General features: G+C 34.7%; 2 protein-coding genes across 3 annotated transcripts; one reads left to right on the top strand and one right to left on the bottom strand.

Annotated features, from left to right (window-relative positions):
* Positions 1-315: 315 nt before the first annotated feature.
* Positions 316-12256, top strand: LOC114318665 (26S proteasome non-ATPase regulatory subunit 2 homolog A). Its single transcript, XM_028265602.2, has 25 exons — positions 316-757; positions 865-965; positions 2383-2503; positions 2587-2646; positions 3001-3068; positions 4403-4445; positions 4832-4897; positions 5057-5095; positions 5180-5262; positions 6406-6520; positions 6764-6838; positions 7473-7631; positions 7785-7892; positions 7983-8087; positions 8166-8306; positions 8388-8492; positions 8870-9091; positions 9328-9441; positions 9527-9742; positions 9874-9933; positions 10034-10147; positions 10272-10357; positions 11291-11399; positions 11524-11702; positions 11780-12256. The coding sequence occupies exons 1-25, from the start codon at positions 644-646 to the stop codon at positions 11853-11855; spliced, it is 2679 nt and encodes an 892-aa protein (XP_028121403.2). The 5' UTR covers positions 316-643; the 3' UTR covers positions 11856-12256.
* A 1521-nt stretch (positions 12257-13777) lies between these two features.
* Positions 13778-20990, bottom strand: PAO2 (polyamine oxidase 2). 2 transcript variants are annotated; one of them, XM_028265603.2, is made up of 10 exons: positions 20225-20990; positions 18294-18409; positions 17434-17522; positions 17226-17339; positions 16726-16813; positions 16422-16507; positions 16247-16349; positions 15660-15757; positions 15135-15564; positions 13778-14386 (listed from the first exon to the last, which is right to left on the bottom strand). In XM_028265603.2, the coding sequence occupies exons 1-10, from the start codon at positions 20262-20264 to the stop codon at positions 14078-14080; spliced, it is 1473 nt and encodes a 490-aa protein (XP_028121404.2). In that variant the 5' UTR covers positions 20265-20990; the 3' UTR covers positions 13778-14077. The 2 variants fall into 2 exon arrangements, with proteins under 2 accessions (XP_028121404.2, XP_082739795.1); XM_082883669.1 differs by having other exon boundaries at positions 16422-16503; positions 16722-16813; positions 20225-20839.
* Positions 20991-72089: the final 51099 nt, after the last annotated feature.

Consider the following 72089-nt stretch of genomic DNA (forward strand, 5'->3'; position numbering starts at 1 on the left):
AAAAACTTGTTTGATAATTTTTTTAGTTTTTAAATGGTTGTCTCAGTTTGTAAATTTGAGAAAAAAATGTAAATTTAAAAAATGAGTTTATATTAGTTTTTAAATAAAAATTTAAAATTTTTATTAATATATTTTTTTTTGAATTAATTTCTTTTGAATTAATTTTTTTCAACTAATACTAACTAAGATGGCAATTGATAATACTACTTTAAACCTTAGGGAGTGGATTAAAATTTCTAAAATGTGTGAAATGTCAATATAATTTATCCAGTAAAGATAAAATTGATATTTAAAAAAATTAAATTATTAAAAAAAATCTATAATAAAGCTTTAAACTTCGAAATGTAATTTTTAAAAAGTGAAAAAAAAGTGTAATAAACATAAAGCTCATGGTGTCAGTGTAATTTAACCTTATTATAAAGAGTACAAGCGATTGAAGGGTGTATTCGTTGGAGAGAGAAGTGAAATAGCCAAAGTGCTAACTTGCAGGAAACGAAATACCCTTTTTTTTGTGCTTAGGGCTTCCTTTCCAATCTCTAGTCCACTAGTTCGAGAACATCCAGAGCGAGTGAGCGAGCGAGAGGTTCTTCAAACAATCTGCTAAGCTAAAAATCTAGGGTTTGTTCTCGATTCATCTTTCATTATGGCTCCTGATCCAAACGGTGCGAGTGGCAGCGGAAGCACTCGAGAGGATGCTTCGGTCAAGGTACCCTCCAAGGACCCCAAGAAGAAGGATGACAAGAAGGACGAAGATCTCGTAAGTTCAATCTTACTCTTTGATTTTTGTTGTTCAAAATAATAATCTGAGAAAGAAAAGCAAAAAGCTGTTGATTTTGTTAAATCTAATTTGGGTATTATATGCAGTCGGAGGAAGATTTGGCCTTGAAGGAGCAATTGGAGTTGTATGTGGAGAGGGTTCAGGACTCCGATGTTGGGTTGCAGAAGGTCGCCCTCGAGAGTATGAGGTATTAGTTTTTTCATTTTTTTTTTTTATAATTTTTTTGTAATGATTTTAGGTTTGTGTACAATATTGAATTGTTGGTCAAACAATATATCACTGTGGGGTCTTGATTGGATTTTGGTTCAACTATGTAGTTAGAATCATGTCAAACTGAGAAAATTAGCTACGGAATTTATTTTTTTATTTTTGTTACATGAAAGCCGAGAACTTTTTGCTGTAATAATTTTTTTTTTTTAAAACAATGAAACATAGTTAATTCAATGATTTTGTTTGCTTGTTGGCCTTGCTTAACGATTTGGGCAATTGTAATTTGGAACAAAAACAACTGAGATATGGTTAATTCAATGCATATGGTAGCAAACTAGTTTTTATTGGACAAAAAACTTGCTGGTTCCCATTAATTGTCGAGTATTTTGCATGTTTGCCCACCTAAACCTTATGTTCATTATGGGTTTGTTAGATTTTGGTCATTAAGGGGGTGTTTGGCATGAAGGATTTTGGCTAAAATAGCCAATAAAGACAAAAAAGACTAAAATAACCAATAATATAAAATGTCGCATCCTACACATCAATTAATCACTTTTCCTTTCCCAACTATCTATTCAACTACAAAAAAAATCACAAATCATCCCCAAGCGCAACTTTTTTCATCTCATAAAATAGCCAAAAAGCCAACTAAAATATCAAGCTCCCAAACGGGGTCTAAATCACATTCTCGGAGTTCCTGAATATTTACATAAATTTGTTGTAAGTGATGCAAGAGGCTTTCTTGTTTATCTGGTTTCTGCTCACGCAAAACACTTTGTGTGACAAGAGTTGTGACTGGTGGTAGTGTTACTGGTGTTTTTGGGATTTCCATAGAGTTGGGATCGAAATGCATGCAGTATAAATTAAGTCAATACTAATTGAAGTTCATGAAACTTACAAAGACCATATAGGATTGGCATATAAAAATGGCAAGTAAAATCATGATTGGACTGGGATCTTTAATTCTTCTGGTAGGTTGACTTTAACAGTTTATTAGGCTTTATAAAATGAACCTTTAGAATGATGAATGGGGATCAGGGATTAGAGATCGGATATCTGGGTAAAGCGAGGAGAGCATAAACTAGAGTTCTTTCCCTCCCTTCATTTTTTTATATTAACATGGTTTAAAGTACCAATAATACATTGAGATTTAAGTAGCACAAATATGGCTACGTGACACGACATGGACACACCAAGAAATCAATTTAAAAAAAAAAATATAGGATACGACATACTTGGATTGGGACACTTTAAGACACTAATTACATCAAAAGGCCATATATTTTATGACTTAAATATCAAGATATCATTCATTTAACAATTATATTCTAAAGAATGCAAAACAATTATAGAACATTGTAATGCACATGATGTATTCATCTTTTTGCTTGCAGGCAGGAGATAAGGACTTCAACCAGCTCTATGACTTCAGTTCCAAAGCCTTTAAAGTTTTTGCGTCCACATTATGGTACTCTAAAAGCTTATTATGAAACAATGGCTGATTCAGAACTACAGGTATAAGCTGTTGGGATGGACCTCTTCGATTGTCATGTTCTCTCACTGTATCCTGTCTGATTCACATTTTTCTTTTAACACAGAAATTCCTAGCAGATATACTTTCTGTTCTGGCAATGACCATGTCTGCAGAAGGAGAACGGGTATGCTGAGTTATTTTGAGGATTTATGTTTCATTTATTCTATAGGAAGTCACTTTGTTGTAAGGTTGGCTCGCTCTTGGTTGTGCGAGGCATTTTTTGGCCATGCAGTTATCCTCTATCTCCCTTATGTGGTAATCAATATATTTTTATTTGTTCATGTTGCTTTTACAACTTGCATAATGTGGTAATAACAAATTTATTTGACATAGAATGTTGGATGTTTGTGCTTGTGTGCGTAATACAGATTGAGTTCTATGTTTTGTGTCACGTTGAAGTGTATCTGATATATATATATATATATATTTTTTGATAAATGTGTATCTGATATTTTTGTTATTATGTCAATTCTTTCAGGAGAGCTTAAAGTACAGACTGCTGGGTTCTGAAGGCGATATAGGCTCGTGGGGCCATGAATATGTCAGGTGAGCAACAGAAGATGAAAAATATACACATATATCAAAAGGGTAACAGTTTCTATTCAATGATTCATACTTGTTCTATTGATTGGTAAGATATTTTAGTTTGTCTCGAATTCCTTAGGGCGGCCTAATTTTTGGTGTGGAGTAGAATCAGATTGAAATTTTTGTAATGAGCACGATGTTGGTTAGCTTGGTAATTACATTTAAGTGGCTTTAGGACACTTTACATGTAATTCATTCATGTTTCACTTAGTAATTATGTTTCACTAAGTAATTCATTACTTCATGGTCTAATTTGTATGTTATACCCTCTACACTACGACGACCTTCCTTTTACTACTTAAGGCGGGGGTTGGTATATCAAGCTCTTTAATTTTGTGGAGAAGTAATTTATTTATTCTGTAAGGCTTGTATCTACAATTGAAAAGCCCAACCTAGCCCCCACTTTTGCTTAAAACTGAGGTAATAAGGAGAGGGAAGCTGGAGCCTTATAACCTGCACAGATGGGGCAACTCCAAGCGATATGGGACACATTCCAACGCACCTTCCTGGACCACAACATACAGTAGTTAGACAAACGGCACAGTAGTTACTGGCCCAACCAAGCTCTGATACCAAATTGAATTTTGTAATAAGGCTTTAAGGTTGAATATGGAGAGATAATAGAGATAGAAAAGAGAAAAGAAAGAACATAAAGGTTTAACGTTCAACCAATATTGGCTTACATCTACACACACAAAGCCCTATAGGCTACATCTTTCATTTACTTAACTTGATATTCTTGTTTATATGATACACCACATATATAGAGTGGGAGATACAATGAAATTCCTTTAGTTGAGAAATTGAAATAAATCAAAGATACAAAAAATCATAATAAGCATAAATCATGGGATCTTCATATATTCTAATATCTTTCATATCTTTTGATATCTTTGACAATATAATCTTATCTCCAACGGCTACTTGGCTTTGCAAATTGAGACTTGTGTTGAGCAAAAGTTTTTTGACTTTTTAGTTTTAGGGTTAATCCAATACGGATTATTTATTTTTTTAGTGTTAACAGTCACGTGCATTAAGCAATATATGTATTTAAAAATTCCTATACTAGTTTTAACTATGAATTATATAACCAACGGGATATTAGAGTCCTTTTGTATGTGTAATACTGGGAATAGTACTCATGTGTTCATTTTATTATTTCAATGTCATGTCATGGTCATATTACATGAATTTGTTTTCCATTTTGGGGGGAATCCTACCACCTTCATTACTTTATTTCGTTGTGATTGTATTGTTGTTTCAATTAATCCATGACTGTAACTTGCTTGTGATAGGAACTTGGCTGGAGAAATAGCACAAGAGTATACAAAACGACAGGTTGACTTTCCTTTCTTTTGAATTGTTATAAGAGTTTCTGCTCATTGACCCACTACTAAGCGGGTATATAATTTTGGTCTGTGTATAGGTCCAAAGTTTAATTATGCAAGGTCTTGTATGTTCAAATTATTTATCATGTTGCTGGATCTTTCTTTCTCTGATAATATTCTGTTACCCTCTTAATATCCATTACTTTGTTTGACATTTATGACTGGTATTGTATCGATAATATTGAGTAATCAGCTCATTTAGTTCCATAAATATGAAATTTTGGCCTTATTTCTTTATTATAGTATGCAGTTTTTTTTGTTTTTAATAAATATATTTATTTTAATTGTTAAAACTCATCTTAAGTTTATTTGCTTGCTTCACATAAAACATTTCAGAGCAAAGAGGCCCTTATCGATGATCTAATGGAACTTGTACAACAAATTGTTGCTTTCCACATGAAGGTACAACTTATTTAAAGTTTTTGAGTGGTTCACCTCTTTATTACTAGGAAAAAGTATTGACATATTGAGGAAATTGGTTTTTAAGTATTTCATCAAACTATAGCTTGGGAAAACATTTCGTGGGAGTTTATTTCTAATCTTTTTGCATCTGCCTTGCAGCACAATGCTGAATATGAGGCTGTAGATCTTTTGATGGAGGTATTATTCATCGTCATATTTCGTATCACTAGTCTCACTGTGCTTGAAAATATTTTATTTAAGAGTTATTTTGAATTATTCCAGGTTGAAGACCTTGATTTGTTAGTGGAACATGTGGACAAAACAAACTATAAAAGGACATGCCTGTACCTCACCAGTGCAGCAAGGTTAGTGAATCCTAAGAATCTTAAGTTTATCTTTTGAGTTTGCCTTCCTGAATGATGAGTTGTATTTTAATACCTTTTGTTTAGTATCTGAACTATGCAGTGATTTGCCATAAGGATTTTTTAAACTAAAAATTGAAATTTGAATTCTATTACAATCTTAGACCATTTTGATGCACAGAATAAAGTAATTACGAAACTCTGATTTCCAATAGCTGTTTGGTTTAAGTACTTGATTAGCATTTGGTTTTAACTAATTCTAAAAGTTTTACATTGTTCTCTGTTACAGATTCATAAAGGTTTATATTATCTAATTATCTTACACTTCTAATTTTAATTGAATTTTATGATTTAGTTTAAATATTAATTGCAAATATAGGAGATGACTTTAAACAGACATGCTCATGCATGTACCTATATCACTGCTAAAGTGAACCTGCTTGTATTTTCTCCTTTGGAGCAACAATTTATGTATTGGCTAAGGAGTGTTTGAGTTGTTTGGAAAAAGATTAAAGCTATGATTGCCGATCAATATATATCTATTAAATTCATGATTGAGAAACTGATAAATTTTTTTATAATGTAGTGCATATTTTATGGACGCGTAAGTGAACCACACTATTTACATTTTTGTTTTATTTTGGATAAGAGGGGGTGGAGGTGGAGGTGGAGGTGGAGGTGGAGTGGGAAAATCATTATAAGGGTACCATATTAAAAAAAGTTAGTGTGTCACACAAGAGTGTGGCAGTTTGATGTAGATGGGTACAGTACTGATGGCTAATAAGGAGCAGCCTTGCCAAGCACCATGTCTACTCTCTTTCTACCAAAAGTTACAAGGTGTAGGATCTATTATTATTATTTTAAATAAATAAATAAATTATGCACACTACTCTATTATGGAAGATGACATTTTTCATTTTTCTGAATGTTGAAATTTGGAAAACAGAAATGAGGTTTTCTGTTCTTTCAGGAAGATGGCATTCAAAGAACATACTTTAGGAAGCCAAATTGCTATTCAGTCACATGCTTCATGGTGTTGTTTTGCTATTACCATTTCGTGATGTCTTGTGCCACTGTAGCTATGCCCCGAGACATGCACACAGACTTTTTTCGTGCTACTGATATTTTGTGATTTTAATCTTGCAGATACCTTCCTGGACCAGATGATATGCTAGTTTTGGATATTGCGTACATGATCTATCTAAAATTTGAAGAGTACCCAAGTGCACTTCAGATTGCTCTATTTCTTGACAACATGCAGGTTTGCTCTTCATTCTGCATGTCAAATATTTTCTTACCCCTCTTTGCCTGAGTAAAATAAATAATGAACAGTGGTATCAAAGTTTAAATTTTGTTGATAGTGTGACTGGACAACTATTATACCGTTCCATTTCTAAAAAAAAAGAAAGAAGGATAGAGCAGATGATCTTTTCTTAGATGATATTCTCTCGTCCACTTTTCTGTTTTGACTCTTAATATTTTGTTTCATTGTATGTCTTGACAGTATGTGAAGCAGGTATTTACATCCTGTGATGATCTGCTACGAAAGAAGCAATTTTGTTACATCCTTGCTCAACACGTAAGTCTTGTTATTCTAACTTCTTATTGATTATACTCATCTTTCTTGTTTCACTTTTCAATATTATAAATAGCAGTGGGTTCAAGATGTGTAGAGATCATAGTTTTCCTTGATGAATCATGTATTCATTTTGATTTTCTCTCCTTGGCTGTATCTGGGGTCATTCCCAACATTTGCCTCTCCCAAATACCATGAGCTACTATAGTTTGGTTATGTAAATGGTATCTTTCTCCAGTTATTAAATTTCAGCCTGATTGCTGTAGTATGATGTGTTGTAGTAACGTATCTTTTAATGTGCTTTATGACCTCCCTGTTGGACCTGATATCCTGGTACGGTATGGAACCTCGTCCCTTGCTTGGAAATAATTAGTCATACTGCTGTTCTCTTCTTGTTACTTTCTTGGTTTGGATGCCGACCGTGACGTTATTTTATAGATAGGTTTGGTAGAAGACATAAATCTGTGGAGTTAAAGAGTTGTATTTTGAACTAATTTGTCGTCTAAATGGAAACATACCAGATCTCTTTTTAGAAGCTTCGTCCTTGCATTGTTTTACTCTTGTTGCAAGTCATCAAGTTAATGTTTCGTTTTAATTGATTGCAGATAGTGTTTGGTTATTGATTTCTTTCATACAGGGTATTACTTTTGAGCTTGATGAAGAGATGGCTGCAGATGAAGACGAAAGGGAGGCATTGCAAGAAATTATCAACAATACTAAGTTAAGTGAAGGTTATCTTACACTTGCTCGTGATATAGAGGTCATGGAGCCCAAGTCGCCTGAGGATATTTATAAGGTTGGGACTTCTTAGATATCCATACTAGCTCTTGATTTGTCCTGTCATCTTTGATAGTTATAATTACTGTTGCATATTTGAAAGGGGTTTGTATGTGTGTTATTCCTAATTGTTTCTTCATCAAACTTGCTATTCTTGCTTGGATTTAATTAGGCACATTTGCTCGATGGCCGGGCTAGTGCTGGTGCAAATGTTGATTCAGCCAGACAGAACTTGGCAGCTACATTTGTTAATGCATTTGTTAATACTGGCTTTGGTCAGGTAAAAGGGTGGTTCATTTGTGTAAGAAATTTTCGAGGCAAATATTTTAGGGATGGCCTCATGTAACATTTGCTGCTTATATTGTGGCAGGATAAGCTAATGACAGTCCCATCGGAGGCTTCAAGTGGTGGTTCTTCAGGAAACTGGCTCTTTAAGAATAAAGAACACGGAAAAGCCAGTGCTGCAGCAAGTCTGGTATGTTCCCCTCCCCTTTCAGTCTATTTGCTGGTCCAAGTTTCTTTATTGCTGGATTATCACCATTTTTCCTTGTAGGGTATGATTCTGCTTTGGGATGTTGATTCTGGACTTGCCCAACTTGACAAGTTTTTCCACAGTAATGACAACCATGTCATAGCCGGTGCATTGTTGGGAGTAGGTATTGTGAACTGCGGTATCAAGAATGACTGTGATCCTGTGAGTTATACTTTGGCATTTTTCTGTACACAAGTCCTGTGACTGTTATGTATTTGGAAATCCTAAATTTTCTTTTTTCAGGCATTGGCACTTCTTGCTGATTATATAGATAAAGAGGATTCTTCTGTCAGAATTGGTGCAATAATGGGTCTGGGCCTTGCTTATGCTGGTGCCCAAAATGAGCAGGTGAGGTTCCTTGCATTTTTAACTGGTGGTTTCTTGGTAGGCCATGAAAATAATACTATGTCTGATTCAAGAGGCACATCAGTGGAATCATTCTGTATATTCTACCATAGATTGTTAATTTCATCACAGAAGTTACAGAATACACACAAATAGAGAGGGAGAGATAAAATTTGATGAGTACTGGAGATACCTTCCCTTCTCTTTGTACAACATGTTTAATTATAGTTGATGTTGATTAATTTATAATTGTTCTCAGTTCCATAGTTAATTGTCTTGTATCCGTGGAATGCAAAAACATCATTTGACTTGTTCCTCTACTTTCTTTGTTTGATATGTTTATTTCCCGTTGAAGCGGACTAATCTAAATTGTTTGTCAGATCCGTAGTAAATTGACTCCTATCCTTGGAGATAACAAAGTGCCTCTTGATGTGATTGCGTTCACTGCTATTTCATTGGGCTTGGTATATGTTGGTTCCTGTAATGAAGAGGTTGCTCAGGCAATTATATTTGCATTAATGGACCGAAGTGAATCAGAATTGGGGGAGCCCCTCACTCGACTTTTGCCTCTTGGCCTTGGCCTTCTATACCTTGGGAAGCAGGTAACTAAAAAATGCAAGCTGCGGGGCTTATTTTATTTTTTTTCTATTTTATCACAGATTATTCTTTTTCAAATTGTGATAATTAATTTTTTATTTTTATTTTTATGGTGGTGTATCTGAAAATTATTATTTATTTATTGTTTATAACACCTTATAGACTCTGGACTTGATTCTTATTTACATCATTTGTTTTGTGGTGTTTTTTTTCTTTGGAATCCCATTGTGTCGTTTAACAGGAAAGTGTGGAGGCAACAGCAGAGGTTTCTAAGACATTTAATGAGAAAATTAGGAAATATTGTGACATGACCCTACTTTCCTGTGCTTATGCTGGAACTGGGAATGTGCTCAAGGTGTTTACTCTAACCCCTTTAATTTCAATTGGAGTCGACTGTTATGTAGATGAAATAGCTTACTCTACTATTTATTTTCACATAGGTCCAACACCTTCTGGGTCAATGTGCCCAACATCTTGAGAAGGGAGAAACCCATCAGGGACCAGCTGTACTTGGAATTGCTATGGTAGCAATGGCTGAAGAATTGGGACTTGAAATGGCTATTCGCTCATTAGAGCATCTGTTACAGTATGGAGAGCAGAATATCCGAAGGGCAGTTCCTTTGGCTCTTGGTCTTCTTTGTATATCAAACCCTAAGGTAAATTATCCTGTGATCTTTTCCAAGCTGAGCAACCTTGGAACTGGTGTTTGAATTGCAGTTGAGCTAAATTATAGTCACTTTCTGTGGGTATATTGCTGAGTAATTTATGAATTGGATGTTCTGACCAGGTCAATGTTATGGATACATTAAGCAGACTTAGTCACGATACAGATACAGAAGTAGCAATGGTATTCTCTCTTTCATATAATATATGAGGACTATAGTTAGTATTATCGAATCCTTCTTAGTTACAGCCTAAATCTTGACATATTTATCTGGATTCTACAGGCTGCTGTCATCTCCTTAGGGTTGATTGGTGCTGGAACCAACAACGCTAGAATAGCTGGCATGCTTCGCAATCTTTCGAGTTACTACTACAAAGAAGCTAGCCTTCTTTTTTGTGTAAGTTTCTCTTGGAATTTGTTCCACAGTGCATCTCAGATTTTATTTCTTTCTTTCTTTTATTTTTATTTTTTATTTTTTTAAGGGGTTCTGTTTTAATGATTTGTGTTGGCCACTTGTGCAGGTACGAATCGCCCAGGGTCTTGTACATTTGGGAAAAGGCTTGTTGACTCTTGCTCCATATCATTCTGAGCGCTTTTTGCTATCCCCGTAAGTGTTTCTTCTCCCCCATATTACCTTTTCTATTTTAGGGTGTGGGTTAGAACTGATTCACATACATACATATCCAGCGGGAGATGAGCAAGTTTCAACAATGGGAGACTTCTTCCAAAGTGGTAGTTTTCACATCAGGACTGACCCGTTAATTGGGATGTTTCTGTTGAATCTAAAGGTTTTTTGTTAGAATTTTGATGGCACCTAAGCTAGTCCATGTAGTTTAAACCTACCATTTCAAGTGGTTCATTCCGCTTTTAGTTAATATCCCATATACAGGGGAACAATGGTCTGTTTCCCATTTAAGAGATTTATTTTTAAAGAAGAATTATTCCACATTATTTATGTGATGGAATTCTAGAAATGAATCAATAGCATTCATATGGAATTTCCAAACACACTAGAAACAAACAAAAAATTCGTCATCCTATGAGCATCTTTTGTATAAGAGAAGTTTTGGTCTTAGATACAGCCGAGTGTTGGAAGAAGATTCAATCAGATGATCCAAATAAGTTCAGCTTACAGCTCTGTTGGGTTAAGAATGGTGTCAAATGCTTCATGCATTCACTTCTTCGATAGGGTAAATCATTCAGTAGAGCTAAAGGAATATATGATCCGTCTTGTCTACAAAGTTTGTTTACTGTTGTAATCTGTAATGTGGCTATTTTGTCCAAAGCTGTTAAAAGGCTGTCATGTGGAATAAAACATTTTTATTTATAAAAAAAATAATAAATAAATAAATAATTTGTGGGATAAAGCATATTGGGAGACGGTTACAAATATGAAGTTTTTAGATCATCATCTAGCCTTCTTTTTTGCAATTAAATGAATAAATAAATTTTAATGTCTGTGAGGAGAAGTATTTTTAAGTCATACCTCTGGCTTTTCTGTCGGCTCACTTTCTGTATGTATTTCATCTTTTTCTTCCAGAACGGCACTGGCTGGAATAGTAACCTTGCTGCATGCATGTCTTGATATGAAAGCGATCATATTGGGGAAATATCATTATGTTCTTTACTTCCTCGTTTTGGCAATGCAGGTTTGGTCTCAGTTTATAACAGCTTGTGTACTTCTATCTCACTCTTTTTTGCTTTTAATGATTGGGCTGTTAACACACTACTACTAATGGTTGATTATGTTATATATTTCCTTCAATACTACAGCCAAGAATGCTACTGACAGTAGATGAGAACTTGAAACCTCTGTCAGTACCTGTGCGGGTGGGCCAAGCTGTCGATGTTGTTGGCCAGGCAGGTCGACCCAAGACCATTACTGGTTTCCAGACCCACTCAACACCAGTTCTTCTGGCTGCTGGTGATAGAGCAGAGCTTGCTACTGAGAAGTACTACATTTTATCCCTTGAAAGGTGTACTATTTGACTGTTTACCTGTTGCATTACTAATGTTTAATTCTGTGTAGGTATATTCCACTCTCTCCCATTCTTGAAGGCTTTGTCATTTTAAAAGAGAACCCAGACTACCGTGAAGACAATTAACTATTGACGAGCATATAAGTGGAGCTGTTTTGATTCAAAATGCAACTGTGTCCAGACCCACAGACTTGGGGCTTTGTGAGATCTTATCTTGTTTGGGATGAGGCTCAAGTCCAACCCTTCTGATTTATATTTTCTGAGTTTCACCCAATGGACCGTGTGTTGGTAGCGCTACCTGTTTTCATAACTATATGAAAAATAGAGAAAAAAAGTGGGAGAGGGGAGCGGTAGGGGGTTTCGGTTTGCTTTGCCTGGACTGTTTTTGTACATGCTGTGTACCGGAATATTATGGATGAAAAGCATGAGCTGGTTTACATTTTTATTCTACTTTTAAATTATGAGGGTAATTTAAATTTGTTATGATGACTTTGACCACTTCAATGGGAAGCCAATACATTCTGCTATGTTTCTTCTGATTATGCTGTGTATTTTTTTTTCCGTCTCAGTCTTTGCAAGGTATTTTGTGTATGATTTCCCAGTTTTTGACTTCTGATAGAGCATTTTTCAGTTGAAGCCTGTTGATATGAAATCTGAACCCTCCAGCAGGAGGTTTGACCATTTCGCGTTAGTACCCCAAAAGGGTCAAACATAAGGAAATAAATAGAAGATGATCTTCCGCCCAGGATGAACATTCTTTGCCGCCTAGATTACATTGTTTTTGAAAGATATTTGAGATGATTATATTTTATGATCTTTGCATACATTATTGTTTGGTGTAGACTGCTGTTATTGCAAGGACAATGAATGCATAGTAGTACTAAAGGCTGCTCTATGCTTGTAGTTTCTGTGCCCTTTCTAAATCTTGTCTCCCTTGTAAACAATCGAGGATCTCTCAACTTGTTCTCTTCCCTCTAGACTCTGTTTGGTTCATGGATTTGAAGAGAGATTTGAAAAAGAAAAGAGCAAAGGTAGGTGAAATATGAATGAATATAAGTATATTGTACTTATGTTTCACACATTTTTTTTCTTTCCATTTTCAAATCAATGAATCAAACAGAGTCTTAATCTCTTCTGATCTCAACTTTTTGCAAGTCAATTCTACATCTTCAGTCAAGTATTCCTTCTTCTCCCCCCCTCCCCCTTTTTTTTCAGTATATGATTCCAGTTGTGAATGAAAACCTAATTTTTATGTATCTGGTTTGGGTTAACTAGTGTCATTTGGTCATGTGAGCTGGTATGGTTGCCTTCGTTAATAGTAGCAGGGTGGGCAGTCTGTTCAAATATGTTCCCTTGAATATGCTTCAGTTCTATCTGCTTTGGTATGGACCAAGGATAGTAAATGAATTACCAGCATGTTAATGTTTTAACTGATGTTAAATTTTTGTTTAAACAGCAAAGGGGAGCTAGGGACATTGAAACTAGCTTAGCCCTACGGATTTTTGTTATCTGTTTCATTGCTCAATTTTTTCATTCATACAAAATCACCATTAGTTGTACTAGTCAGCTTCGGCAGGCAAGGATTAGCTCTATTTGCAACCTTTTGCTGTAAACCCTCAAATGCAGTTATCCACTTTCCCTTTAACAATGGTTAACTAGGCAGTAAATATCATTTTAAGTTTGCTCCTTGTTATCTGATGTACATCGTAGTTGATCTGTTCTCTGCTTTGGAGCTCACTACTCTAAAGATCAATTCTGTCAGTATCCCCAAAACACTTTTGATAATTTATTTTTATTTTTATTTTATTTAATTAGGCATACTAAGCTTGAATAATTTCAGAACTAAAATTATATGCAAGGGACCATGACTTCCAGAATATGTTGGCAAGGGTGGTCCAATTTGAATCTTGCCTCCCCTCACCCAGACCCTTGTGTTGTCATGTACCGCCCACCCAAAATAAGAAAGAAAAAAAAAGCTACAATATTATTGGCAGAGGAGTAAAGAAGTTAAGGATATTTGAATCCTTAGTTTTCTTTTATACAGAAGATAAACACAAAAATAACTTCATACTCACTGTAAATTGTCCCATCTAAGTTGTTCAAGGATTACAACATTGGATACTAAACATGAAAACACAAGGTGGTTCATAAGGTTTATGATATTCAACAGATTACTATTAGACACATTATCAGATGGAGGAAGGCTAAGACACACATCAACCAACAAACTAACATGATGAATCCATTGGAAAAACAGTAATTTCCCCAAAGCAGTCATGGTAATATTGCATTAGCAAGGATCCCATGTCTGACATATATATATATGTGAGATGGACTGGTCCTAAAAGTTACATACGAGAGATCAACAAGGGTACAGAAACCGGAGTCTCCTCACCCATGACTGGCTGGAACAGATCCAATTCCCCGTAACGCTCCAGGACGCGCATCCTGCAATCCTCAGCGGCCATTAATCCAGTTGAGTATGCACCGTGCACAGACCCTGGGTAGTCTACACTTGTCGCCTCCCCTGCAAAAAATAGGTTATCGACAGGGATCCTTAGCCTCTCATACAGATCATGGGGTTTCCCTACTGCATCATAGCTATAGGATCCAAGTGAGTTTTCATCCATGCCCCATCGAGAAACAAGATATTGAATCTGCATCAGCAGCACAGACCAGAAAAACATTAATGTTACAGCCAACAGAAAATTCCAACATGTACATGCAACTTTTTCTGACTGTTAATTTTATGCCTCGTCTCATGAATGATTCTTTTTCCTATATCATATAGATTCTCATCCACAGGTTAGGGCTAGGGCATTAACCAAGTTGTTCGTGACCTTGGCTAGGCTAGGCTAGGTTCGGTTCGGTAAGGGCTCGGTTTGTTATGTAAATAAACAAGTTCGAGCCAGACTTTTAGGTTTGCTTAATAAACAAGGCAACCTTGCGCTTGAATAAGGTCGGATTGTTTATTATTTATTTAAATAATGTGAACATGTGTATAAATAATAGGATAAATATATTATTCATACATTAAATAATATAAACATAGTATTTATATATTTAAATAATGTAACTAAAACCCCCAAAAAATTCATTATCGACTGAGCTTGATTAGTATTAGTGAGCCGAACTTGAGCTGTATTAATTTTCAAGCCGAGCATGAGCTAGAATGTCAAGCTCAATAAACCAACATGCCAAACTCGTCTTGGTTTGGTTCAATTCGTTTGCAGCCCTCATTAGGGCAGATATGAACATTTGTGCATCATAGACAAGTTTTCTGTGGAAATTTGAGAACTGCGACTCCATCAGTTCCGCTTAAAGGTCACCAAGCTGCTAATTTGACCTACTGGTAAATGGGGAAAAGATAATAAATGTTCACTACAGAAGAAGAAAAAAAAATACCGGGGCAGAAGCATCAGGCAAGATTTTCTTCAGTTGCTTGAAAGCAAAACTAGCTGCAGCTTCATCTGACATTTTCTGAATGTCGAGAGCTAGCTTCCCTGCAGGCATATAAACAAGGACAGAATGACCGGTAGCCTTGTGAAGGTTCAGAAAGTAGCTGCATCCATATGAAGTTTCTGCAACCACCCCCAAGAATTCTACATTAGGCCAAAACACATTCTCAAAGTGCAAGACGATCTTGTTCTCAATCCCCACTCCAAGGTCAGCAATAGCTGATTCCTTCCACTCAGGAAGCCTTGGCTCAAATTTGATGGTATTGGATTTCAGAACACCAAGAGGAACAGTAACAATAGCAGCATCTGCTATGAATGATCGCCCATCTTCAACTGTAACCTTCACTCCATTGTAACGTCTGACAATTTTTTTAACCCTTTGGAACGAATATAAGGATAAGAAAGGCAAATTAGGTCACAGACAAATTCAAGGCCAAATCACAGGAGGGTTGAATTGATAATTAAATTTTACCTGTGGTTCAAGCGGATGTCAAGACCTTTGGCAAGTGTATTAATAACAGGGCGATAGCCCCGCACCATGAGCCCGTGACCACCAGGAAGCAGTTCTTCCTACAAAACGTAACAGATATGGCAAGACAAATGTAATTTTTTCAGTTTGCATCCTGCCAATATATAGCCAATTTTCTTCTATGTTACTTTGAACATATTTACTCCATTCTATGTAATAACAATAAATAACAAATTGCGGGGAAAATATCGTACTTTTTCGAACTCTCAGTTACAAGCTTTCATCACCCCAAACCCCACCCCCAATTCCCCTGTAATGCTGGTTAAAGGTTGTCACTTTTTGTTACACAAGATTACGAGGACCCTTCACCAGATTAGACCATTGAAAAATATACGGCCCCAATCAAACTCACGACCAACAGATTCAATTGTGTACGACAATGCCGAATCTAATTTGATTTGGTATGATGACAATAAATTATTTGTAGAAAGAAATATTGATTTGAACAAATCTCATATTCTGTTGAAAATCCAATGTGTATTTGTTGTGAAATCAAAACTAGTATAATGGGGAGAAAACAAGAAACTTACCTGATCCCAGCATTTAAGTGAGATGGTATCAGCATCTGCAGCAAACCAACCTTCCATTCTGCATAAGTACCACTGCAACACCTTATGAGCAATCCCTTCCAACCTGCAATAAGAATCTTTCTGAATATACCATTCTTAACTAGAGTAACTAAAGTATGATGCTACATTTAAGTACCTTAACTCCGGCTTCCTTTCAAAAACAATTGAGATAGCACGAAGTATAGACATGTCTTCACTATAATTTTGCCTTACTTTATCTGTCTGCAATAACAAGTGAAAAAGCAACTTAAGAAATGTTTGCTAAACCAGCATCACATCACACCTAGAATACAATAAGAACCAAAGATCGTATTCTCAAACGTACTTTACTGCAATGCTTTATTCAAGTTCCAATTGTAACAATAATAAGTCATTTAAGTTCCACACAGACAGACACACATTTTGTGGTGGCAGAGAGAGAGAGAGAGAGAGAGACATGCCTCTTTCAAAATGCTCTCAAATGCTTCGCCAATCTTCTTCACTAAATCCTGAGGAACTTGATTCCCATCCATATCAAAGAGTGCATAGCTGAAAAATACAATAAATTCTTTAAGCGTTGTATCAAACCTAATGCTTTGTACATATCTAACATTTATTGATGTCAAATACAAATAAGAGTTTCACAAAAAAATTCATATGCAAACTAAGGAACTTCAATTATTTGCTCTCAACTTAGTGATTTTCCAAATCTTCTTCAAACTGATTTTACATCAATAGTCGATAATGTAAAACCAAAGTTATTGAATGTTTAAAATCTTAAAAAAGCAAATACACATCTTGACCAGGGAACACACCAACTTTATGTTACACCTGGAACTCAAGCAATGTAAGTGGAAGCTCCACATAAACCAAAATGCATATCTTAACCAAGGAAATACACCTGCAACTCAATTAGTGCTGGTAAAAGCTAGGGACATCATAAGCAATAAAGAATAATTACCTTTCCAAATCATGATCATATAATACAGAGTTGTCACCACTAGTACGGTAGAGAGGAAGTCCTAGTCTTCCAATCAACGGTGCCAAAGGATTTTCTTTGCAAACCCCATGCAACCTGAAACATCAATACGAAGATACAACTTGGTTATAACCAATAGAAGGTATCTGAAAAATACACCAAAAGAAAAAGTCAAAAAAATGTAAGTTACCATGATGCACCCAGGTCAATAGGAAAACCAAATGAGTAATCTGTGTGAACTCGACCACCAATTCTATCCCGTGATTCCAACACGACAACCTGAAATAAAATATAGTTAATACCACCTCAGTATCTCCATATAAGAAGTCCACCTAGGAACCAAATTATACAAAGATTCCAGCAGGGTCAAAAAGGGAATGTCTTTCTCCAGTAAGTCAATATGCACAAAAATATTCCTCTTTGTCATGAAAGAAATCTTTGGACATGGCAAATCCTCAATTTCATTCACCCAAAAAACAATTCCTCAATTTCCACACATGAAGACATGGTTTACAGGGCATTTTTACAGTAAAATGTAAGAATAAAGTTCACACTTCACAAAAGAACTTGCCTATGTTGTTGGGATAAACAGGGCACTCATTTGTGGCTTGCCTTGTGGAGCAAGATGGAGGTACTGTACCCCAGAATTTTCTATATGCTTTAAGTACTCATATTCGCAGATCAGCTTCAAGTGTTCAACTTAAAGCTATCCAAGATATAAATATAATCGAGGGACACTAAGATTCAAACTTCAACTACACCAAACATAGGCAAGCTCATATATTGATATGCCAACATTACAATTAGGAGAGTACATCAAAGTGCTGGCCAGAAAATAATCAAGATAACTAGTTAGTTGTGCAAGTTCATCAAAGTTACGGAAAAGAACATGCAACAAAATTTTTTAAATACTAGATGTCGATAAATGTGTACAGAATTTGAACCACCAAAAAAAGGTATTTCGCTATCCATCATATTAACAATCATTTAGCATTATAAATATATAAGATGAATGCATACCATTCTTGGTTAAATAACTATAACAAATACCTGAAATGAAGCATCATGAAGGGCCCGAGCAGCTGCCATACCGGCAAAACCACCACCTATGACGATGACTGAGGGTGAGGCGCCATGTCTCCTCTCAACATTTGAATAGCAAGGAACTACAAAAAACAAAATGAACTTAGATTCTCATATTGGGCCTTGGAGCTTAACTGGCACAAATTGATAAATGGTTCAAATAATGGCAAAGTCAGTGATTGGGCATGCTGATACACACATATTAAGAGTCACATTCAATGAACTAACATCACTATAATATGGCTCCACATCTACTTCCAATCACACTCTAGCCAAGTATAGAAGTTAAAAACATCTTGGTCATCATCAAGACAAAAACAGTTAACAGAAACAATGATAGACAACATATTTTACACACACACTGGACATGCTACCTATCATTATTCAGAAATGCAGGCAAGAAACAACTACGTAGAGGCAATTATGGACCACAAACACAAAAGAAGTAGCAAAGATATTAACTTCTGTAACAGAATCGTGGGTGAATAAATAGGCAAAGATAGATGGAAAAAAATAATTTATTTCTTAAAACAAAAATTGATCAAAATTGATCAAAATAATCTCAGATAAAGTATTGAAATTAATGTGTCATTATACCTAAAAGACATACAATGCAAATTTAACTACAAAAGATTTTTCAGTATCAATCTTGAGAGTTGCTTCTGTCCTGACATATCCCGCCTCAATTTCCATTTAAAAAAACTGAGTCCTTGCCTGAATGTTGAATCAAAGGCATGCCAATGTCATTGTTCACCCTTCCCCCTCTAGTTCTAGGTTAAAGACTCAATTTTTTTCTACTTCTTAATTTTATGTGGATAGATACTTTCCAATGCAGATTTAAAATCTTTCAAAATGTACATAGATGAATAGCTCAAGAAGGTTGCAACCCATAATAAAATCATAATCTTCATCAAATTGTGAGTAATCCACACAAAATGGATTAAGTTAAGCCAAGAACAACATTTGGGAAAAAAGTTCACATCTACCCAAGAACATCTTAAAAATGGGTGTGCGCACTGCGCACTTTTAATCAATACAAGCTGACACTCTTCAATTATGAGAGGATATATTGGATAAAAAAAATAGGGGATAAAAAGAAGTACCACTATCATAAAACTAGAACAATACCGAACAGTAAGAATTGGAAGGTAAACAACATCAACCAATAGCTGCTCAAGCAGAAAAATATCTTGCCCCATAAAGACCAAAGCCTACGCACTACCCAGTAACTGATGATGATTTGATAGCAATGATTGAGAACATGATTTTTAAGTAGAAGACAACGGTACTGGTGGTAAGCCTAATATCAGCTTCTTTGGTCTCGTTTGTCATAGATTAGTTAAAAAGCCCCTACAAGTTGTCACATTAGTCTATTTATTTTTTTATACTTCTATTTTGTAAAAAAATCAACTAAAATAGTTAATTTTATCCACCATTTGGCTATAATGATGGCATAATTAAAATTACATAGCTATAATTTTTAAGAATAAAAAAAGCGACATACATATTCAAAGGGAAAGCATACCATTTTTTCGATAGGGGGTCCGCTACATCTATGCTTTTTAATCACGTATAAGGAAAAATCGAAAAGGAAAATGCATGGATTTTAATCTGATTGACAATTGAAGTATAATGCAAAAAGGAAAAGGCCAATGCATGATTTTCAACTAATATTATAACAATTATTCATATCACAGGCTCTCATCGGCTTATCAGACAAGTAATTATTACAAACTGACAGCTTAAAATCAGACCAGTCCATAATTCTCAAAAAATAAAAATAAAAATAATAATAATAAAAAATAAAAATAAATAAACCCACCGACAAAGAAAAATTAATTTTTAAAAAAAAAAAAATTTAAAAAGAGGAAAAATTAAGAAAGAAATTGTGAACAAACCCTTGGTTAATTGGCGATTACTCTGTTCTCGCGACTCCATGATCAGACGACGATCGGCAATGATTAAAGAGATTACTGTGATTAAAATTACTTAACAACAGCAATAATAACGATATTAATGAGAAGTTCGCTCTAGGTTCCAAGGGTTTCTCAAAATTAAACAAGGTAAGAGGAGGCAATTGAGGTGAGTAATGAAGAATAAAAACGAGAAGGCACGTTATGAAGTGGTTTGAATTCGAAGAAGAGAACTCCAGATTGACCAAACAGCTCATGCGCCTATTTTTCTATACCTAACTCACACACACACTCTCTGTCTCTCTCAAAAAGCAATTTTGCTTTCTTCAATCAAAATCAATCTCTCTCTCTCTCTATCTCTATGCATGTAAATTCACACACAAAATTGAATCCCGATCGGCCAAAATTGAGATCAGATGTATCAAAATTGTATGATTCTGATCAATTCAATGCGTCTGAGATCTGAAGAAAAATGCCAGAGAGGAAATGAGGAATCGTATGTGATGAGAGAGACAACGAGAGAGTTCTAGAGAGAGAAAGTTTGCACGATGCTTTGGGTTGGAAATTGAATCGGCTTATTGGGTTACGACGGTACGTGTGTGCTTGGGCATTTTATAGAGATTTTTTTTGTGTGAGGAAGTATAGCAGTCGCGCGTGTATGGTTAAGTGAGTACTCGCTTGTGTACCGAGAGAGAGATTTTGACACGTGCCAGGCGAGATGGTTTGCTACAGTATGTTGACGAAACACGCTAATGTGTGGACAACAGCCGAAAGCAGCGAATATAGTGAGGGTTTTTGAAGGAAGGTTCCACGTGGTAGGAGATTATTTGACGGAAGTGTAGCGTAGGAGATGTCATCGTCATGGACGTGGACAGATGAACAGTGATCCGTCATATTCTATTGCGTAATAAAGCTGCTCTAATTCGGAATTTAAAGCCTAACATTAGATCTCCCAAATAATTTATTAAGAGATTGTTTGGGATGACTTAAATAAGTGTATTTTTTATCTTTTTATGAAAAGATGTGCAGAAAAGTAGAGAAGTAATGTGATGAAAAAAAGATAAAAAAATAAAAATATGAATTATTTTTGGATTGCCAAACTCGACCTAAATATTTTATTAAATTTCTCATATGAGGGTGAGACTCATATACATGTGGATTTATGTGAGTCACACACTTATATACGAGATTTAATAAAATATTCGGTAAATTATTTAGGACCTCTAACATTTTTCATTGTTGGATTTTGGGTAGAGTTATGCCAGGAACTCTAAATAAATTACTAAATTTTTTACCAAACTTCTCATAATGTGTGTGAGTCTCACACCCATGTGAGAAGTTTGATAAAAAAATTTGATAATTTATTTAAGATACATAGCAATTTCCTTTTGGGTAAATTATATTAGGAGAATTTTAGTATACATATTTTATATTACATTTATTTTTAATTGAGAAATTCATTTATAAATTCTATTTAAAGGATTTATAATTCAATAAGTTCATAAAGTTTATAAAGTTTATAAAGTTTTCTTATGTTTCATCTAATCTCATATATTTAGATTTGTATTTTAGGAGGTTATTTTTTCCTTATTTATAATATTTTTAGGATTAATATACCCTTTGTTCTATTTTTAATAGTAAATATTACACATAATTGTAATATTCTTGTTTCCTTTTTCTGTTCTATTTTGACAATTTTGAAATTAGTGGGATAAATTTCTTTAAAAACTAAATATCTATTATAAAATTATAATATTGGCCAGAAAACATGGTTAAAAAAGAATCTTACAGCACAAAGAAACTTCCTCCCACACTCTCTCTCATGCTTTCTCTCACATACTCTCTCTCTCTCTCTCTTTCTCTCATTTGCCTGTTTGAGAATTGGGAAAAATCACAAAACAACAAAAACTCAGAGAGATAAATTGAGTGATGATCATCAAATAAATAAACAAAATAGAAGAAACCTATAAAGATGCTCATCATCATCATCATCATTCTTCTATTGTTATAGTTCGAAACTCTGTGTTTTTTCATTGTTACAGTTTGAAACTCTATTTTCTTCCAATATCGTAAGGGCAAGGTTAGCACCGTTTTTGTTTTGCATCTACATATGGTTATGTGTTGGTAAGGATGTATGTTTAGAATTGTTTAATAATTTATTAAAGTTAGATTCATTTTTTGTTTCGAGATGGATTGATATAGTATTATATATCCGTGTATATATATGTTTATTAATTAGATATTTTTGTGAATATGAACGTGCACATCCACTAAAGTCATTGTTATTGTGGATTATTTGATTTTAATGTTTTGAATTTGGTGATGTGAAATTCAACATTAGAAATATGTGATGGTTGCATGATGTGCAATGTAAACTGATGATTGTATAATTGTTGCACAATGTGAATGTTCACATTTACATATTACTGACTATTGTATGAGTTTTCATGATTTTTACATGATTATTACATGGTGTGAAAGTTCGCATTGGTGTTGTAATTATCACATCTTTAATCAATGTTAATATTTACATTTAGAAATAGTCATATAAACGTAAATAACAATGTGATATTTTGGTCAAAACATATTGTTCATCTTAGTAATATAACATAGAGATGTGAATGTTCACATCAATATTCGCGAATAGTTATATGCACACAATAACAAATAATTACCAATAATGTGAATGTTCACAATATCTATATAATACCAAAATAACATGATAACATTAACCATGTATCACTCACAACAAATCATAATTAATGTTAATATTCACATTAAAAAATCGTTGTGGGTGCTAATTTCCGATCACACTGTCAAACAGGAACTCAGCAGGAGAGCACAAGTAGAATAGATCACACTCGAACAACTTGTCACAGAAAGATAAGACTTCGGCAGTGGTTCGTCCATCTGGGGGCACTCCGACGATCAAGTCAGTACTCAGTTATCTCTCAAAAGACAGCAAACAGTGTTTAACTCACTAGCCAGAATACAAAAAGTATACCTTAGACCCACGATGGTGTCTTACTTTTATAGCTAGCACCAACCTGATCCCTGTAGAAGCCTAACTTCAATGGACTCTGGCTCAATGTTCATCTTGGACTCTCAGCCAGATAGAGATAAACTTCCTAAGAGCTTCATCTTTACCCAGACTGAGGTCCTCCCCCATTCTAGGACTCTTGTCTCTTATCCGTTCATCTCGGATTCTGGTATCTCCAAAGATAACCCTAGCCTAGCCGAGATCACCTCGGCGTCATAACCAAGACACATGGCACCTTGGCTGACACTTCGGCGTCACCTTGGCCACGTGTTGTCATTCACAAAATATGTCCCCACAACTGCCCCCTAGGTTCTATTACCTCTGCATCCTGAGATGATGGAACTTACATCGTTTGTCCACATAGCACGTCGACTAAGACTTACTCCATCCTTCATGGCCGATATCATCACACGTCGACTCTGTAGTCTACTTTATCAGTGACCAAGAACTAAGAACCAAGTTCTTTATGTTCTTTAACTGAGATCACTCCTATAGCCGAGGTTTTTGTTTCATTAAATCAAGAACTCCAAGAGTTTTATCTGCGCATGAGTTGTCACGCACGGTTTACTCAACCGTTTTCTCCACGCGTCGCTCTCTCATTGGTTCGTACCTGACACGCGCTATTAGGTCGCGTCGCGTCTCGTCTGCGCACACCGCCTGGCAAACACGTCGTCCAAGGTAGGTCATTATGGTTTGTAGCCTTTTCGCGTTTTAACAAAACATCTCCCTCTCTCTTCGCCTCTTCACTTTGCATTCCTTCGTTTTTGCCCAAGCTTTCTCTCTCTAAAGTTTCTTTCCCAAAACTGCTATTGTTCAAGTCTTCAAGCTCTGCAATTTGCTCCGATCACCTCCCCTAGCAAAGCATTCATCGTTTTTCTCCACTCATTGCCACCGTCTGACTCCGGCGCACCTCAAACCGGTGTCCTCAACCTCAGACCCAACTGGTGAGTTCCTCGTTTTCTTCCAATTTTAGTTTAAGCCTTTCATTACTCTGTATATATTCCTTGTATGCCTATTCCGTTGCTGTTGAATTTGTTTTTATGGTTGTACTCTATTTCTTCTTTGATCATGAATCAATTTTCCATTTCTTTGGATTTTTGTGGTACCTTGAGCTTCATTACTGCATTTACTTGTGATTCGTACTGTTCAATCTATCTCTGGGATTACATATGTACATACGAACTGTTTACATGCATGATGTTTTAGCAATTTGTCACTATTCTTTGGCTTTTGCACATCTGCACACGCTTACACAGTGCTCTTGAATTTTTGTTTGTTTTCTTGAGTCTGAATCCTTGCTCTTTTATGTTTTTCTTGCTTATTTCCAGATCTTTCCTTTGATTTCTTGTTTCCGTATAGATCTAGGCCTTGGGTTTTGATAGAAATCACTATCTTTAGGAGAATTGAAACAAATTCCCCTAGATCTTGAAAAACCCTTGACCCACCCAAGGTTTTTCAAACCCACACCAACCACTCTCTTCTGAAATCTTGCACCTTCTTCCTTTAGTCGACATCATGGATATGTTTAGGTAGAGGGTAGATACCCTAGAAAAAATAGAGTATTTACGTCGAGAGTTCTCCATCCCAGCCGATGTTCACCTTAGGCTGGTTGGGGAGGAGGACCCCATCATGCCTGATGGGGATTCCATACCCTTCCCAGTAGTTGCTTTCATAGAGTGTGGACTTAGGTTCCCTCTAGACACTCTTTTTTGAGAATCCTTCATTATTACAAGCTTAACCCGATGCAACTGTCCATTAACTCCTATAGGGTCATCAATGGTATAATTGCTCTAGCTAGCCGAGAAAATGCTAAGATAACACTAGCCGACATCCAATATTGTTATATCATGTGTGGCCTGAAATCTGAAAAAGGCTACATCTATTACCTCAAGTTGAGATCCACAGCCTACAAACTCATAGCCGACTTCCTAGACTCCAACAAAGGTGTTGGAGATGATTACTTCATCGTCTCAGGCAACTGGGAATTTGCACTTGACGACGACCTTCATCTCTATCCTCTGCGCCGATCAGTGTTTAAAGAGGATGAAGGTAAGAACCAAGTGTCAACTTTTTTGCTTTAAGACTTATCACTTTATTCCCTTTATATGTTCTAATGTATGAATTTTGTTCTTGCAGCTCTCCCTCAACCCTCAAAGGATTTTCGCTAGTCCTTCTTTTCCAGCAAGGACTTGAAAAGCCTGCTGGGCTTGCTGGTTGACCAGTGCAAAGCTCCTCTGCTGCTCAACTACATTCTAATTTACAAATCTACCTTGCCTGACGTTCCCAAAAGGAGCAAGACTCTCTCTTTGTTATAACTCTAACAGTTACCTCATCACCAAGGCTAGACCAGGCCTCATCTTCGGATCTAGTTGAGGTCGCATCAACGTTTGCACCCTAACTTATCCCGACATCATAGCACTGACATCAACGTCGAGCTCTGCCAAACGTACCAGCAGACAGAACTTGTAGTCGCAAACATCAAGGTTCTGAGGCGTCAGCTTACGATCCTGCAAACCCACCTACCGCACTTCCAGTAATCCATTTCGGTACCAAAGTAACAGTTGCGTCCACTGCCGATGAAATGGGTCGCAAACCGGCAGTTGTTGAAGACCTTTTAGCCAACATCTCAAGGGTTGTGACGGTACAATCATCGCCTTCTCCATCCCAATCAAAACCAAGACCGAAAAGATTGAAGAAGGCCAAGGCTAATGCCACAGTGACTAAAATTGAATCTGAGGACATTGTGCCAATTTCGAAATTGGCAGAGGCTGAGAAGAGTCAAACAACCGCCGAGAAAAGGATAGCTAAGGTCGAAGCATCTGAACCCCAACCACCCAAAACGTCGAGATCTGAGCAGCCTGAGGGTAGCTGCAGTTTCCCTCGCAGCATGACTTGGGCTCCCGAGGTCATGGTGGATGACAGGCCCCTGATAGCCGGCGACAGCGCAATGAACCTTGAAGTCGGCACAGCCCTATCAACGGCTGTTCTTCTACCATAAGACATGAACCGCATGGCCGAGTTGCATAAATACGAAAACTTCGCCCTTTTGATGCAGCACTCAGTCTTGGTAAGTTTCTTTCTTACTCTTTTGCAGTCTTCCTATACTTAGTCAAGTTTCACTAATATGTTTTTCTTCTTGCAGGCCATTTAGCACACTCATTTATATGCGGTCAAGACCGAGATAACAAGGAAGGAGTTGGCACAGAAAACTAAGGAAGCTGGAAAACTCCTTTCCTCACTTAACCATGTTGAAGCCAATAGCTGAGCTCTGCTGGAACAGGCCAAGGCTTCTAAAGCTGCTCAGGATTTGGCTGAGGAAAAAGCTAAAATGTTCGATGTTGAAGATGAGGCCGCCAGAGCCAATCTTGAGGCTGCCAAGGCCAAGACTGCTGATTTAGAGGCCAAGCTTCAAGATGCTCTAAACTCGAAGGAGGCCGAGGTAAAGGTGGCTGATGAAAAGGCCTATAAAGAAGGGATGGTCGCTGTCCATGACTAGTACAAACAGCAAGTCAACTTGGCTTGCAACCGAGGTTATTACCTTGGTTGGACGGCGGCACGTAACAAATTACTTGTTCCAATGGACTCCGACCTCCGAGACATCAATCAGCTTCAAGTGCCCTTCCCTCTAGAGCCCAAGGACTCTGGCGATGAAGCCGACGAAGACGATGCTGAGGATGGTGAAGCCGATGAAATGGAGGAAGAGGCTGCCACTGATCTCAAGTCTCCCACCCTCAACGAGCAAATAGACTTGACTCAAGATGAGGAGGATGACTTGGTTTCTAAGGGTGTCTCTCCCAAACCAACCACCTCTGAGGCCGAGGTCCAGTGTGCTGAAAGGAGTCTGGATCATACTTTGCTAGAAATTGACGCTGAGATAGCTGCCGAAAAGAATGCAACACCACCCGCTGAGGTTGAGAAATTAGAGACCCATCCTAGTACTTAGGATATTTCATTTTTACTTTGTATTTCTATTTTGTCTAAACAATGTTTAGTTTGCAATTTGGCTGAAGTGCCCCTTTTGTAATTTGGAACAAGTAATATTTTTTGCCAGGCCGAAGTGTCTTTTTTTTTTTTTTTTTCTGAATGCAAGTCTTCTATTTTCTTCCAAGTGTTGAATGTTTGTCTCATGTATGTTTTACTACTTTATTTCATGCCGTTCATGCTTCCATACTTAGAATATTTTTGCATTCCTTCAAAGTATAACTTAGCTGTATAATGACTTCGGGATATGATACCTCAGATATAAATCTTGAATGTTTTCCTCGGCTAACACTTAAAAATATCAAAATATTTTTACAAGTGTTATTCAGTATTGCTCTTTTACTTTCACGTGCTATCTTCTTTCAAGACTTCACCTTTTCCAAGCTTGGCAACCTGGTTGGCCATCTCGGCCAACAGGTATCTCGGATTCTTCTTTTGATATTACCTCGGCTAATCTTCAGCCTGTAAATTTTCTTATCATCCTCCAACTTTCTGCCTTCTAATGTGAACCTAAGTTTCACTTATGTTCACATTAAGCATGTATAATCTTTCGCCGAATTCAGATTCAAACAAAGACTAGCTGAGGCTCTCAACTTTGGTTTCTCTATTAATCTAACTGAAATGCACTTAGTTCCATTCTAAGTTTAATTCTGCCGACATGGCAAGTCTAGCTTCAATTCAACTTAGTTCAACTCTATTATATGCAAGTATAATTCAACTCTACCATATAATAAGTCTAAGTTATTCGTCATGTTTCAATTAGAAACATCGCAAACTTAGTTCAACTCTATTATATGTAAGTATAATTCAACTCTGCCATATAATAAGTCTAAGTTATTCGTCATGTTTCAATCAGAAACATCACCAACTTAGTTCAACTCTCTTATATGCAAGTATAATTCAACTCTGTCATATAATGAGTCTAAGTTATTCGTCACGTTTCAATCAGAAACATCGCCATAGGACTAGTCAGTCCAATCACACAAATTTCAAATTCTTAAAAAATTAGGCTAAAATTTTATTACTGCCTCGGCTAATAAAATTATGACATAAACTTCAAAAAACAAAAAGTCTAATGATAGAAAAACTTCAAGTTACAAGTATTCTAGGGTCTTGGCAACTCTTTGCCTTCACTGTCCTCAAGCCGATATGCCCTATTGCTGGCGACCATGATGATTCTATAAGGTCCCTCCCAATTTGGGCCCAACTTGCCCTCCTTAGGATTCTTCTTGTTGCCGACCACTTTCCTTAGCACCAGGTCCCCAACCTTGAACTCTTTTGGGTTGACCTTCTTATTATAAGCCCTAGCAAGTTGTTATTGGTATGTCCCCAGCCGAATTGTTGCTTTCTCCCTTTTTTCTTCCAGTAGGTCTAGATCTCGGGCCAGGAATGCCTCGTTAGTCCCATTCTCTACTCCTTAGGTTCTGATCCCTGGGATGCTGACTTCTAGTGGGATAATTGCTTCTGTGTTATAAGCCATGGCAAATAAGGGTTCCTCAGTTAATCTTCTCGGCGTAGTCCGATATGCCCAGAGTACATTGGGCAACTCTTCCATCCATTTTCTTTTTGCTGCCGCCAGCCTCTTTTTGATCCCATATAAGATAGTCTTATTAGATACTTCTACCTGACCATTACTCTGAGGGAAACTTGGAGTAGAGTAATAGTTATTGATTTTATACTTTGCATAGAAGTTTTTGATTAGCTTACTGTCAAATTATATACTATTGTTTGCTATTATTGCCCTTGGGATCCCAAACTTGGTGATGATGTTCCTCCATATGAAGTTCTTCACATCAATATCTCGAATCTTCGCAAGGGGTTCAACTTCTAACCACTTTGTGAAATAGTCAGTTGCTATCAGCGGGAACTTCCTTTGTCCAGTTGCTTGGGGTAATTGTCCAACAAGATCCATGCCCATTGGGCAAATGGTCAAGGGCTGGACACTGGGTTCAAATTTGCTGTTGGTTAATGTATCAAAGGTGTGATCCTTTGGCACTTCTCGAACTTTCTAACATAGGCTTCAGCATCCTTCTGCATGTAAGGCTACCAGTACCCCTGAGTAATGGCTCTATGGGCAAGTGATCTACTCCCAGCATGGCTTCCACATACTCCTTCATGTATTTCATACAAGAAGTCTTCAACTTGGGAGGGATGCACATATCTTAAAAGGGGACCAATAAAAGACCTTTTGTAGAGATGTCCTTCTACTGTCAGGCTAAACCTAGCCGACTTCAGTCTGGTCTTGTGTGCTTCTTTGCGATCATCTAGCAGCTTCCCATCTCTAAGGAACATTACTATTGCATCCATCCAACTTGGGCCCATCTCCACACATATTGCTTCGTACTTTGTGATCAGTGGTTCCACATTTGGGCCTGACAAATAGTCAACCATTATTGTCCTTACCTCCCCTGATTTCATTGCACTAGCCAGGTTAGCCAAGGCATCGGTGTGGCTGTTGTTATCTTGGCTAACCTGCTGTAGTCGGCAGTCCTGAAACACGACTAACAGTCTAACAACCTCTTTGACTTGGGCTATCATTCTTTCATCTCGGGCTACATACTCGTCTGTTGCCTGGTTCATAATAAGCTAAAAGTTACAGAAGACTACCACCTCGTTGGCTTCCATTACTGCTGCCAACGTCAATCCTTCGATCAGTGCTTTATATTTTACTTCATTGTTTGAGGTTTTGAACCCCAAACGAATAGACTGCTCTAACATTTGCCCATCTGGAGACACTAACACCACTCCTGCCCCCGCTTCTTGACGATTTGAACTCCCATCAACAAATAGGTGGAAGGAGTTGTCGATGTAAATATCGCAGGGCTTGAGTTTCTCTTCTTTCTTCTGCTCTGTTGTGGGGTTTTTCATTCCCAGCTGGGTCTCTTCTTGTTCCCCTAGACATCCTAAGCCACGGTTCATCGGAGCCTGATGTGGGATGGCTCCAGGTGAACTCGGCCACAAAGTCGGCCAAAACTTGGCCCTTAATTACTGTTCTGGGCCTAAATTCCAAGCGGTATTGGCCAAGTACTACTGCCCATCTGGTTACCCTGCATGTCAGATCTTCTTGTTGTAGTAGGGACTTCAAGGGGTGCTCAGTTAATATCACAATCTTGTGGGCTTGGAAATAATGATTCAACTTCTTGGAGGCCATCATTAGCGCCAATGTCAATTTCTCCAAGGGTAAATACCTGGTCTCTGCGCTTGCTAAGGTTTTACTCACATAGTATACTGCCATTTTTTCTCCCTTATCTTCTCTGATTACCATTGCACTTGTTACATGCTCCGAAACCGCTAGGTATGAGAACAGTTCCTTTCCAGGTACCAGATTTGAGAGAACTGGCGCTGTGGTCAGGTATCTTTTCAAGTCGGCCAAGGCGACTTCACATTCCTTTGTCCACAAGAAATCTATGGCATTTTTCAACAGACTAAAAAATGGTTTATATTTATCTGAACTTCTACTTATAAATTTGTTCAGGACTGCGGCCTTTTCAGTTAACATTTGCACTTGTTTTGCCGACGTCGGGATTTTCAAATCTAGGATGGCCTTAATTTGATTTGGGCTTTCCTCAATGCCCCTTATGGTAACCAAGTATCCCAAGAACTTGCTAGACTCCACTCTAAATGCACATTTCAAAACATTGAGTTGGAGCCGATATGTTCTAAGGATGTCGAAAACTGCATTCAAGTCGACCAGATGATCCTCAGGTTCTTTGGTTTTCACGACCATGTCATCAATGTAGACTTCCATTATTTTGCCAATCAGATGTCTGAACATCTTGGTCATTAACCTCTGGTATATTGTACTTGCATTTTTCAACCCGAAAGGCATCACTCTATAGCAAAATAAACCTTTTGGGATGATAAATACAATCTTCTCTTCATCAGGGGGTACATTGCTATCTGATGGTACCCCCTGTAAGCATCCAGGAAGCTCATCATTCCATGTCTTGAAGTGGCATCCACTAATTGATCGATCTTGGGGAGCTGAAATCTGTCTTTGGGACAAGCTTTATTTAAGCTAGTGAAGTCCACGCAGACCCTCCACTTTCTATTCTTTTTTTTTTTCACAACCACAGTGTTGGACAGCCAAGTAGGGTAGTTTACCTCACGAATGGCTCTGGCCTCCAACAATTTGTCCACTTCTTGTTCGACTGCCTCCACATGGACCAACGTCGGCCTCTTTGCTCACTGAATGACAGGTTTGGCCGACCTGTCTACATTTAGTCTGTGGCAAGCGACCTCGGGGTCAATGCCAGGTATCTCGTATGACGTCTAGGCAAACACCTCTATGTGTGCTCGCAAGAATGACTCTAACGCCTTTTCTTCCTCTTCAGCCAAACTTGAGCCAAGAAGGAAGAAGTGCTCTTCATCTCCTTGTTGGACCAGGATCCTCTTTAAGGCTTTCTCGCTTTTGTCGGCCGGCTCTTTGCCGGCGTCATCCAGGACCTCTATGTCCTCGTCCTCAATTTTGACTGTCTTTGCCTCTCGTACGTTACAGGTGGATTTCATTGCTGCCATAGAACAATTCTTTGCCTGCACCTGATCCCCTCTAACCTCCTTAATTCCATGCTTTGTTGGGAACCGTAACAGTTGGTGTAGTGTTGAGGGAATAACCCTTATTGCGTGCAACCATGGCCTCCCCAAGATAACATTGTAAGGGGAGGGGTAGTCAATTACCATGAACTCTATATTTATCTTCTTGGTGCCTACCTGCACCTCCAAACTTATTGCTCCCAGGGGCCATGTCGGCATTCTATTGAACCCGACCATTGGACTGTTGGACTGCTCCAGGTCATCTTAGTGAAGGCCAAGCTCCTTGTAACACTTGACATACATGATGTCATAAGAGCTGCCTTGGTCAACCAAAATGCGCCATACCTAGTATTCTCCAATCTTGAGGGATATCACAGAGTATCGTTGTGTGGATGTTGCACCATGTCTAGGTCAACTTCAATAAAAGGCACCATTGGTCCCTGGTGCTCGTTTGCCCTAGGCCTCTTTTGCTGGACCTGATACACATGCTATAAGTGTTTTACCCTCTGAGTCTTCCCACGTACCTCTTTCTCATTGACCTTCGAGTGAATCACATTGATCACTCAAGGTCCGTCTGCTTGCGGTTGCGATGTTGGTGGAGGTGGTGCTGCTGGTGCCTGGGGCGGCCTTGCTTATTCTTTCCTTGTTCTGGCCTCATCTACCAGGTCCTTTAAGTGATCTTCTCTTATCAGATCTTCTAGATATGTATTTAAGGCTCTGCACCCCTGAGTTAGACGCCTATCCTCATTGTGGTAGGCACAATGCTTCCCAAGGCTTCTCCCCATAAATTTGCAAGGGATCTTCTCTGGTGTTCTATAGTAAGGCTGATTCATGATCCTTTCCAGGACTTTGTAGACCAGGATCCGGAACACTGTGGTGACTACCTGTGTAGCCCTCAGTCCTATTTCTTGTCTATTAAAATTTGTATAACCTCGGCCTCGCTTCGGCGAGCCGTTCCTCTTCTCTTGCTTTGACGGCTTTGTTCTTGGCGTGTCTTTCTCTACTCTCGCATATTTCTCGATTCTGGCCATAAGTTCCTCCATACTTTTTGGTAGTGTCTTCGCTAGTGACTTTCGAAACAGACAGTCATCGTTCAGGCTGTTCTTAAAACATACGACTGCCAACTCTTGGTTGCACTCTGGTATTCGGTTAAATACCTCATAATACCTTTTGGCATAAGCCCTAAAGCTTTCATTCTCGCCAATTCTCAGAGCCATCAGGGAGTCTACCCTTAACGGCTGCAGTTTGTTCGTAATGAACCTGGCCACAAACATCTCAGCCAGGCCTTCCTAACTTTTCACAATTCCTTTCGGTATCTTGTGAAACCAATTTGATGCGATTTCCCCAAAGGATGAAGGGAACACCTTGCAGAGCAACGGTTCGTTCCCAGTATACAGTGCCATTGAGTTCAAATATGAGCCGACGTGAAAGTTAGGATCGAACTTACCGTCGTGAATCTGGAATCTCGACATGTGGAACCTTTCGGGGCCTCAAACTTATCCAATTCTACTGAGAACGGCGTTCTCGGCTTGACCGGAGATGTGACCTAGGCATCTTGTCGTTTCTTTTGGAGGTAGTCCCTCAAATCTTCCTTAGTCCATCCAGGAGCTCGACTGTCAACGAATTTCAGCCTTTTTGGTGCGCTGCTCTCGGTGTCGTTATAAGTCCTCTTGGACTTTCCTTCATTCATCGTATCAAAACAAAGCTCCTTTCCTTGAACATGCCAATGTTCCTTGACATAAGTTTCCTTGGCACAAGGTGTCTTCTGAGACTCTCCTTTCATTGCTTCTCCTTGCCCGACCTCCCGTGAAGGCCGATGCGAATGCTCCTTTGTCTTGTCATACTGAGGGACTACAGGAATTGCTCTATGTCCCCCCTTCTGGGCATCGTTCTTGGTCGCTAGAATCGGCGTATCCTCCAATGGAAATGGTGGCTGCATGACGTTATTCTGCATCATGAAGTTGACAACCGATTGTAGGTCTACCAACTTGTTTGCCATTCATTTTATCTCGCTGTCCCTCCTCAGGCATCTATCTTTCCATACCTGGAGGTCGCTTTTATTGTAATACCTGGCTTGACATGCTTTCTTCGATGTGTCTCCCTTTTGGCCAATGTCTTTTTCCTCATGATTTTTATCCCGAGGTTCTTCATTATAATTGTCCTCCTCAACATTAGGAACGACGTTTTTACCACTCCTACTAGGGATATCGCCCCTAATCTTTTCTTTCTGCCCGTCGTTGGCCATCTATTCTCCTTACATTTCCCACAGACGGCGCCAAATTGTGGGTGCTGATTTTAGACCACACTGTCAAACAGGAACTTAATAGGAGAGCACAGGCAGAATAGATCACGCCCGAACAACCTGTCACAGAAAGATAAGACTCTGGCGGTGGTTCGTCTACCCGGGGGCACTCCGACGATCAAGTCAGTACTCAGTTATCTCTCAAAAGATAGCAAATAGTGTTTAACTCACTAGCTAGAATACAAAAAGCATACCTTAGACCCACGAGGGTACCTTACTTTTATAGCCAACACCAACCTGATCCCTGTAGAAGCCTAGCTTCAATGGACTCTGGCTCAATGCTCATCTTGGACTCCCAGCCAGATAGAGATAAACTCCCTAAGAGCTTTATTTTTACCCAGACTGAGGTTTTCCCCCATTCTAGGACTCTTGTCCCTTATCCGCTCATCTCGGATTCTAGTATCTCCAAAGATAACCTCTACCTAGCTGAGATCACCTCGGCGTCATGACCAAGACACGTGGCACCTCGGATGACACTTCGGCGTCACCTTGGCCACGTGTTATCATTCACAAAATATGTTCCCACAACAGTCATACACTAGCATAAACAATGTGAATGTTCATAGTGTATGGTTTTATAAGGAAATATTATTTACCAGTATGCATTTGTAATATGAAAGTTCACATTAATATTTAGTGAGAGATTTTCAAAAGGTAGAAAATTTATGGTTTTAGGAATGTGAGAGATTTTTTCTATGGAATAAATGAGAGATATTCTCCACAAAATGAGGGAAATATTTTCTTTATAGAATAAGAGACAGATTTTATTCATAAAATGTAGAGATTCTCTCTAGCATAAGGAGATATATTTTCTCCATGGAATGAGGAACTGTTGTTATTTTTTTTTATTGTATATTAATTTCAAAATGGAAACATGCACAAAAAGTTAGAAGGGTGATTTGGTCATATTATTCTAAACAGGACCTAATGGAATATTAAAAAGGAAAATGGATTAAATGGAATATAACAATTAGGAATACGACTTTTTGAAAAATCACCCTTCTTAATTACATAATTTTTTTAGTTATAATTAATTTTTTTAATTATGATATTATTTTGAGATTTTAGTAATGATTTTTTGATATTTAGTTGTGACATATTTTATTATTTTTTTAGTTATGATTCAGAAAGTATGAAAGTATGTCATTTTCTTTTATAATTATAAAGTGCATATGATACACACATTTTTAAAAGGTATGTATCATAATCTTTTCCATTATATTAACATCCTCCTTGTAACCTTGAAATCACATTTCAACTTGTATATTTTTTTTTGTTGTTGGGTAAATTACATTCGCATTGCTTAATTTTTGAAAAAAAATTTAGTTAGTCTTACAATTTTTTATATAATTACATTAAATTTTCTTTTAGTATGAATAAAACGATCAAAAATAGTGTCAATGCACTACAACAAAACTAACTATATACAACATCATGTTTATGGTATGCATCAAATGCATGTCGTAGTTAGTACATTCTATAACATTTTTTTTTCAAGCCGTTAATATTTTTTTAATAACAGTATACATACCATGTAAATCATTAATTCATATATTTATGGCATGCAAAAGTATGCCGTAAAAAATGTATGTTTTTACAACTTACAAAAATATGTCATAAAATATTTGCACTTAAGACGACATACATTTCATATTGTAAAATATTACAACTTTACATGACATGCTAATGCATGTCGTGAAAACTTCTACAAAAAAAAAAAAAAAAAAAATTCAATCCGATTTTGTTATGATATCCAAAAGTATGCCGTAAAAAATGTATATTTTCATGACATATAAAAATATGTTATAAAATATTTTCACTTAAGATAACATATTTCAAGTCGTAAAATATTAAATTATATATATTTTTAATTTAGTAATCTTTTTAGAAAATTAAAAAATATTTTCCTTCTAAGTATATGTATATTATCTGAATTTATAAAGTAAAAAAAAAATTATTTAAAAACTTACGCCACACTCCTTCTCATTCTATATTCATACCTGTTTTTGTCCCTAACCCCCTCATTCTCTAGAGAAATTATATTTTAATTACAAATAATATAAAAAAATTCTAAATATTCTTAAATATTTATAAATTTCTAGTGGATATGAGAAATTTTTATTTATTTTTCCAATAAACTAGATTTTTTACTCATAATCTAGATTTCTTTTTTTATACAAAAATAATTTATAAACTTATTCTTAAATCTTTTTATCTAAAATTTTCTACTTCAGATTTTTTTATTTATTAATATTATTAAAGTAAAGATTTTTTTTTTATTAATATTGTTATTTGTTTTTTTAAACAAATTTATTAACATTGTTAAACTCACGCATTTTTTGCATTCCTGTATATACGTGTCTCTCTCTCTCTCTCTCTCTCTCTCTCTCTCTCTTCTCTTCTCTTCTTCTTCTTTTTCTCCATTGGCGTCTCACACAAACACACGAGCACCACCAGCTACTGCCCCTTCAATCACTACTGATATCTTCCGAGCTTGGCGTTTGATTCTAATTCCGAGCTTGGAGTTCGATTCGATTTTGAGCCCCTTCCATGGATTTGATTGTCTTTGTGAGTTTCTAACTTATTCAGTTTCCATTTGATTAATTCAGTATATATTGTTGCTTGCATATCTATTTTTTCAGTTTCTATTCGATTAATTCGAAGAGAGCCTTGAATTACATCCCTTATTTGATTAATTCAATTTCTCATCTCTTATCTCTCTTCTCTCTTTGATTTTGATTTGATTTTGAATTAGTTTCTCCATCTGATTAATTTGGTATATATTGTTGCTTGCATATCTATTTTTATATTTTCTATTCGATTAATTCGGTGCTTGCATATCTACTTAATTTGGGAATATAAGAGCCTTGAATTACATCCCTTGTTCAATCAACTAATTCAAATATGCATGAAAAAATAGAGCAACACTTTTGTCACGACCTAAACTCGTCCCTATGGGTTTAGCATCGTAACCAGCCAGTAATCCTTGGATTACCAAAGGCCTCTGAACAGATTATCATATAACAAGGGATTGCAGAAGCAAATATAGAAACATACATAGTCCATAGAGTTGTGCAGACATACATGGGACAGATAATCTCAAAACTTTATATACATATTTGTGACATCAAAGGAAAGTGGTCTTGCGTCACATACATTACAGATATAGCCAAAAGTGAACTTAGTCCGAAATACAGATACAACAATCGAAAGAAACTTGTTGATAGGGTGCTACATAAACATGACTGATCACAAAAGAGAACCTCCATTGGAGGCACAATAACTGGTTGACAAAAGAGAGACTCCAGACAGCAACTTAGGCCTGGTCACGCGTCTGCTCACCTACACAGATAATATAAATAGTGAGCGGAAGCCTAGTAAATAATAATTGAGTAAAGAATTAATGAATAATGTCCCATAACAGATTTCATATCAGATACAAATTCAGATTCACATACTTAACAAGAAATCATAACAGTTATATGTGGTACATCCATTTAGCTATCATATCATTTCAATTCTTGCATAGTCAGTACTGACGACCACATAGGTCCACATCCTGTGCACAAGTAGCCATGGTATTGTTACCCCCCAAGCAAAGGTCACGTGAACATAAACCTCGGTATTGTTACCCCCAGGCAAGGGCCACATGAGTATAAGCCACAGTATTGTTACCCCTAGGCGAGGGCCACGCGCATATTGGCCACGGTATTGTTACCCCCGAGTGAGAGCCACATGAACTAAGAATGGCATAAATACATTTTGAAAAAATAGACATTCATTCATGATTCATAAAATAGCATTTCAGAAAATAGATCATATCATATCAGTCAGAAAAAAGGTATAATTAAATATAGCTTTACAGAATTATTACTCACAAGTGGCTCCGGATGCAGACAGACAGAGCAAACTATTCAGATGGCTTACAGCGTGACCTACATCAACATAACAAATACACATAATGAAACACACGCTTGGATTGCACATAACTTCTTTCATTTCATTTGTAGTGTGTTTCTAGCCTTTATCCTCATTACTGTGTCTTAATCTTGGCCTAGGAATGCTTAGGATGCAATGAGGATGCCAAAACATGTTGTTCAACACTTAGCCAAATTTGCTAAAAACAAGGATCTCGTTCAAGCGCAACTTTCTTTGCTCAAGTAGGGGTTTAAAAATGTGACTGGTCGCTCGAGTGCAACTTACTTCGCTTGAGCAATTTGTAAACTTTGCAAAAGTATTGGTTGCTTGATTTTCCCGCTCGATGCACGTTTGACAGTCGCTCGAGTGTGAGACTAAGGTCTTCGCTTGAGCGCAACTCTTGTCACTCGAGTGGTCTGCAAAACATGGAAACTTCTGGGAGCATGCAATTTATGCTTGAGCCAATTTTAGGTCGCTCAAGCGGAGGTGCAAAACACAAAGAGGTCGCTCGAGCGGAGAGACAGAACCTGGAATTTCCAGATTGCTCTTCTAAGTTCGAAACTCAAATTCAAAGCTGCAAACCATGGTATTTCGGGCCAAAAACTTGAGAAAACACTTGAAAACTTATAAAACATCATGAATTAAGGTTCAATATACAAAATCAAGGCCCAAAAGTGAGTGAATTCTTCAAAACCAAACTTGAACATATGTATACATATCATGCATGTGTTGTCAAGAACTCAAACCTTCCAAAATATGTACAAATGAAGTGTTTGTGTATAAAACCATGGTGAGTTCTCATAGTCTAACAAAGATAAGCCCTTGCATGTATGAAATTTTTGGACTTAAAACTCAAAATCCATGAATTATGCATGCATGCATGTAATGATCCTTCTTTCTAATTCATTAGCTCAATTCTTGCATAACTTAGCTTAATTCTCTAGAATTCATGTGTTAAAGTCTTGATTACAAAGTTTAAGGACAAAATTCTTACCTGGAGTCTTAATTGCACAAGTGTAGAAGCTTAAACTCCCAAATTCTTTGTAATTCTTCAACAATTCCTAGCAATCTCCCATTTCCTAGCTTTTGATCTCAATTTTCTTCTATCTCTCTCTCTCTCTCCCACATTTTTGAGCTTAAAGAGTAGGGAATGAAGGTGCTAAAGGAACTAATGGAGTCAAAGTAGATTTATATAGGCTCAATTAAGGAGGCTTAATTAAACTTGACTTAGGTTAATCACATTGACATTAATTATACTAATTTAATTTGTTCCGAATTGAATTTCAATTCAACCTACCATAAAATTTCCAAAATTCCACATAACACATAACTGTAGTCAATTTCGTGATCGGATGCCGATAAGGCCTTCAATTCGCAAAACTAAATAGAAATACAGACAAATATTCGTACCATGAACAGATATAAACCCCAATAATGCGATACACATGCAATTAATTCAGAATTTCATCTTAATTATACATTAAGCACTCTTAATCATATGTTTTAAGCCAATCACAGATCGCAGTTATTACAACTTTATTGAATTTATTCGATTAATTCAGTTTCTCCTCTCATATCTCTCTTTGATTTTGATTTTGATTTTGATTTTGATTTCTAGGGTTTCCACTTCTATGATTGGTCATTTTGTTTGAAGCTCATACATCTTTCTAGCGTCCATCTCTGCCAAATCCCATCGCGATCTCTGGAAAAGGTCTCAATTCAATTTCTATATCTCAATTAACCTTTTTTATTCGATATGTATATTATTTGTTTGATTAATTCGAGTTTTGATTGTTTTACTGCTGGTAGGGTTTGAAAAAAGTCAGCTCTAATTTTAGGGATCTAATTCACTTTCTTTGTAAATATTCAGACTTGATCAAATATTAATTGGTTAAAAATATTTCTTCACTTTTTAAGGTAAAAACAACAGCTGAGCAAATATTTCTCCCAATTCAATGTCAAATCCTATCCTATGGTGGCTTGGTTACCTTTCTTTGTTGAGAAAATTTAAGTTCTGGGCAGATAGACAGTCATCGCCTGGATAAACTTAATTTCCGGAGCTTTCTCATCGATTTTGGTGGGATGATAATATTGGTAGTGATGGTGCCCGTAAAATGTGTTTGCACTATGCCGACTACCTCAGTGAAGAGACTAGTGTTTCTTTATACATTACATTTACATGTAGCCAACAGTCTTTTCGGTTGGTTTTCATCAATGATGTTGCTGCTAATTTGGTCTCATATCTCAAGACTTTGCATCATTATGATATGGAGGAATATGATGTGATTGTATTAATTCTGTTTTTCTCATGTACTTTTTTATTCCTTCAACTCCTTCATATATGTATGTATGTATGTAATGGTGGTGATGTATCTTAAAATACTTTAACTTAGGCCAATTTATTCAATATTTGTTTGCATTCCTGCTGTGTTATGGTCTTTCACCCCTCTTGTAATCAGCATTATCTCGTTCAGTACATGTTAAATTGCATCTACAAGTGCAATTAGACAACTTGGTCACTCTGTTGATAGTTAGTTATTTATTTATTAAGTTGCAATTTTAAGCTACCTTTTTTAAAAAGAACACTCTGTTAACTGGCATGTGAAAGTTAATAGCTACATTTTTGCTTGCAGCAAGTGTTTTTGGCCTGTACGTGTAGGTATCTCTTTAGTCTCTAGTATTTTGGCTTCTTTTTTCAGGATAAACACAACGACACCTAAATTATTTGAATTTTTTTACCATTAGGTTTAACTATTTTATCAATTGAGCCTATAGCATGTGAAGTTGCATAGAAATTTTGATAAACGTAAAGTAGTTTTGATTGAAGAAGATATGTGGAATCCATTTTGTTGTCGTTTTATTTGTCAATGCAAACATTCAACCTCGTTCTCATTTAATTTGTCTGTTCTTTCTTAGCCTTCCTCTTGATGAGCATTGAGACTTTTCTTTTTCTTTATTTTTTCTTTTTTTTGATAAGGGTGATTAATTGAACAAGCATAATGTTGAAGTTGATGCAAGTTTTATGGATGCAAATCTTTCTAGATTGGATAAGTATGTTCTCTATTGATTGCATTTAGTAATGGTGTTGTTCTTACATTTCATTTTGAAATGAAAATTGAAGCTTCTAACTTGAGATCTAAAAGGCTTTAGTGAATTGAAATGAAAATTGATAAAATCTTTGATATCCTATAAACGTATCACGAGACATCAGGAATTGTGTTAGCTGGCAACAGAGGGCATTGTAAGACGATAGTAATATAGTTTGATTCTTTCAATGTAACAGTTCTCAAATACTATAACAAGGACCATTTCCAATTAGGAGGAAAAGTCATTTTTCTAGTCCTCAAAATTAAGACCTCACAATTGGAGAAAGGAGGAAACCACATTAAAACCTTAAAACCTTAGACAACCTAGTAGAGAGAGTACATCCTTTGAAAGTAATAGTGAAACAGACATTTCAAGCACTCCATGTGCTACAACTAACTTTGACTCTTTCAACATAAATTATTTTTTTAATTTGATTGAAACTTTTTGACACTTTCATTTCATTTGTTGAACTAATACTCGGTAAATGAGATGAATGTTATGTAGTATGCTTATATACTCCTAATTTTTGTAGGATCAAAGTAATGTCAAATGCAAGTGGTTGCATTGGGAGGGGACAAACTTGGTGGTTGTAGAAGGCCAAATTGCATCAAAGGATCCTAAGTCAAAGGTGCATCATGTGACCCTTGGACTTATGTGTTGGAAAGTATGGGTGAACCACGTAATAGTCAACGTGCCATTGTTTCGTTCTACTCATAGAATGTATAATCTTCAAGATGCAATAGGAAGTATAGTTGCATGGCTTAGTCAATTCATTGTTTCGAACTAAATATTCGACTAATTGATTTACGATTTGTAGTTATGCTTTTTGGATGTTTAAAGTCGTATTTTAGAGATTAGTAAATCTTATGATTTAGATGCTTTTCTTGGTTTGTATGTTTGAAGTTGTTATTAGCTTGATATGATAGAAGTTGAGGATGGAAGTTAGGATGCAGGTTGTTTGGTGTATGGATATTAGATTTTTTTGCTTGCTTCATAGTTGCTGCTTCTGCTTGGTTTGTTCACATGTTGCATTTTATAAGTTACTGTCTGCATACTGTTAGGCAAGATTATATTCCTGTATATATATTATATATTAAAAATAACCTTCTACGACATATAAAATTATGTCGTAAAAAGTGTAATGATTTATGACATACAAGAAAATGCCATAAAAGATTATATACGGCATACAAAGTCTGTCATAATTATATTAAAAATGACCTTGTACGGCATACAAAATTATGTCGTGAAAAGTGTAATGATTTTTGACATGCAAGAAAATGCCGTAAAATATTATATATGACATATAAAGTATGCCATAAATATATTAAAAATAACATTCTACATCATGCAAAATTATGCCATGAAAAGTATGATGATTTATGACATGACAAAAATGTTGTAAAAAATTATATATGACATACAAAATGTGTCATTAATGTTTAATTTATTACTTTTTACTACTTTACCTGCATGTCGTAAATGAAGTTCAACTTTCCACTGCATGTCATATAATGACATTTGTGTGCACGCCGTGAAAGAGTTTTTACGACATGCATTGCAAGCCGTAAAAATTCAATTTTGTTGTAGTGATGATTGGTAAATACAGAAATAAACCAACATAAATATACAATTTAATAGAAAAAAAATATGATAAATCTCTAGGTAGGTTAGTGAAAATATGTCAAAAGCGTAAGACCAATTATATTTTCTTTAAACCTTTCGGGTTGTGGGTGTAACTTACAATTTTTTGGGGTAAATTACACTAACTTAAGATTGGGAGAAAATATCATAAATTTCACAAATTTAGGATGATTATAATAAGTTCTCTTAAATTTTTAATCAACTTAATATTTAGTTTCATTTTTATTAAAAATTTATTAATTATATAGATGGAAAAACAATGTTATTATCTATTTTACACTTGAATGTATATTTTATTTATTTATTTTTATATTTTCATATTATTTGTCTTAATTTCGGTTCATTTAACCTTATTAAAAAACAAGTCTATAATTACATTAAACAAAAAAAATTGATGTATTTTTTTTTTCCAAACCTGAGGTGATTATAATTTATTTCATTTTTTTCCCACTTACCTGATTAGATAACAACCTTCAATGTAATATTTCCTTAACAAAAAGAAAAAGAAAAAGAAAAAGAAAAAGAAAAAGGAAAAAAAAAAATTTAATGTAATTAAATTCAGGGCAAATTATAGTCCCTATATTTTGATCTTTGTGTCATTTTGATCTCTATAATATCAATTGGCTCAATTTTAACCATGAACTTATGATTTTATTTCAATTTAGTCCAATTGCTTACCATTGCTGGTATCTTTTTAATGAAAAATATGCATATAAAGGACATATGTTGTGCTTTTAGAGTCAAAATTATAAATTTGTTTAACTTAGTGAGTTAACCTTAAAATAATTTAGTGATTATTTTTCGTCAAAAACATTAGCGGCATTATCAGTTGGACCATCACAAAATCTAAAATTAAGGGTCAAATTTAAATCAATTAAAAGAATAGAAATTAAAATGACACAAGAGGCAAAATGTAGGGACTACTTGTGTAATTTGCCCTTGAATTTATCATAACACCCACACTTTTCATCTACATATCTGGTCTCTCCCATTTTCTTTTTAATTGCAACTTTGTTAGGCTACTTTGAAATATAATTACATTTCGTCCAAAATTTTCATTTCACTTTTCAAATTCTTAATTATATCCATAATTCAAACCATAAGTCATTTACCATTTGGCTTCACTGTCCATTTGTGTCATCCATGGCTCCACAGGTGGCTCTAATTGCACTATGTTTTTTTTGGTTGAGCACCCTAGATCAAAATTTGAATTGTGGAAAAAATTGCTTAGACACCTTACATAATCCCAACCCTACCCCTACCTAGCCCAGCCACCCTCACCATTTGCGTTGCCATCGCTTGCGCGATGCCCTCCTCACCCATTTTCTCTCTGTCATTGCCGCCACCTCTTATCACTTTCCATCACCCACCAACATTCAACCCTTTCTTCACCAGTGAATCCCTCCACCACTACACCTTCTCTTCTTTCTCTGACTAGACCTCTTACTTTCTTCTCTGTTGTTCGTTACTACTGTCGCCATCCTTTTATCATCTTCTTCTCTTTTTTTCCTTCATCATCTTCTTATTTGCCTTCTTCTAAAAGCCTTTGATCTAGGGTTAAGTTTTTTTGAAAACCCTAAATTTGTTATTTAAGAAGGAATCGGAGGAAGTTGAAGAAGAAATAGGAAGAGAAAGATGATGAAGGGAGTTCATAACAGGAAACCGAGGCTAGGACAGTGGTCGTGACTGCGACGAAAAAGAAGAAACGATGGAGATGGGCGGGATAGTTTTAAAGAGGTGTGGGAAGGGAGGAGTGGGCAGTGGAGGGTTGAGAAACATAAAAGGGTGGCACCAAAGGTTAAGGAAGGGTTGAGACATGGTAAAAGTGGCTAGAAAGGGCTAGTCAAAGATGGCTGAAGTTGAACAAGTGAAGAATGTAAGACTAAATTATTTATTTAGTCATTATATTGACCCACCTGATATAGTAATATATTTGGCAGAATTATAATTCCACATTTTTTGCTACAATTAATTGGTAAATAAAGAAGAGTGTTTTCCAAGTATCCTACTTTGATGGGAAAGTGGAATCATTGTTGAATGAGGAAATTGGTCCTTTCTCTACCCATAAAAGGACATTCAGACTACCCATCAAAATAATTCTGAATTCAATGTATTCTAAAGAGGGTCAAGAGAGATAAACCTTTTCCTACTAATATTGATATTAGGTTTACATTCAATCAATTATGGATCACTCGAAGGTTTGGCATAACTGATCCGGGTATGTTATTATTTTCCACATTATGTTATTATTTGTGAAAATCATGATACTTCACGATTTTGGATTATAAAGGTTATTATAGGCATAACACCATAAAAATATTTACATGTTATTTACCAAACATGAAGTGTCAAAGGGGCACATTAATATCTATTTGGGTAATATGAAGATGCCCTGTATATCTTGCGACATTTTACTTAATGTGATTGAATTGCTTTTCCTTAATGCAACTCACACTCCCACTAAAAGCAATAAAATCTTTTATGCCACAAGTTTGAGGAGTTTTCATTTATCAAGCTATGTTTAGGACCGCCATAATGATGCAAAATAAATTAAATTTTTGAGAAATTATTAAATTTTAATTTATAAACCATCATAAATAATACCAAAATTAACAAAAGATGTATTTTCAATAAATTAAAGTTTAATAATTTCTCAAAATTTTAATTTATCTTGCATCATTATGTTGATCCTAAACATAACTTGATAAATGAAAACTTCTCAAACTTGTGGCATAAAAGATTTTATTGCTTTTAGTGGGAGTGTGGGTTGCATTAAGGAAAAACAATTCAATTACATTAAGTAAAATGCCACAAGATATACAGGATTTCTTCATATTACCCAAACAGATATTAATGTGCCAGTTTTCAGAACATTATGATTTTCAAGAGTGTTTTCCAAGTATCCTACTTTGATGGGAAAGTGGAATCATTGTTGAATAAGGAAACTGATCCTCTCTCTACCCATAAAAGGACATTCAGACTACCTATCAAAATAATTCTGAATTCAATGTATTCTAAAGAGGGTCAAGAGAGATAAACCTTTTCCCACTAATATTGATATTAAGTTTACGTTCAATCAATTATGGATTACTCGAAGGTTTGGCATAACTAATCTGCGCATGTTATTATTTTTCGCATTATGTTATTATTTGTGAAAATCATGATAGTTCACGATTTTGGATTATAAAGGTTGTTATATGCATAACACCATAAAAATATTTACATGTTATTTACTAAACATGAAGTGTCAAAGGGGCACATTCATATCTATTTGGGTAATATGAAGATGCCCTGTATATCTTGTGGCATTTTACTTAATGTGATTGAATTGCTTTTCCTTAATACAACCCACACTCCCACTAAAAGCAATAAAATCTTTTATGCCACAAGTTTGAGGAGTTTTCATTTATCAAGCTATGTTTAAAACCGACATAATGATGCAAGATAAATTAATTTTTTGAGAAATTATTAAACTTTAATTTATAAACCATCATAAATAATACCAAAATTAACAAAAGAGGTATTTTTAATAAATTAAAGTTTAATAATTTCTCAAAAATTTAATTTTTCTTGCATCATTATGTTGGTCCTAAACACAGCTTGATAAATGAAAACTTCTCAAACTTGTGACATAAAAGATTTTATTGCTTTTAGTGGGAGTGTGGGTTGCATTAAGGAAAAACAATTCAATCACATTAAGTAAAATGCCACAAGATATATAGGGCTTCTTCATATTACCCAAATAGATATTAATGTGCTAGTTTTCAGAACATTATGATTTTCAAGAGTGTTTTCAAAGTATCCTACTTTGATGGGAAAGTGGAATCATTGTTGAATATGGAAACTAGTCTTCTCTCTACCCATAAAAGGACATTCAGACTACCCATCAAAATAATTCTGAATTCAATATATTCTAAAGAGGGTCAAGAGAGATAAACATTTTCCCACTAATATTAATATTAGCTTTACATTCAATCAATTATGGATCACTCGAAGGTTTGGCATAACTGACCCGAGTATGTTATTATTTTCCGCATTATGTTATTATTTGTGAAAATCATGATAGTTCATGGTTTTGGATTATAAAGGTTGTTATATGCATAACACCATAAAAATATTTACATGTGGTATCAGAGCCAGTTTTCAGAATATTATGATTTTCCGATTAAGTAAATATCAATTAATTTTGATTACAATTATGATTGCCTCGATCAAAAAATTTCAATTTGGTAAACATGATATGAAATTTAATATGCAACTCTTATGTTCCTACTTTAGATTGGATTGCATATTGTATAAATAATATTTATTTAATGAGTGCTAACTCTTTAATCATAAACCGAATGTTTTAATATTTTGATAATTGAATACTATGAATGATTTAATTATTTTTTATTATGAGGAAAGGTTTAGTGGATAATAACCATTGTATTGTTTGATTTAGTAATGCCTAAAGATATTCGTATTACATAATGAATCATTATTATTCATGTTTTGCTGAATTTTAGATTATCAAATTTTATTGCGAGGCACATTAAAGTGTTATTGTGATCTTTATAGTACTAAGCATATTGCTATTTATGGATCTAACTGTAACCTCTAAAAAATTATTTCAGTATGATGTTATTACCACCATTATGTATAAGCTTGATTTTTATAGGTGGTTTGATGAGGTACAAAAATATATATTTTTATGTGACATTGAATATGAATTGTATTAATATTTATTGTTTTAATATTATTCTTGTGCTTTAGTAATATGCATTATGATTATGATGATGAATAATTGTGAATAAATTATTATTTATTCAATAATGTCTATGCACAGTTTCTAATGTGATTTGAAATTTAAATTATGATACGATTTATAGTTTCCAAAGTAACCCAATCGGAATAACACATAGATATCAAATCAAATAATTGAAATTTAATACCCTTCCCAAGTATTTAAAATATATATATATATATATATAATGACTTTGCAAATCGCAGTTCTTTAATTACAAAGATATTAGGTTGGCCCAAAGGTGCACCATTTCCAAGTAGTTGTTGAATTGGAATAGGATAGTTGATGGGTATTCATAGTTGATATTGGAATGAATATCCAAAGGTAACAGACCTACTTAATTATGAATATTTTATCAACTAGTCTTATTGGTGAAAGGGAATCACCAAAATTATTAAATAGTATGCTATTTGATTATCCCAAAGGTAGATCACGGTAATACTATTTGTGATTGATTAAACATGTGTTTATCTTGACTAATTGTCAATTATTGATTACTCTTAACATTAATGTAGTGAGTATGAATTATTGATTAAAGTTTTATTTCGCTATATTTTTATACCTTATTTGTTTCGATTTTAAATGAAAAAGATTTCTCAAAATGAATAGAACAAGTTCAGTTTTATCTCGATGTTCTAAATTTTGACTTAGTGTTACTATTTAAGAAATTTACTGCTATTATTCAAGCAGTATAAAAGAAAGAAAAGATTTTTCCTAAAGTACAAAAGGATTGAACAAATAAAGTTTATGTTTTTATGCGAATGAGTATAGCCAACATTTAGTTTTAACTTCCTTAAATTGATAATGCTAAATAATGTGAAAGAATGTTTCCGAACTGTTAATAAATTTTTTTGCTAGGGCACTTATAGTTAAGCTTACCAACATAAAGTTTGATGGTATGCATGAGATGTATGAGCATGCCATTGAATTATCTAACTTGACTGCTCAATTAAAGAATTTAAGAATATTTGTGAATGAGTTTGTTTTCGGTGCAAGATTATTTTCAAGCCAATTATGTTAAAATCTCAATTGAAATTATTGGGCCTTATTGTTTATTTTTGGACATTAATCATTATTTAGACTTTATTTAAAAAATTTATATTGATTCTAATTTTGAAAATTATTTATTGATTTGTGCAAACTTAATTAACCTTGATGGTTATTTTCAAAATTTAAAATAAAAGTTTAATTTATTAAAAATACCTCTTTTGTTAATTTTGGTATTATGTACTATGGTTTATAAATTAAAGTTTAATAATTTCTCAAAAATTTAATTTATCTCGCATCATTATGTTGGTCCTAAACATAACTTGATAAATGAAAACTCCTCAAACTTGTGGTATAAAAGATTTTATTGCTTTTAGTGGGAGTGTGGGTTGCATTAAGGAAAAGCAATTCAATCACATTAAGTAAACTGCCACAAGATATACAAGGCTTCTTCATAATACCCATATAGATATTAATGTGCCCTTTTGACATTTCAAGTTTGGTAAATAAAGTTATTTTATCACTTTTATAGATGAATTTTCACTTTATAATTTTGTTTATTTATTGCATAACAGATCTCTGGTAAATATACACATTGATGTGTACATTATTAAGGAAGAAAGGCAATTAAACTAAAATTTGAAAAACATAAAGATAGTCCAAAGCACAAGTCTATTTACTAAACTCTATGAAAGACATAATGCCTCAGCAGAATGATAGAGTTGAGAAACATTATTGTACTCCAATGAACATGACTAAGAGTATGTTAAATAATTTCTAAATACCCATAATATTGTGGATGTATGTCATTATGATTAATTGTTTTTATATAGAATCTAGTTCCTAGTAAGGCAGTTTCAAACACTCACTTTTGAACTATGAACAGGAAGGAAACCAAACTTAAGACACCTGGATGTTTAAGGTTGTCTACAAAATTATAATTATTGATCCACATGAAAAGAAATTGGATTTTAGAATAATCAGCGGTTATTTTGTTGATTATCTTGAAAATTCAAAGAGTATTAGTTTTATTATCTTGGTCATAATACAAGAATTGCAGAAACTAATAATAATAATCTTACATTTAATAAGAATGGTGAAATCAGTAGGAGTGATAAATCATGAAATGTGATTATTTAATAAGTTTGGTACAAGTATCATTACCCATAATTTGAAGGAAATTATCGTTCCTATAACTGTTAAACAACTTAATGTTTTGGAACAACAAATGAATAACCAATTACTCCATAATATAATTATCACCAATGAAAAGTTGTACAAGAACCACAAGAAATAATATTAAGAAGATCTCATAAGGTAAAGAGATTTGTCATTTCGAATGATTATATGGTATATCTATAACAATCTTATTATAATTTTGGGATAAGTAAAGACTCGGTTTTATTATCATAAGCCATAGAAAGTATTGATTCTACTAAATGAATTGATGTCATGAATGATGAGTTGAAATCAATGGACCAGAATGAAATTTGGGATTTCATTAAATTGTCTAAGGATACAAAAATATTTATTGTTATAAAATGATATAATACTAGATATGTGGCCAAAGATTTTACTCAGAAAATAGACATTGATTACAATGAGATATTCTTTTTCCACTTGTATCTTAAAGGGCTGATTTAGAATCATTGTGGCATTAGTAACTCATTATGATATTGAGTTGCATTAAATGTATGTGGAAAAAAAAATTCTAAAAGAGAGTTTAGATGAAGAATTTTGTGTAGATCAACTCAAAACTTTCTCTATTGAGAAAAATGAGAATATGACTTGCAAACTTAAGAAATTAATTTATGGACTTAAACAAACTTTTTAAAAATTGTATTTTAAGTTTTATGATACTATTTTTCCTTTGGATTTAAAGAAAACATTTTTGATTAGTGTACATTTCCAAAGATCAGTTGGAGCAAGTTTATATTTACGATTTTGTATATTGATGATATTTTGCTTGTCAATAATGTACGTGATTTATTGCATGAGTTAAGAAATTTTTCTTTAAGAATTTTGAAATGAAATATATTAGTAAGACAATCTATGTGATAGAAATTGAAATATTTCTGAATGAATCACATGAATTGTTAAGATTGTCTCATAATGTATATATGAAAAGTTCTATAGAGATTCAGAATGAATGAATATTCACATAAAGTTATCCATGTTCTGAAAGGAAATAAGTCCAGTCTTATGCAAAAATTTTACAAAATCAATTGGAATGGAAACGATTTTTTATACATTTATTGTAAGAAGCTTAATACTTAAATAAGGAAGTGATAAGGTAATCATAAGGAATAAAAGATTATTTGCTCACATTTATGAAGTCTGATAATCTTGAATTTGTGGTGTGCTTTGAGACCACAATTCATAAATTGTTATTGCGAAACTTTATCTCAGGACTTGGGATTGTCGACTTTTGTTGCCAAGTCGTTGAGAATTTATTGTGATAATTTCGTAATTATTTTATTTTCTTAGTGTCACGCCCCACTTTTTATTACTCGAAATCATTACCAAATTCAATAATTAAATTCAATTTCAGAGATAACATGCGGAAAAACTCTTTAGTTCAATGAGTAGAAACAAATAACTATTCTCTCATCCGAATGCAAATTAAATACAACATGAGTATACTAAATAAACTGCCCGTGGGCTTACATTATTTAAAAATCAAGAAGAAGGGTGTAACCCTTTTACATCAACGGCATTCTGCCAACATAAAAGAGGCCCCGTGGTCAACAAATAAGAAGATCCAAAATCTTGTAGCACATCCTGGTTAACACCTGAAAAAGATTCAACAACGTGGGATGAACATATAGTCCAGTAGGGATCTCAACATGATCCTCAACAATAACAACTTACAGATAGCTATGATCATGAATGCTCAATCTCATACGAGAATAGTAATGTGGCAGTTTATACAAAATATACATATGTATGAAATTTTCTCAAAATCATCCATTTCATTCAACATTGTAAACGATTCACCTTTCTTTTCTTTTCATTATCCTCTTTTCCAAACTTTCATGACAATAACAATTCTAGAAAACTATTTCATCAAGCCCATTACTTTTCACCCTTATTTCCTACTTACAACAGATTTGCCTTTTTCAAAACATGTTCACAAATACCCAATTTCCTTCATACTTCCCAAAATCTCAAAGTAGTATTTATGTCTGTTCCCAACACATTCATACTTATATATGCATACCTTTAGTAAAAAGGGAAACAACAAATCATCAACAAGTAAGTGATCAACAAATGAGGCAACTCGGCCTTTCAAAACTGTAACCATCGTAACCCATAACATACTCAGATACACCGAGACAATGATGATAAAAAGCTTTGCTCTACCTGCCATAGGCACGGTAAGTTAAGGATACACCTACGACAAATGACAAGCCAAGTTCTTCAGACACAAGCTGAAAGGTACTGGTACCTCTACCAAGTTCTCCAAACATAAGCTGGAAGGTGCTGGCACTCCTGCCAAGTTCTCCAGGCGCTAGCTGGAAGGTACTGGTACCCCTAATTCTAAGCGCGGTATATAACACCAATTATTTCAACGCGAGAAAGTACAACCAACAAGTGTAACACATACAAATAAACTATACAATAATGTTCAACTAACACAAGTGTAATGTATACACAACAATTCAACACAACAATGTCATCCTCCACCGATGACCAATGACAAAACCTCTAGATGCATGTATTCAACACACTTATTAAAAAGACTCAACTTCATGAGATCTTAAACCCAACAGCGACACTGGTACGATAGTTAAAGGTAAAACCCCCAAATGTGTGCATTCAACACTCATGGTATAATAGTTCAACTCTCACAATTATTTTCCGGGACTCACATAGAGTTATCATTTCATTGTCCATTTTTGAGATCAACTTTCATAATTTTCCAAGTCAACATATCCCACCACTTATTCTAACCCACTTTTCCCATTTCACAAAACCAATTCCATTCTTTTCGTTTCACAAAACCAATCCCACGGATAATAAAGCCGTAACCCAACTCAGTTCAATACATTCATTTCAAAATAACCCCAATGCCATAGTTAATCCCTTAGCCATTAACACTTTTACACAACCCACATTAGTAATAGTGATTTACAAATATTGTTCAACCATCCGCCCTTTTAATTTACCAAATCAAAATATAATTTAGGGCTTTCTCTTCTTTCAACCATGACATGCTAGATTATTCCCCAATTAACCCAAACAACAATACAATGATAACAAACTCATTCTCAACAACCAACCCTAGGTTCCCTTACATGATTTTCAAAGAAATCCAACATGGATATGGTTTTCATGCAATATAAATTTACCACATGTCTATCTATGAACGAGGTATTGAAAAAAAAAGCAAGGAAATCCCTACCTCAAATGGAGAAACCCAAAGGAGAAGAAGAGAAGAACTTGAAAGTGCTCCAAACCCAAACTTTTTCAGATCACAACGTAGCCCCCGCAATGTTCAACCTTTCTTACAAAGAGACTAGGGTAGAAGGTCTCTAGAACAAGATGTATTTGTAGAGAGAGAGAGAGAGTAGAGAGAGAAGTTGTCGATCTAGGGTTTGAGGAAGAAAGAGAATCAAAAAAATAGAGAAGAAGACCCCTGCTGCGAATTGATATATGCGAGGCTCGCTCGAGCGAAGCAGTGGTCGCTCGAGCGACCAAACACAATGAAACCTCGCTCGAGCGCAAGAAGCGTCGCTCGAGCAAATAATGCGAAGCTTCAGGTCTGCAACCCAGAAGCACGCTCGAGCGCAAGAGTGCTCGCTCGAGCGAAGAAACCCAAAACATACAGCTCGCTCGCTCGAGCGAAGGAAAGCTCACTCGAGCCAAGAAACACAACCTTCAGGTCAAAAGAGACACAGACGCACACTCAAGCACAAGAGTTCTCACTCGAGCCAAGAGACACAAGCTTAAAGCTCACTCGAGCGACAAAAGCCTTGGTCGAGTGAAGACACCAAAAACTGGGCAGCAACACTTAGTTTCTAATCACAACCAACCTGCTACAAACCTGCCCAACACATCTCAAAACTCAAATATAAGAAATTAAAGGATGGAAACAAGATATAGATAACAGCATACAACTCGGAACTCGAGTTCAGAATACCACAAAGGACGGGGAAAAAAACCCGAATCACCATACTTAGAATGACAAGTATTCTAATGATGCTAAAAACATAGAATTGAAATACTTTGTTGTTAAAGAAGAATTTCAGAAACAGAAAGTTTCAATAAAACACATAAGTATATAACTTTTAAGTGCAGATCTATTGATGAATGGATTACTCTTAAAGACAATCAAGAAACTTGTCAATTGGGTCTTGAATGTAATCCATAACAGTTGTTTATAATTGATTGTGTTATTTGACACATTGAGATCTTATTAATTGTGTTTTTGATATATTTCCTGTTATGAAATGAGTACGTACATATATGAGAATAAATGAATGACAACATGAATAGTCTTTCATAAAAGACATTATCGTTGGACCTCTTTATACTCTTAATTTAAAGGGCTATGCTAAACTAGTTGCTAGTGTTGTAGTATATGGAAGGGAACATATCGCACTATTGGTGTAGAACCGCCATGACTCATATTAGGGAACTATTTAATTATAGCATTATGATGATGACCAAATTAAAGGTAATATTGAATGTGGTTTATTGCTCGCCTAATGTTAACCTTGTTAAATCTTGACGTAAGTTCTCATATGGGCCAAGTGAGAGAATGTAAGACTAATTAAATTGTTTATTTAGTCATTATATTGACCCACATGATATGGTAATATGAATTAGAGATTTGGCAGAATTATAATTTCATATTTTTTTGCTATAATTAATTGGTAAATGAAGAAGAGTGTTTTCCAAGTATCCTACTTTGATGAGAAAGTGAAATCATTGTTGAATAAGGCAATTGGTCATCTCTCTACCCATAAAAGGACATTCAGACTACCCATCAAAATAATTCTGAATTCAATATATTCTGAAGAGGGTCAAGAGAGAGAAACATTTTCCCATTAATATTGATATTAGGTTTACATTCAATCAATTATGGATTACTCGAAGGTTTGGCATAACTGATCCAAGTATGCTATTATTTTCCGCATAATGTTATTATTTGTAAAAATCATGATAATTCATGATTTTGGATTATAAAGATTGTTAATGTATAACACCATAAAAATATTTACAAAGAAATCCACTGGAATTAGGATTTTGGCTAGTTTGGTAATTGAATATAGGGGAATTGACCCATAAATCCTAAAAGGTGGGATTGTAATCTAATCAGTTCCATATTTAATTTTGTACACCCAAAGGTCCCATTATTTGGGGGTGGACAGTTTTGCCCATGAATTTACTGTTTTGGGTTTGGTGATATTATGTTTGAATGATGTGGGTGTATGTAACGTTTGAGAAAAACTTACTATAACTTTTTTATGATGTGGGTATATGTAACGTTTGTGGGTGTATGTAACGTTTGGGAAAACATTTATGATGTGGGTGTATGTAACGTTTGGAAAAAGCACATTTATGATGTGGGTGCATGTAACGTTTGGGAAAAGCTTACTATAGCTTTTTATGATGTGGGTGTGGGTGTATGTAACGTTTGGGAAAAGCTTACTATAGCTTTTTTATGATGTGAGTGTGTGTAACGTTTGTGGGTGTATGTAACGTTTGGGAAAACATTTATGATGTGGGTGTATGTAACGTTTGGAAAAAGCACATTTATGATGTGGATGCATGTAACGTTTTGAAAAAGCTTACTATAGCTTTTTTATGATGTGGGTGCATGTAACGTTTGGGAAAAGCTTACTATAACTTTTTTTGGGTTTAGTAGTGTATGTATGGATATCCACGTTATTTATGACTCACACGTTTCAACCACAAAAAAAAGGATACATTAGTCAGAAAAATCATTCTATAATTACATAATGAGATCCTTCAGATCACATTACCAAAAAAATAGGACTTGGACGTCTAATAATTTTAAAATGAAACTTGGTATACTACAACTCTCCAAAATGAGAGTTTCTAATAATTTTTCCTTGAATATAAAGGTGTTTAAAAAATAAAATAAAATTCAAAGTGGCGAAACTGAAGAAGTCCACCGGAGTTAAAATTTGACTTAGATTTAAAGTGTCCAACCAACAAAGTGAGATGCATTTAGAGCTACCATGGCTCCCCCCTTCTCAGCCTTGATCTACTTACCCCATGCTCTCATGTTTTGACTTTTAAACCTTTATCATAAATGACCAAAACAAAAAAAAATGCTTCGATTGAACTTTCCAATAAAAAAATCATAACTAAAAGGATCTTCTGTTGACTTCCATCTGAAACACCAGCAATAATTGAAAACATCCACCAATTAAAGTATGAAGAGCCCCCAAAAAAGACCTTTGTGGCATTTGAAATTCCAATATATTAAACAATCTTCCATCAGTGGCTTACCTTTTTATTATACTTGATCTGGGCAACGATTTTCACGACACGTAATAGGTTACAATTTCTACGAAGACATTTTTCACAGCCTGCAAATGATTTGCTCCTCTTTCGATTGAACTCCATCGTCAGCTGACAATTGCACAACAATTTTCACAAGAACGTGTTTGTTAACGATCTTACAATCCCATTTCCATTATTTTTCAGCCTTTCAGGTACGCGTCTCTCTTCTTACATGTTTTTTTCTCATTCTGTCATAGGCCTTGTGAAGCTAGTCTTTTAGCTAAAAAAATTATTACAAGTTCTAAGATCACTCTCACCATTTTTTATGTATGATTTTTTATTAAAAAAAATTAAAAATATCAATCAAAATAGTCAATTTCTAAACCAGTCATATTGTGTGCGCAATAAATTGCAATCCCCTCCCTAAGGTTTAAAGTAATATTATCAATTGCCCCCTCGATTAGTATTAGTTAGAAAAAAAATTCATTGGAAAAAAATTAATTGAAAAAAAAATTTGTTAGTAAAATTTTTTAATTTTTGTTTAAAAACCAACATAAACTCATTTTTTGAATTTACGTTTTTTCTTCAAATTTACAAATTAAGACAATTATTTATAAACCAAAAAAATTATTAAACAAGTTTTTATGACAGTTTTTAAAATTTTTGCAAATATAAATTGAAAACTGAAAACGAAATGGTTACCAAACAGGCTTCAAATGGCAAAAGTGTCGTAAAATTAACAAATAATTAAATAAATTACCAACATAAGAAATGACTTATCAAAAGATTCTTAGGCTATGTATGGTTTGATTTTTAGAATTTTTTTTTAAAAATTAAAAATTAATTTGGTTAAGAAATGAAAAATAAAAAAAATATTTTTTAAAAGAAATTATTTTTTAAAAATTATTTTTTTATTTTTTATTTCTTAACCAAATTAATTTTTAATTTTTAAAAGAAATTTCTAAAAATCAAACCATACATAGCCTAAGAATCTTTTGATAAGTCATTTCTTACGTTGGTAACTTATTTAATTATTTATTAATTTTACGACATTTTTATCATCTGAGACTTGTTTGACAACCATTTCGTTTTCAGTTTTCAATTTATATTTACAAAAATTTAAAAAACTGTCATAAAAACTTCTTTGATAATTTTTTTGATTTATAAATGGTTGTCTCAGTTTGTAAATTTAAGGAGAAAACGTAAATTCAAAAAATGAGTTTACGTTGGTTTTTAAACAAAAAAATTAAAAATTTTACTAACAAATTTTTTTTTAATTAATTTTTTTTTCAATGAATTTTTTTTCCAACTAATACTAATCGATGAGACAATTGGTAATGCTACGTTAAACCTTAGGGAGTGGATTGTAATTTCTAAAATGTGAGGGGTGTCAATGTAATTTACCCAATGAGGGTAAAATTGGTATTTAAAAAAATTAAAAGGGTTGAGGAGGGAATCTGTAACGAAACTTTAAACCCCAGGAGGAGAGATGTAATTTCCAAAAGGTGAGGGGGGAAACTGTAATAAACATAAACCTCAGGAGGTGTTAGTGTAATTTACCCAAAAAATTATTATAGGTTGTCAGATTACTCTCTCTATTTTTTATGTACGTTTTTTTATAAAAAATAAAATAATCAATTAAAATAGTTGATTTCTAAAGGGAAAATTACCCACAGGTTCTATTTGAAATATGTGGACACCATTTAATCCAACAACTTTTTGAGTAGATCCAAAAGTCCTACTTTCCTTTCTCTCTCTCTCTCTCTGTTTTTTGCCTCACTCTTTACGTTTTCTTCTCTCTCTTTTTTTCTGAATTTTTCTCTAATGTTCTTTATCATGGACGACGATTGGTGATCACGTCTTTCTCCATTGATCGGGGTTCACCGGTAACCACCAACCATCGAAATCAACTCGTAACTTCACCCTCACCGACGACGAAGAAGATATATTTCCGACGAAGAAGATGAGTAGATCTACTTAGATCTGATGTAAATCTACATCAGATCTGAGTAGATCTATATTAGATTTGACTAGATCTAAACAAAAAATAGTTGCCGGAGTACAATCCCCTCTCTATATCCGCCTATCTCCTTTGATCTCTTATTTTTTTCTACATTTTCTCTGTTATACGCTTCTTTTTTTCTGTTCTAATGGAGAAAATTTTCAAGTTCTGAACAAGTAGTTTTCGAGTTTTAGTTACAGGCGGTTAAAACTGTAAAATTTTACAATTTCAAATTTTTTTGTTGCTGGAATGAATCATGGGTTAAAACTGTAAAATTTTGCAGTTTCATAACATTCTTTAGAACTATAAAATTTTACAGTTTCATAACATATTTTTCAGTTTGATTAATAAGGATAAATGCTTAATAGATTTTTGCTTTGAAATTGTAACATTTTACAGTTTCAAAACTTACTTTTCAGTTTGATCAATATTGGAGATTATTTACTTAAACGTTACAAAAATTGAAAAATAGCATATGTTTTTCCCATTGTTGCTGTTTTTTGTCATTTCATTTTTTTTTTCCTTTTAGTTTATCAATATTTAACACATTTTGCTATTTTTTTTGCTCTAATTTCTTCATTTATTCTTTTTTTTTTCCGGCAATATTCTAGACATTCTTGTGAGTCTCCAGTGATATTCTTAACATCCAGTGAACGTTCTGAACATTCCGGCGACTTCCATTAACGTTCTTAACACTCCGGTGAACTTTCGGCGATACTCCGGCGACTTTCCGACAATACTCCGGCGACTTTCCGGTGATGTTGAACATTCCGACGAGTCTCCGGTGACCGTTTGACGGAAGTCCGATTGTAGTAAGATATAACAGTATCTGTAAATTTTTTTTTAAAAAAAATAGGATTTTTTGGTAACAATTAAAAATGTGTAGGACTAATTGGTGCAAGTGTTTTGTTTGAGGATTAAATGTGCCTTGAGCTTTGTATATGTGACTTATTGGTAAGTTCCTCATTTCTAAACCAGTCATATTGTGGGTTTGTTTAGGATATGAGTTGGTTTTTTGGTTTTTTTACTGTTTTAGCCTGAAACTAAAAAGTCTCGTTTGGGATAGTACTTTTGATTTTTTTGACTTTTGTGAGAGAAAAAATGAAATGATTATGGATTAGATGTGATATTTTATCTTATTGAACTAAAAAACTTATTTTGTTTTTTTATAACTAAAATAAAAAAAATCAAAAAGTTTGGCATATCAAACAAAAGTTGTGTACACAATAAATTTTGCAAATCTTACAAAACATGATCCAAAAAAAAATGTCACCAACAACAAAAAAAAGATCAGAAAAAATATGTGAACCGTTCATTTTGTGAAGTTCTTCCATTATTTATAAAAATATAAAATAAAAAATAAAAATTAGATCGACTCAATAATCGTAACCCAATCAATTTATCACATTTGCTACAAAAAATAGTAATATATTTTTAAAAATACACTTGTTGTCTATTTTTGTAAAGACAAATATGATAAATTGAATAGAATATACTTATAGGATCAATCTTTTTTTGTTGTAAATAATATACAAGAAGGGTGTTACAAAATAAATTATTCAAATTATTAAAATGAGATCCATTATGAACTTCACAAACCCAAATATCCCAATCTAATCCAAATTTTGGACTAAAAAAAGAGCCCAACCCATTAGTTGTATCTCCTCGTTGACAATTACTATCGAAAGTTGTATGATCAATTTTACCATCACATACTTTCGATTTTATTTGCAACCATTTTATAATTAATATTTGTATGATCAAATTTTACCGTCTCATACATTTGATTTTATTTACAACCACTTTATAATTAATACCTTATATTTCTACATATAAAAATGATGATTATTCACAATTCAACCATTTTCAATCTCTGTAATGAGCTATTAAAGACAAAGAAAGACCAAATCATGTGCACCCTGAAAGGTTAACAAGAGGATAAGGTCATTAATTTGCTTTAGCTCAATTAAACGTGGAAGGCAGGACGAGTGGGGTAGCTATATGTCACGGTTACCTGCAGTAATAAGAAGAACACAATACTACAACAAAAGGATGAAAACAAAAAAACGTGTCAATAATTTTGACAATAATGTTTGTTAGGTTGTTTGTAGGCAAAGTAAGGAACGTGCGGACCCCTTAAGTTGTGTTTTATTCATCAATTTGAAGGAATATTTGAAAAAAAAGGGGAAAAAAAAGTAAAATATTAATGAATAATTTTATTTTATATATATATTTTTTAGTTTTCTAAATATCTTTCAAAAATTTTAAACTAAAGGGTTGTTTGGGATGATCTAAATAAGTGTACTTTTTGACTTTTTATGAAATATGAGTTGGGTATGGGCTGAGTTTGAAGTAATGTAATAGAGAGGTGATGTGACTTAAATAAGATGATGTGAGTTAAATAGGATGGTAATTTTTTGAATTTTTTTTATAACAAACAAGGCCTAAATACAGTCTTGAAAAGTCATCGACAGAGTTCTCTCTGTTTCTTTTAGAGATTATTTAACATGTGTTACTTTAACATATTTTTTTTTTATTTTTTTTAATAAATCATAGCATCTTTTATTTAGATCATATCACTTCTTTATTACATTATATATAATTTTTATAAAAAATTAAAAAATATATTTATTTAAATCATTTTGAATAATTCCTTAATATGGGAAAATTATACCTCGCACCAATGACAAATTCAAGTGATAATTAACAGGTATTTCATTGCTTAAAATAATAAATCTCACCACTTTTTGTCTCCTTTAAAAAGACAATGGGCCAAGTATTATGATTTATATAATATAGAATAATACTACTGGGCCACCTAATAACTTTTCGTTATTATGATAGGTAGTGGTGGTTGGTGGTGGGCGAGTCAAGATCTTTTACTTACACTCTCTTTTTATATTTTTTAATTATAAGGTTATTGGACTTACTTTTAAGTTTAATTTTAATAATTTGAATGATTTATATTTTAAAATTTATTCCGTATATTATATCTGTAAAAAATTAAATTGATCAGATATCAGAAAATATGTGTTTAGAAAACTGTTTATTAAATTTTTTTAAAAAATAATTTTTAGTTCGATTTTTCCGAACACATACTTTTTGATATCTGATCAATTTGATTTTTCACAGGTATCATATACCGAATAAATTTTAAAATATAAACGATTCAAATTATCAAAATTGAATTTAAAAATGAGCCTAATGGCCCTACAAGTTAGGAATGATGCATGGAGGGAATCCTTGCTCGGTGGTTGGCAGCCGGTGTCAGTTCCCCACTACTGTGCATGCACTGCTTTCTGTCAACAAATTTTTCCATGACATGAAACATAGGCATAGTTTGGAAAGTTGGTTTTGGTGAGTTAGAGGTTAAAATAATAAAAAAAAAATAAAATAGGTTATTTTAGTTACAAAAAATAAAATATTAAATTTAATCTATAATCATTACACTCTTTTCTTATAAAAAAAATCAAAAAAATCAAAAAATTCTTCTTAAATCAAGCTTTTTAACCCCAGACTAAAATAACTAAAAAGTCAAAAAATCAATCCACTTCCAAACTGAGGCATAGTGGCATACTCTACAGTACAAGTCAACTTACTTTTTTTTTCAAAATTATGTGCTTAACACGTTTGAAATATTACAATTAAATATAATTTTAATGACTCTAACGGTTGTTAATTTGTTTAAAAACTAATTAATACTTAGGCTAAGTTTGGCATACCCAAAATAATTCATCTTTTTATCTTTTTATCTTTTTTTCATCGCATCACTTTTCTACTTTTCTGCACATCTTTTCGTAAAAAGACAAAAAATACACTTATTTAGGTTATTTCAAGCAACCCCTTAGAATGAGTAAATTTAAAAGCCATATTTTAGGAGGGTCGCTCTCATATTATGTATATGGTTGAATTTTTTTAATTTAAGGGTGAGAAATACATTAAATTATATATATAGGAAAATAATGTTAAAAATAATTTTTAAGATTGTTTTTATCGTTGAAAAATGTATAAAAAGTATATTAAAGTATGTGAGAGATGATACATATATATATAAAAGTATTTTAGTATATGTGAAAAATATATTAAAATTATAAATATTTTGATATTTAATTAGAATGAAAAATATGATAAAAAAATTTCTAACTTGCATTTAATTTAGGTAATATTTCTGTAAAAAATTTACAACAGTGGCTTGCTTTGATGGGATGTATATATATATATATATATTTTTTTTTTTTTTTGTATTTTAAAAAAAAATTATTCAGTAAGTCCAGTAATATAGTATTCAACATGATTGATATAAGTGCACTTATATAGATAAGAGCACTTATTTGGGTAATATATATAGTATTCAACATGATTGATATAAGTGCACTTATATAGATAAGAGCACTTATTTGGGTCATATCACCATTATACTTTTTTGCACATCTTTTCGTAAAAAGTTAAAAAGTATACTTATTTAAATCATTCCAAACAAGAGCCGTTTGGAAAGATCTTTGGGCTAAAATGGCCATATAAGACAAAATAGGTTATTTTAGTCAAATAAAACAAAATGTCACATCCAACTCATAATCATTTTATTTTTTCTCATCAAAAAAAAAAAGAGACAAAAATCCTATCTCAAATGAGGTTTTTTAACCCTAGAATAAGGTGTTGTTTGGAATGTGCTAAAATAGCACATGTCAAAATAGCACATCATCTTATTCGAGTCTCAATTATCTTATTTGAGTCACATCACCTCTTATTTGAGTTATATCACCTCTCTACCATATCACTTCAACCTCAACTCATATTTTACATTTTTTTTATATAAAAAGTCAAAAAGTATACTAATCTAGTACTTCCCAAAACAACCCCTAAATAGGTGTTTGGCATGCACTAAAAAAGTGTATTTTTTTTTTTGCATACATACACTTATTTGAGTCACATCAATCAACATCTATTAACATTTTCTCTCTACTTATCTATCCACTTTCTCTACTTTTCTACACATTTTCTTTTATAAAAAGTAAAAAAATACACTTATTTAGTCTTCGTTTGGCGTTGGCTTTTTTAGTTGACTTTTTTGTGTTGGGACTTTTTTAGCCTAACTTTTTTGGTTTCGTTTGGTTTGGCTTTTTTGGCTTTTTTTTGCATACATATATTTATTTGGGTCATATCAATCAACATTTTCTCTCTACTTTTCTATCCACTTTCTCTACTTTTCTACACATTTTTTTTTTATAAAAAGTAAAAAAGTGCACTTATTTAGTCTTCGTTTGGCATTGGCTTTTTTGTTTTTAGTCTCGTTTGGTTTGGTTTTTTTGGTTTTTGACTTTTGTGAGAGAAAAAATATAATGATTATGGTTTGGATGTGATATTTTGTTTGATTGACTAACGTAGCTAATTTTATCTTTTCGTGTTTTCTTAGCCAAAAATCAAATGCCAAATGAACTTTTAGAACATCCCAAACCCCCACTAGAATAGTCAAAAAAAATTAAAAAGTCAAAAAGTCAATACATATCCTAAACGAGCTCTAAGGCCTATTTTGGGAAGAGAAAAGTTAGGGAACATGAAATTTTTTTTCATGAAAATGATCATGAAAGATTTATGGTCCTTGGATTACCTTGATTAGTGTGTGGTGCTTTATTCTAAGTGTAATCCAAGGGTCACAAAACTTTTATGATTATTTTCATGAAAGGTTTTTCATGATATCTAACATTGCTGTTTTGGGAAGTGGGTTAAAAGCCACTTCCCATCTTTTAACCTACTTCATCTCTCAAAAAAAAAAAAGAAAGTTAAATAGCCAAAAAAAAATTAAAAAAACCAACTTTTAACCATCTTCCTATCTTGCTTTCTCTTGAATGTGTTATATATGCATTATGATGAAAATATTTATGCAACGCAATACAAAGTGAATGTGTTAAATATGCATTATACTGAAAATATATATGCAACGCAATACATGCTTTAATAGTCATATTATAAACATGCATTCGAATGAAAATAACTTTTGAACAACAATGGTGGAATCTGTTTCCATATGTTGGTTGAAATGTTGCCATCAGTCATGTTTTCTCAATTATTGAAACTTAATTCCCCTGAAACAGAAGAGGAATATTTATGCATTTTCTTTGAATATTTATTATACAAAAAAAAAAAAAAAAAAAAAAAACTATTATTTCAGATAAATTACTTTACATAGTTACTTTTACAAGGGACCTTTTAAAAATTGTGATCTAAAAACTTCATCAATGGCAAATGCTATAATAATATTGGCAAAGTTATAATTTGGTAATAAGCAGTAGTAAATTGTCAAATTATAGTAATGGTGCTCCAATGATCACATGCCATTTTGATAAATCTCAATCAACTTTCCTTCTAATTTTGTAATTGTTGTTTGCATGTAGTTTTTTAGTAATTTTTTTATTGTTTATTTTTTGCCTTTTATGACATTTTAAAAAAAATTATGTATTTACATTCTACCTGACTAGACAAATATAAAAAAGTTTAAAAAAAATGCAAACATTTTTTCTCATTTTTGCATTCCAAGGCACTAGGGGTGTAAATTTGGTTTGGTCCGGCCCGACCCATGTCGAGTCATACAGGCTCCCGCCAAAATTTGGGCTGGGCCAGGGGTAGGGGTGTGCGCGGTGCCGGTCGATGCGGTTTAGAAGTAAAATAGAAACCATACGACGGGTAACAGATTGATAAAAGTGTCATTAGAAATTATCATTTTTCTTATCAAAAATCGGTAGTTCAGTTGGCAAATAATGACGATTTTGACTTGACAGTTCGGGCGGATTGGCGATTTATAAAAAAACATAATTGAAATAACAAAATTTGAATGAAAGAGTAAAAAGATCTAATTTATAAATTAACTAAAATAGTCAAAATTAAAATAGATGTTCATTTATCTAATCTAACATTAAATATTGACAAACTACTGAAATAAAAATTCAACAATCCAAACAAATTATACAATAACATTTGTACATAAATAAATAACAAAAAACTATCATCAAAATTATTATAAAAAAAAAAGGCCAATACAACAAAATAATATTGAGCACAGACAATTGGATTCCAAAAAATAAGTAAGTGGAGTATTGACCAACTATTCCATTCAAGGACCCAATAATTGGAGGTTGGGGAGGGTGATTAATGTATATTTTTATTAGTTGGGGGAAGATCCAATCAAGTCAATTTTTGGGCACTTAATTATCTACCCCTTATCTTCTCTCTCTCTCTCTCTCTCTCAAATTCTGAGCTATCATATTCAAGGCTTCAAGAAAAATGTCTGGAACCAGAGATATTGATACATGTGTCAATGATAAAAAGTGAAAAAGGATGAAGAGTGAGAGCTATGTACTAGCAAAGAGCAGCGGCAGGCTGGCAGCAACGAGCAACGGCGGTGGCACGGTGGCAGCAAGGCTAATGGCGCGCGGTGGCGCCAATTGGCCAGGTAAGGAGGAGGAGCAACAAGGGAGGCTAATAGCAATTGATGAATGAAAGAGATGGATTGGGGTGTGAGTTAGGTTTTATTGAAAATTGATTATGTGTGTGTATGAGTGTGTGTACATTTACGTTGATAGATTTAATCCAATGGTTGGAATTGAACCTAGATATATATATATATATATATATTACCTAGAAGGAAAAATGAAATCAATGGCGGTTCGGTTCGGTTGAACTGGCTAGTTGGCTTTTATAGACCGCCACCCGTGCTAACCCGTCCTCCTTGAATCCTCCACTTATCCAACCTATCCACCAGAAGCCAAAAAATGTGCGGTTCGGCATGGTTTGGTGTGGCTTAGTGCGGTTTTAGCGATTTTGACGGTTTCATGCATAGCTCTAGTCACGGGTCAGAAAATTAGGCCCAGGCCCAGGCCCAAGCCCAAGGGATATTCGGACTTTAGATGAGCTAGTGAGCCGGGCCTGGACATTTTTTTAAAATATTTTTTTCACCAAAATTTTATTGTTTTCACCAAAAATGGTTGGAGCTTGGGTGGGCCAAGCCTCGAGCCAAGCTTTGAGTGGGCCTCTAGCGGGCTGATAAGTCGAGCTCATGGGCTGGGCCTACCCCAAGCAAACCACGGGCCACGGGCCATTTTTACACCCATGTAAGACACTTACCGATCGTTTGATGTTTTGATAATCCAATGGTTGTGATTTAGCCTCTGGAATATTTAGATTTCTACAAGCCCCTTCTCTCTTTCTCATCTTCATTTTCATCAAACCAACCGTTGACTCTCTCTCTTTCTCTCTCTCTCCATCTCCATCCCACTTTTCTTTTTGAGAAACCCAGTTGTGTCCCTCTCTTTATCCCTCATCACCAACCTCCTTTCTCTCCATCTTCATTTTGATCATCATCCCGAAAACCAGTCTGCTATCTATGTGTCTTTGTGTGTGTGTATGTGATTTCGATCACCACCACCAACGTCTATCGCTGAGTTCAATGGAATACCAGTGTTTGGACTTCAATGGAGCTTGATCGGTCTAGGAACAAGCCCTAGAGGTTGATAAAAAACAAGCCCTAAAGGTCGATAGAGGTTGAGATGAATATCAAGTTCATCAATCATTCTGGGATCCATGTATTGTTTTAGATTGCTTCAGAAATTTATATAAATTTGTGAAATTTGTTCTTGATTGATCATTCTGAAATTTGTGAAATTTGTATCTGGGACATGTAGAAATTGGTGAAATTTGTTTTCAAAAAAAAAAAAAAATTGAAGGAACATAATAAATAAATGAATTCTGTTTTTGTTTTTTGTTTTTTTTTTTAAATGGTGAATTTCGTTTTTTTTAAAAAAAAATTCAAACATTTTGGGAGGGTTTTTCTGGAAGAGGCTCAATTGAGTTTTGGAGCCAAAATTTTGTTATCTTTGATGATGTAGCATTCTTGGCAAATGCCAAATCTCTTACCAAATTTGGCACCAGAAATGGCATTTGTTGTATTTGACAAGAGGAATAACAGGCCATTGGAGACCATTTTTTTTTCCACTCTTGCCAAATTATAGCTTTTGTGATGAATCCTTTTAAAGCATTTTGAATATATATAGCATTTTGAAATTTCTATCTTTTTTAATTGCCATGTCACTGTTGAAACATTTGGGACCGTGTTGTTACCTATTTGTTTCCTTGTGGTTGTTCATGTGTAAATTCTAGTGTGTTCAGAGATACCTTTTGGCATCTTGGGGGTGTTAGAGTGAATTCGAGAATGATGGGAATGTTTTAAGAGTGCCTTGTCTCACTTTTAAGTTGAGCCCGCTCGAGCGGTCTTTTTGTCGCTCGAGCGGTAACATCAACCATCCAGTATTTTGTTCTACAATCTGAACTTCTAGGAGCTTGTATTTTTTGCTTGAGCGGAGGTTTCGTAGCTTAAGCGGTCTTTTACAGAGATGAGAGAGATTCTGGGAGTTTAAATTGTTCGCTCGAGCGATCTATCCACAGTCTGCTTCAAAAAATGTGTCCCAACACTTAAAAGTTGGACCCTTACACACTTTTTCTCACTTTTCACTTCTCTCTCTCTCTTTACAATTACTTTCACTCTCATTTCCTCCAACCACCTCATTACTTCTTTGATCCCTCCATATTCATTGAGATTTTAACCCTAATGCTTTCTTTAATTTTGGTGAGCTCATCAAGAACAACATTTTGTACAGTGGAGATCAAGTTTTGACGCCTTTGCTTTTGGAGCTTTTCTTTCATCTTCATTCCTAATCTTGAGGTATGGAGTTCCTTTGAGTTATATATATGATTTTAGCATGCCTTGTCCATTTTACTATAATTTCAAGTTTGGGTTTTGAGTTTTAAAATGTTAAATCTAGGAAATCGTAGAGAAATTATTCATTTCTTATGATTTTGGTCCGAGATAGATCATTTTGTGAACTATGAACCATTTGGAAATGTTTGCAAAAAGATATTTTGAAAATGAAGGAAAAACTCCTCTTTTGATCAAATCCTAGGTTTTGGGGCAAATTGGGGAAAGGTGAAATTTGTGAAATATCCATGAAAGCTAAATCCTTTGAGAAATTGAGGAAATCTTTATCATGCTGTTGTGTTGTTGAGAAATGAAGGTAACATGTTGTGTATTTGTCTAGAATACGAAAGTGGAAATGAATGTTGATTGTGAATATGAGAGAATGTTATATGTCACATGGATATAGAATTGATATAAATTTTCGGAGTATGAACACATATAGATATTGAATATCTTATCTTTGTTCTTTGAGCAAACGTTGGGATTGTGGAGAAATTGTGCATATCAGAACTAAATCATTGCATTTCAATTCATTCATATACATGATTTCGAAATATGATTTCACTATGGTTATGTTTTGAAAATGGTTATGATGTTTAGGGGAAAAAAAAAAACAATTGTTACTATTGTATTGTTTTGAGGTAAATACGGTGGAAAATTTGATTAGGGGGTATAGTTCGAGAATTAAGTTAGCCTGAGTGTTCTTGGTATAAGACCAAAAACACGTGGGTGCCTAAGCCCTCCGGTTAGGAGCCAGTAAGATAGGATTTGGTAGTGCTTGATACGCCTACTTCCAGACACTAGCCTTGGTGATTTGTTTGAGACATATTTATCACCTTATTTTAAATTTTGGATTTATTGAGATGATGAAGTAATTTTTTTTAAAAGATCATGGCAACTGACATATATTTTTGAAGCAAGGCTTATAATGTTGTGGCTTGGTATGACATTACATACACATATATATGATAGAGTGCGTAAACATATATACTTTGTGAAGTTACTCCTACTGGGTTTTGTGCTCACCCCTAGTAGATTTGTGCAGAAAATGATGTGGTGATCTCGCCTAGCTGAAGGCGTAGAAAGTCTTTTAGGAGTGTAGACACCCCATTTTTGATCGACCTTAAAACTCAAACGTCATCGATTGAGCGCTCGGTGATGGTGCATGTTGTGCTCGTTCTGAGGTTTCGGAGTTTCGGCTGAGAGCCTTACCCCCAGACCTCAGGACCCTTTTGTGCTTTACCTCGGTTTGCGAACTAGGTCTTGTTTTCCTTTCCAGAAGGGAAGGAGAGGTCTCGTAGACCATCTCTCAGTGGCCGTAGGCTACTTTTCATGGTCGTAGGCCACTTTTCCCGTTTGAAGACCAATTTTCGATTTTCAAAGTCGTCGGCCGTGCGCCTCAGTTCGGGACTGCTTAACCTTCTCCGTTTGGCATGATTTTTGGCACACACGTTGCTTCCTCTCTCTAGAGGGACACTGTGGCCCGGGAGATCACCTTTGTGGTCGCACGCCGCTTTCGATGCTTAACAGCCTCTTTTCGGGGCACCCGGTTGAGCGTTTTGACCCTCGAACCCTCGTTTTGCATCCGTCTTGGTTCATTTTTGGCATGGACCTTGTTTTCATTGTTTGGGAGGTGGTACAAGGGTGGGAGACCACCTTTTCTCCTTGGAGACCATTCTTCTCCCACCAGCCGATTTTCTTGTCAAGAAGCTAGTCTCCTTGGTTTTTGAACCACATTTGCTGGTCTCCCACCATACCACTAGCTTGCATTCAGTTGGGAGACCACCAAATGGACTGGCCGACCAACTTTTTTGGGATTGAACCTTTTGAACTGGCCAGCCGACCAGGGAAAGTGGTCGGCCGACCACCTGAACTGGTCGGTCTACCTGCCTCAGCTTTGTCTCTGTGAGTTGTTGCCAACTGTGCCATCTGGAAGGCACAGACTGGATCCTCCATACACGTGTATGGAGGATCTTCAACCTTAGTTTTTAGCTTCTTTGAGAAGCTTTGGTCCCTTTTGGCTATAAAGGAGGGGGAGGCCCTCCTTTGGGAGGGTTTAGAAAATTGTCTAAGGCTTGTCCATACACTTCCTATAGCGATCCCGGTTGTCCCTTTACTGTTCTGTTGTATTCCAGACTCGGTTCCGTGGAATTGGTAGTTGTATCTATCTTGTTGTCGTCCTTTAATTCCATTTGTTTGAGTTTTAGGATGTGTTGGGCATGTTTCGTACAGGTGGTTGAACCTTGGTCTGAAATCTTGTTGCTAGGTTTTTGGTCGTTCCGCTCGAGCGGGCCTTGTTGCGCTCGAACGAAGATTGCACACTTCCAGTGTTTCGTGTCCCTGCAAAATCTTCTGCAGGTGTGATTTTTACGCTTGAGCGGGTTTCTTTACGCTCGAGCGGTAGCGCTTGAGCGGGTACTCTGGCGCTCGAGCGGGTAGTACTTTTTGGTGTAAGTTCTGGGAGGGGGAAATCTACGCTCGAGCGGATGTACTTTATTCTTGTGTCTTGGCACTCGAGCGGGCCTTCTTGTGCTCGAGCGTACCTAGTTTTTTGCTCTTGACGCTCTAGCGTTGTGTTCTCCGCTCGAGCGGGAATGTCGTATATCAGTTGGCAGCTGGGCATTTTAAAATCACTTTTTACATTCTCTCTCTCTCTCTTACTTTCTAAAAAGCTATTTTGAGAGCTCCTCTCTCTAGAAACTCTCTTCTCTCTAGGGTTTGATCTAGTTAGAGTGTCTCTCTATCCTCCGGGCTTTGTAAAAAGTGTGTGGATCGTCGAGGGCTCCATTTTGATTCGTGAATCTTTGAGTTTGGAGCATTTTGGTTTTCCTCAACTTCCCCGTTTGAGCTCTAACTTCGAGATAGGGATATCATACTCCTTCTCATGAGTTTTGTCTTTAAATTTTAGCATTTTGATGAGTTGGGGGTTGTTGGGTAATTTTGAGAAAGTTTGGGCCTTTGTGTAATTTTACAAAAGTTGGGGTTTTGTTCATATAAACCTATATGCATGTTTGGCATAGAGAAATGAGATCAATATTGGTCTATTGATAAAAATGGGACCTTAGGGTTGTAATGTTAATTATGGGAGATGCTCTAATTACATTGATGAATTAATTGGTATAATTAATTTGAAGAAAAGAGGAATTAAGTTGAGAATGTTGGAATTTGAGGTGTATGGGATTAAAGGGTGTAGTTAGATTCGTTTATCGCTCACCTAGTTGAAATGTTGATTATATATCCATTTGGTGCATTTATTTTCAGTATAGAAATAACTGCTTTGGGCTATCGGTGGAGGATAGTCTTGATTGTTGTAAACACTGCATGATGATTAGGCAAACTAAAACTAATCGATTGAGTATGCTATTGAATATAGCACGTGGAATAATACATAAATTCTATGTATTGATTGATTGTATATGATCTATGTTTATATACATGTGTTGTGTGGGAGGAGATAGGGGATGTACTCCATGGTTTAGGAGAAGATAAGGGATGGACCTCTAAACCGGATTTTGTGTGACATTGATACAGCGCTACAGTGTGTATCAAGTGTTTATTGGGCCTGTTTGGTAGAGCTGTGGGAAAGTGATTATAGATTATAGCTTAACAGATTATAGCTTATAGCTGTGAGTATAAGCTGCTAACCTGTTTGGTGTAGCTGTGGGATTTTAGATTTAAGCAGTAGAGTAGTGTTTGGTAAATAAGCTGTAAAATAGCTTTTTGCTGTGTAATTGTCAATTTTGCCCTTATGAAGAGGAAATTTGTAATTTTTGTCATTTTCTTCTGTTTAAATATTGAAAAAGTTATTTCATTAATGGAAATTGATTAATTAGTACCTAATTTGGTACATTTCATTTACCTCTATTTTTTTTTTTTTTTGTATTTATTTTTGTATTTATTTTTTTTGTAATAAATATTGGAGTTGACAAGAAAATAAAAAATTTAATTGCAATAAAAATATAATAAATTACTATTAAGGCAAGAAAAAGGGCTCTTCATAGATATTTATAGAGCTCCTAATTTCGTCTGCAAATTGACATACAAATATTATGTCTCCTCACTTCCATTTCGGTGTCATCACATGCAACATCATTCCCATGGCGTGCTTGTTGAGACGAAGATCCCTCCTCTTCATTAGGCACATAATCCGTGTATCTATCATAAGAGTCAAATGCAATATCGCGGAGCTTACTTTGTCGGATGAAATTATGAATTGCCATTGTTGCACAAACAAGTTTGACTTGGGTCGGCCACTTGTAGTTTGGTGGGATATCCTTTATCATCGGCCATCTTGCTTTCCAAACCCCGAACGTTCTTTCTATTACACTTCTAAGTGAGGAATGTGC

This window comes from Camellia sinensis, chromosome 8 (genome assembly GCF_055761805.1).
Source record: "Camellia sinensis isolate YWXY chromosome 8, ASM5576180v1, whole genome shotgun sequence".
Lineage (NCBI taxonomy): Eukaryota > Viridiplantae > Streptophyta > Magnoliopsida > Ericales > Theaceae > Camellia > Camellia sinensis.

Coding starts and splice junctions, on each gene's coding strand:
- LOC114318665 (XM_028265602.2), top strand. CDS start 644: ATGGCTCCTGATCCAAACGGTGCGAGTGGCAGCGGAAGCACTCGAGAG. Junction 758..864: donor ACAAGAAGGACGAAGATCTC/GTAAGTTCAATC, acceptor TATTATATGCAG/TCGGAGGAAGATTTGGCCTT. Junction 4,898..5,056: donor TTGTTGCTTTCCACATGAAG/GTACAACTTATT, acceptor TCTGCCTTGCAG/CACAATGCTGAATATGAGGC.
- PAO2 (XM_028265603.2), bottom strand. CDS start 20,264: ATGGAGTCGCGAGAACAGAGTAATCGCCAATTAACCAAGG. Junction 16,350..16,421: donor GAAAGGAAGCCGGAGTTAAG/GTACTTAAATGT, acceptor TTCTTATTGCAG/GTTGGAAGGGATTGCTCATA. Junction 15,758..16,246: donor CACTTAAATGCTGGGATCAG/GTAAGTTTCTTG, acceptor TACGTTTTGTAG/GAAGAACTGCTTCCTGGTGG.